Source organism: Ranitomeya variabilis, chromosome 5 (assembly GCF_051348905.1).
Source record: "Ranitomeya variabilis isolate aRanVar5 chromosome 5, aRanVar5.hap1, whole genome shotgun sequence".
Classification (NCBI taxonomy): Eukaryota; Metazoa; Chordata; class Amphibia; order Anura; family Dendrobatidae; genus Ranitomeya; species Ranitomeya variabilis.
Window position 1 is genome coordinate 304,599,031 of NC_135236.1, and position 72,089 is coordinate 304,671,119.

The window sequence follows — 72,089 nt, forward strand, 5'->3', positions numbered from 1 at the left end:
TATGTGATTTCTTTTGCTGGTTTGCTCTGGGGTACAGAGTTGCTTCCCCCGCACCGTTAGTTGGTGCGGGGGCTCGAGCGATCTCTGCGTGGATATTTTGAATAGGGTTTTTAATTGACCGCACAGTTCCCTTTCTATTTTCTGCTTTCTAGTGTTAGCGGGCCTCATTTGCTAAATCTAATTTCATCTCTGCGTTTGTGCTTTCCCCTTAACTCACCGTTAATATTTGTGGGGGGCTATTCTTTATCTTTGGGGTCATTTCACTGAGGCAAGTGAGGACTTTTGTTCCCTTTAGGAATAGTCAGTTTCTCAGGCCGTGAAGAGACGTCTAGGATTTTCAGGTAACGTTCCACGGCTGCCTATAGTTGTTTGCGGATAGGATCAGGTTGCGGTCAATTCAGTTACCACTTCCCCAGAGTTTGTAGTCGGTTTAGTAACTTAGCTAGTCCTACTTGTGATCCTTGCCACTAGGATCATAACACTAGAGTCCGTCTCATGCTACGATGAGTGTGAAAGCACAACCAACATTCAAAAGTGACCAAAACATCGGCCAGAAAGCACTGGTACTGAGATGTGGTCTGTAGTCCCCACCTGCCGAACCACTCCTTTATTGAGTGTGTCTTGATAATTGCCAATAATTTCCATCTGTTGTTTATTCCATTTGCACAACAGCATGTGAAATTGATTGTCAAACAGTGTTGCTTCTTAAGTCGACAGTTTGATTTCACAGAAGTTTGATTTACTCGGAGTTATAGTCTGCTGTTTAAGTGTTCACTTTATTTTTTTAAGCAGTGTGTATGTATATATATATATATATACAGTATATGTATATATATATATATATATATATATATATATATATATATATATATATATATGAAAAAGTTTGGGCACCTTGGAGATTTGTGTGCTCAGATAACTTTGACCAAGGTTTCAGAACTTAATTAGCCTATAAGGGTTATGGTTTATTCACTGTCATCGTTAGGAAAGGCCAGGTGATGCAAATTTCCCAACTTTATAAAAACCCATCCTTCTCTAAGCTTGTGCCAATAAACAGCACCCATGGATTCTTCTAAGCAGTTGCCTAGCACTCTGAAAATGAAAATAGTTGAGGCTCAAAAAGCAGAAGGCGGCTATAAGAAGAAAGCAAAGCGTTTTCAAGTTGCCCTTTCCTCAGTTTGAAATGCAATTAAGAAATGGCAGTTAACAGGAAAAGTGGAGGTGCAGATAACGTCTGGAAGACCAAGCAAAATTTCAGTGAGAGTTGCTCTTAGGAATGACAGAGACAGCCCAGCAAACATCACGTTGCAATCTGAAACACATGATTACACTAAACTATGACAATAATGACTCTTTGAGATACAAGATATGGGAACCAGACAAGAGTGCCTAGATGGTGATGTTATCAGAGGGGGAGGGAGTTGGCTTTGGCAATACAGAGCAGAGGAGACATGTGGCTATAAGATCCTCTGGGGCAAAATCTGGTTGTTCTGTATTCAGCTCTGTACTAGGTGAAGCAGCAGCATATGCTGTTGTAGGTTGAAGTTTAAAGCGAAAATGTCAGTAGGATTTTGCTAAGTAAACTACAGACACTGCCAGGTTGGCACTATTATACTGATTAAAATTATACCTTGGTTGATTAAATCCATCTTGTAGTTGTTGTTTAATCTGTATGTGCAGTTTTCAGTTAATGAGATTCTCGTACTTAGTGGTGGGCCTGTGGGTGGATCTTTCTGTGGTGCTCTCATTACATATGCATCCTTATGGGATTATGACAGGTCACTTGCTTGAAAAAGATCATGTAGATTGAAACATTGCCATAGAAGGCAGAATAAAAGAGAAATAACATTCACCAATGTGTGCAGCGATAACCTGACAATGTCTGTAGTTTACTTAGCAAAACCCCGATGACAGATTCACTTTAACTGTCCCTGATAGCCTTGGTTGTGATGGTGGTGATTCGTATGTGCAAGCATCTCAAGTGTGGGAGTTCTTTTGCATGTTACCACCAGACAATTCTTTAGCATAATGTAGGTTCAACTAAACAAAATATTACATGGAGTCATATAGACTAATATCAATGTTTCTCCATCAGTATAGGAAACAACATCATCTGTTCATTTAGGAAAACCATGCTGGCCAACCCTCAAGGTGTCCACTTCTCCTTTTCCTCACTTTCTCTCCGAAAGACTGCAATGTCAATTAGCAACTGGTTGATTTCATCATCATCATCATCATTACCATCCACCACTATTACTTGTTATTCACTTAGTACTCCTCCAATCTGGGTTACCGCCTGTGACTTGAGCCTTCGGGGGTCCAGGGCAAGATTGCCCTAACTATAATGTTTTATGCCCCGCCATTGGTGGTACTAGGGGCGGGCTGGGCCAGGGAGCAGAGAGGCAAATGTCCCTCCAACAGCTCAGAGGGCTACCCGACAACTGAGTACATTAGCAGCTGCAGGGTAGCACTGGAGCTGCACGACAATATAGCAGATGCGATTATGCAGTACGCTCTGCGTGGCCACGTCTGCTTTCCTCACATCATGCAGATCCCCTGAGATTCCTGGCTGTCTACTCTGCACTTCTGGACCTACTGTATGTAGTGTTCAGTGCTGGCTCGACCTCCCTGCTTGTCTTGCTGTGCTGCTTTTCAGAACTTCCTTCCTGCTAGCAGCTCCTGGTGCCTGATGATGGTAAGATGCAAACAGCAAAAGATAGACCATGTTAGGTGAGAGAGATATGTAGGTATGTTACCATGTGGGTTGCCAGGGGATGCAGGGCATGTTTCCCTGATGGCCGCTTGGTAGGTTACCCTGGACGCATCAGGATGTGTTGCCCTGGGGCTTACCTAGTATGTTTCCCTGGAACTGCTGCAGCTTATGTTAACTTAGGGGCTTTAGGAAATGTTACCCTGGGGGCTGCAGGGAATGTTAACCTAGGGCTGCAGGGTATGTTACCATGGGTAGCTGTAGGGTGTGTTACCCTGGGGTATACAGGTGGTGTTACCCTGATGGCATCAGGGTATGTTACCCTAGGGGCTGCAAGGTATGTTACCATGGGGGGGCTGCAGGGTATATCATCCTGGGGCTGCTAGTAGCTGAATAGTATATTATCCTGGGAGTGACAGATTAATGTTACCCTGTGGGGTTGGGGTTTACTGGGAGCTATGTTCGTGTTCATACTTTATATATGGAGCTATGTGTAGGCTCATACTTTATAAATGGTGCTATGTGTGGGCTCAAACTGTACATAGGAGGCTATGTGGGGGCTTCTGTTGTATATTTGGGCAATGTGAGGACTGATACTGTATGTTAGAGCTGTGTGCGGACTCATAATGAATGTACAGGGCTGTGTGGGGTCTCAAACTGTATATTGCGGGCTGTGTGGGGGGCCCACATTGTATCTAGGGGCCTATGTGGGGTGCATATTGCCTGGACCTGTGAGCTTTTATCCTCATTGCAGTATGGCTTACGGTCTCACCTTCTTGTTGTGATAGAAGGAATTCCATGATGAACCTCTGAATGACCAAAAGAGGGGGGAAAAGGATTAAGCTAAGTACACATTTGTTCAGGCCATATAGGGTGTATATATATATATATATATATATATATATATATATATATATATATATATATATATGTATGTATATATGTATATATAGTGGGAGATTGGCTTACTCAGCTGCAGACAGAGATAGACCCAGGAGCACTGTCTCTTTAAATGTTCTGCCAGTTGATTATATACATGCGACATAAAAAAATGGCCTTTTGGGGAAAGCAAAACAAAATGGTATATATCATGCATATCTTCAGGGATCTGCCCCCATAGGATGACCAAAAACACATAGCTCAATTTACTATAACCACGAGCACAGCTCAGTAGCTAGCCTCTCCAAGCATGCTCAACACCGAATGAGTCTGAGTGCTGTCTATTTACCCTCTAAACTCCTCCCTGGGGTGGAAATAGGGTGAAAAGCCTCACACTCACTTTTCACTATCCACAAAAGCCCAATTAATCCATCTCAGCAGGTAACATACTGGAGCAAACTTCCAGGTTTCAAATCACTGAAGCCAATAGCCTCAGTGAAACATACATCCCCTACAATATTTTGCCAGTAACTTTGTCACGTACCCCCCTCTGACCAAAGCCGGGAGTTTTGGCACTTTCAGTTACCAAACAGGGAAGATTACAGTGTAGCTTCCCAGGTGTTTGCTCCACATGAAAGTTAAAGTTCTGGAGCCCTAGAAACCACCTAGTCACCCATTCATTTTTCCCTTTCATCTCAGGGGCTCATGATCTGACTCTAGCCTTTACTTCCAGCCTAACATGTAACACATCAGGGTGTCAATTGTCCATTTGATGGTCAAGCATTCTTTTTTCACAATGGCTTAGTTTTTCTCACAGGAGGAGAGTTTTCTACTTAGATACAGGATAGGATGTTCCTTTCTGTTTACTTCTTGAGACAACACGGTTCCCAACCCAACTTCTGAGGTGTCCGTCTAAACCACAAATTCCTTACTGAAGTCAGGCTGGCTGCTTACACAAGGCGAGCTGCAACTTTTGGAACTCCATCTTCAGAACACCATTTTGCCATCTTCATGCCCTTAAGAAAGTCTGTCAGGTGTGCGGCTATCATGGCGGAATTTGGGATAAACCGCTGACAGTATCCCACAATTCCCAGAAATGACGGAAACTGTTTCTTGGAGACCGGTTGCGGCCAATTCTGGATTTCCTCCACCTTATTCACTTGCAGCTTTATTACGCCCCTTCCATTGATGTAGCCCAAGTATTTTGCCTCTTCTTTCCCCATGGTGCACTACTACCCAGTATCTCTACCATTATGACATCCTCGACCTTGGATTCAGGACTGGCCCCCCAGGCATGTAGTTTTTGCCATTTCCATGTCTTGATACAGTTTAAGCAGGTTGATGTGGTACACCTGATACTTTTTTTTTCTACCTGGCTGATGAACCTTGTAGTTGACATCACTCACTTTTCAACCACCTTGTATGGCCCTTGCCACTTGGCTAGGAATTTACTTTCGACTGGGGGATCAACACTTACACCTGGTCTCCAGGGCTAAACTATCTGAGTCTCACCGACTGATTGTAGACCCTTGCTTGGGCCTGTTGTGCTTGAAGGAGGCACTCTCTCGCAATTGGCAACACTTTTGCAATCTTGTCCGGCATCTGGGTCAGATGCTCAATGATGCTTTGGTGGGGTGGTGTCTTCTTCACAATGTCCACAAGTCCACATGGGTGCTGTCTGTATAGAGGCCTGAGGAACTTCCTTAATGGAGAACAGCAGGTATGGGAGTAGGCAATCCCATTCTCAGCCATATTCTCTATGACCTTCTTTAGAATGGACTTTAGGGTCTTGTTGAACTTCTACACCTGGCCGTCCATCTGCGGATGGTACACCAACGTCCTGAATTGTGTAATCTGGAGAGCTTTACATAACTCCCTTGTCGCTGTGGACATGAACGGCATTCCTTGGTCCATCAGGATCTCCTTTGGCAGACCTGTCCTGGAGAAAATATAGCCTAGCACTCTCCCTATACTCCTAGAGAAGTTTCTCAGTGATACCACATTCGAGTACCGTGTTGCATAGTCAATGACCACCAGGATGTATTGGTGACTGACTTGTCATTGATTACTGGGCATGCATGAATTGGTTAAATTATATGCTAAGCGTCTCAGTTTTGTCTTAGTATCCAGAAGCAGTATTGCTTTTCATATCTCATATATTTCATATTGACATGATTTAGCACTACAAAGTGCAATTTTTTTTGTTTATTGTATATGGAGATGGCTGCTCCTAGTATGCACCTGTTTACACTAGCTTGGAAATTCCAGTCAGTTTTTTGTCATTTGTATATTAGCTCTCTGACCGAGCACTTCGTCCTTCAGCATGTGGTGGATTTTAATTGCAACAGGGTCCTACCTACCTATAAATTCAGGCTTTGAAGAGAGCTAATCATGTCTACCTATAAATTCAGACTTCAGTCTTATGGAGGTATTCACACTAGACACGCAGGACCCAGCAGATCTGAGACCGCCTTGTCATTGGCTGCTGGGCATGCATGAATTTGCTAAAGTATGTGATAAGCATCTTAGTTTTTACTTAGTATCCATAAGCAGTATTGCTATTCGTATTTTGTATATTTCATATTGACACATTTTAGCATTACAGAGTGCAACTTTTTTTGTTTATTGTATATGGAGATTGCTGCTCCTAGTATGCACCTGTTCACACTAGCTTGGGAATGCCAGTCAGTCTTTTGTCAATTGTATATTAGCTCTCTGACTGAGCACTCCACCCTCCAGCATGTGGTGGATTTTAATTGCAACAGGGTACTGCATACTCATAAATTCAGGCTCTGAAGAGAGGTATTAACATCTACCCAGAAATTCAGACTTCAGTCTTAGAGAGGTATTAACATTAGACACGCAGGACCCAGCAGATCTGAGACTTCCTTGTTGTTGGCTGCTGGGCATGCATGTGTGGTACCCCAGGAGTACGGGTACCACAGTGGAAGCGGCAAGGATCCCTTTAACAGGAAACATATACATGCAACATGTTCTGACTCCAGGCCAGAAGGGGGAGCTCTAGACCCGGTTTCAGGGGAGCTTCCCTATATATGTTCTGCCTTGGAGGAGGAGTTAGTTCAGTTTGTAGGAAAGTGTGAAGGGAGAAGGAGCACAGGAGACATGAAGAACTGGAGGGGAGCTGCAACTGAGCTCCCTCCACGCTGAAGCGCAGGAACCAGACACCGTGAGTCCAAGGCTTTGTGGGACTGTATGCCCCACAGCAGAAACTGGAGGACAGGAGATTTCAAGTTGCCTGTCCACAACTACACCTGAAGGCACAGCAGCATATAGAGACCAGAGTCGCTGCAAGTAGTGACACCTGTAAAAAGGCTTGCGTTGCCTGCCATGCGGGTATTGTCCTAGGGCAGAGAGAGAGGACCTTGCGAGAAGCCTCAGGCAGCAAGGAATGCACATTACAGGCTAGTAAGGATGGCTTCCAACCCCACTTGGCTAAGGAGATTCCAAATCGCTTCCAGGCAGCCCAGATTTCTAAGACCGCCTGTAACCTTTGTACTGAACTTCTTCAGTAAAAGGTAAAGAGACTGCAACCTTGTGTCCTTTAATTCTTACTGGCACTACACATCATCATCTTTGCCACTACACTGGAAGCCCTGGGGACTAAGCTTCACCTGTGGGAAGCCATACCATCCCTGCTGCAATAACATCATCCCCAGTGGACCCCTTTAAGCAGCATCAGTCATCCCTGAACGAATACCACAGGTGGCATCACACACATTCTTTATTTTCTTTCAAAACAACCCCTTTAAAGACCTTCCCTTTAACTTGGACATCCAGGGTCACGGACCGAGTCACTGCCACTGTGACTACCCCTGTTACGACCACCGGACCTGGCCCGAGTACCCCTGGGCCCTAGCGGATGCTCAACATGAATTGGCCAAATAATGTGCTAAGCATCTCAGTTTTTTCCTAGTGTCCAGAAGCAGTACATACATATTTCATATATTTCATATTGACATGATTTAGCACTACAAAGTGCAACTTTTTTAGTTCATTGTTTATGGAGATGGCTGCTCCTAGTATGCACCTGTTTACACTAGCTTGGAAATTCCAGTCAGTTTTTTGTCATTTGTATATTAGCTCTCTGACCGAGCACTTCGCCCTCCAGCATGTAGTGGATTTTAATTGCAACAGGGTCCTACCTACCTATAAATTCAGGCTTTGAAAAGAGGTATTCAGGTCTACCTATAAATTATGACTTCAGTCTTACGAAGGCATTCACACTAGACACGCAGGACCCAGATCTGAGACCGCCCCCTGTCATTGGCTACTGGGCATGCATGAATTGGCTAAATTATGTGATAAGCATCTCAGATTTTTCCTGGTATCCATAAGCAATATTGCTATTCATATTTCGTATATTTCATATTGACACGCTTTAGCACTACAGAGTGCAACTTTTTTTGTTTATTGTATATGGAGATGGATGCTCCTAGTATGCACTAGCTTGGAAGTGACAGTCAGTCTTTTGTCATTTGTATATTAGCTCTCTGACTGAGCACTCCGCCCTCCAGCATGTGGTGGATTTTAAATACAACAGGGTACTACCTAGTCATAAATTCAGGCTCTGAAGAGAGGTATTAACATCTACCCAGAAATTCAGAATTCAGTCTTAGAGAGTTATTCATACTAGACATGCAGGGCCTAGCAGATCTGAGACCGCCCCCTGTCGGCTACTGGGCATGCATGAATTGGCTAAATTATGTGATAAGCATCATATAGAAAATCCTCACTGAATGCAAAATAAGAAAACAGAGGCTACATGGAAGGGCTGAGGATGGGAATGAGGTGGAAAAGAGGAATGAGGAAGGGGAGGAGGAGATGGAGAGTTGTCATCATAGTGGAGACAGGAAAGTGTTGGCTGTACGGAACGTGGCACATATGACAGACTTTATGTACTGCTGCCTTTCCCGTGACCCTCGCGCTACATTCATTTTAGTGAAAAAAGGGAACTGGTGTTCACCCTGCAAGACCCACATTACAAGGATACAAGGAGAACTTTGCATCTCTTCGTCCTGGGGTGGAGAGGTCTTCTGAAATGGTGCTATACCAGAAGTCCATTGTGGAAAATATGTTGAAAAAAAATTCCCATCAGGCAACACTAGCAATGGGGGCAAGCTTCTTTACTAGTGATGAGCGAGCATACTCGGTAATGCTCATTACTCACCCGAGCATTCTGTACATGTGGTACTCGGTGAGCACCGAGCATTTCCGGGTTTGCTCAGGGGGAGCTCGGGTCTCTGCCCTGCATGATTGGCGCTCTTTACAGAGCCAATTAACATGCAGGGATTGTCTGTCATGCACTGTAATGCCACAGTCATCTTTGTAGTGGTATTACAGTGATTGGCTGGCTTGTTCTTTTATTTGTTAGTGAGGGTATACCATCGTTGAATCCACATATCCAGCTAAACCAACAGTCCTTCTAAGGACTAATTACGGGGTATATAGATTGCAGTGCTAGGTAGGCAGGGGAGTGTATGTGTGTATATACACATCAATGCAAGGCATACAGGCACTGTATGAGTCTATATAGTTATTGCATACATCAAGAGGGTCCATTACTGTCTGCTGCTGCTGCCTATCACATATATACCTAGCTCCAGGTATCAGTGGCTAGCAATAATTTTTTTTGCACCTTAATCCTGATTATTTTATCCCAAAGCAATCCAGACCCCCTTTTTTTTCGCCATTTGCTTGTAGACAATGCAGACTACAGCCAGATTATTTTAATACTATAGCGTGAAAATCCACCAATTTTTAAACGGCTTTGCCTGTCCCAGGCATCACATCTGAGTGCGCAGAAAATTGGTGGTACTGTAGTATTTTTTGGAGTGTCTTATAAAAAATGTTTACACCATTTTGCTGACCAAAAAAATATTTAGCTGCTCAAAAAATATTTAGCTGCCCAAAAAAGATTTAGCTGCCAAAAACAAATGTAGCTGCCCCAAAAATATTTAGCTTGCAAAAAATATTTAGCTGCCCCCAAAAAAATTTAGCTGCCCAAAAAATAATTAGGTTGCAAAAAAAATTTAGCTGCCCCCCAAAATATTTAGCTGCCCCAAAAATATTTAGCTACAGTTCATATATTAAACACTGTGTTTCGTCCGTCACATGCATCGGATATCATTGCACTAAATATTTTGTAATTTTAGTCCTCCAAATAATTATTTTTGTAGTGTCATAGCCTAGTTATTGACACAATTTTGATGGGCAAAAAAAAATAAATCCAGGCCACATATTGAACAGTCTGGTATCTGCGTCAAACACCAGATCTATCTGTGTGCTACAAATTGTGGCATTTCATGCCTACTTTCTCTTTTTTTGCCTGTCTTACCGTAATTTTATACAGTATTTTTCACTAAAATAAGAAACATACAGGCCACATATTGAACAGTCTGTTATCTCGGTCAAATGCCAGATCTATCTGCGGGCTACAAATTGTGTAATTTCAGGGCTACATTCCACTGTATTTGCTATTTGTTACTCTATTTCTAAATACTATTTTGAGATTAAAAAAAAATCCAGGCCACATATTTAACAGTGTGCTGTCTCCGTCAGAAGCCCGATCTATCTGTGGCCTACAAATTGTGGCATTTTAGGCCTACATTCTCCTTTTTTATACCTGTGTCTTACCGTAATTCTATACAGTGTTTTTCATTAAAAAAAGAAACCTACAGGCCACATATTGAACAGTCTGGTATCTCCGTCAGACGCCTGATCTGTCTGTGGGCTACAAATTGTGGCATTTCAGGGCTACATTGCCCTTTTTTGCTTTTTTTGAAAAAATACAGGCTACATATTGAACAGTCTGGTATCTCCGTCAAATGCCAGGTCTATCTGTGGGCTAAAATTTGTGGCATTTGAGGGCTCCTTTGAACTGATTTTGCTGTGTCTTACCCTAGTTATTAACAACAGTTTTTTTTAAAAATACCTATATTCCAGGTAATATAAACTGTTGTTTTTACTCACACTGATCACATATAAGTTTGCTCCAAATTCAGCTATTTGTAGTGAACGTGGAAAATATTTTAGTAGTCCATTTAAAATGGGCTAGGCGCGTGGCAGGGGACGGGGAAGTGGACGTGATGCTGATGGTGCATGAAGAGAATGAGGCCGTGTGCAAGCTGAAAGTGGGCCACAACAGACACCCACATCTTCTCGCTCGACCTTCCTGTTCCAATTACTAGGAGACCTACATCACACAAATATTGAACCCAGAGCAGTGTCAAAAGGTTATTGGTTGGATAGCGAATAATGCTTCCAGTCACTTTGCCACCACCACAACCACCACATCTTCCACACGATCAAGTCTGAGTATCCATGATTCTGGACCGCATATTATTCTCCCTGATCCTCCATCCTCCCACCATGCCGAGTGCATGGAGACAACTGATCCCACACTTGGACACTCCAAAGAGCTGTTCACTTTTCCATTTATAGATTCGGAACTCTCGGCCGGTCCACATGAAGCGGGCAAGATGAGATCACATGTAGCGATGCCCAAATATATGAGCAGCCACGGTCACACAAAGGCGACGTGGGAAAGTGTCACAAGAGGTGGACCATAATGAGACCGGGTTTCCAGAAAGTCAGGAGGAGGAGCAGGGTGCGGATGTGGAAGATGAGGTGGTGGATGATATAGTAACTGACCCAAACTAGCAGGAGGGCATGCAGAGCGAGGACAGCAGCACACATAGGGAAGGTGGCATAGCACCCAAACTGGCAGGAAGAAGCAGTGTGGTGGCCACAGACACAAGGCATGCATTCATTCCCCGTAACACTAACATGACAGAAGTTGCCATTCCAACTGTTAGGTTTTCACGAGTCTGGTTGTTTTTTAAAGACTCTGCCGATAACCCCAAACAGGCCATTTGACCACCTGCCATGCCCGCACCAGCAGGGGTAGCAAAACAACCAGCCTGACCACCACCAGCATGATCAGGCACATGGCAGCAAAGCACCTGACTTTGTGGGTCGAACCCCAGGATCCAGGAACAGTGTCTGCGGGTGACACCACTGCTTCTTCCACTGTTGTGCATGCAAGCAAATCCCCTGTCCACAGGGCATGCAAAGATGCCTCGTGCCCTGCACCTGTCGTTGTCCACAGTCAACTAGCATCATCAACAAGTACATCCACTTAATTGTCTCAATGCAGCCTTCAGTTGTCCCCAGTCATTGGAACACAAGCGGAAATACGCAGCCAATGCCCCACAGGTCACAGTACTAAATTCACACATTTCTCATCTGCCTGCGCTCGAAATGTTGCCTTTTAGGCTCATTGAGACAGAAGCTTTCCGCAACCTGATGGCGGCGGCCATCCCAAGGTACACGGTCCCCAGCCGTCACTATTTCTCCTGGTGTGCCATACCGGCATTACACCAGCATGTTTCCCACAACATTGCCTGTGCCCTCAACAATGCTGTTACTGGGAAAGTCCACCTATCCATGGACATGTGGACAAGTGCTTGTGGGCAGGGATGGTACATCTCACTGACGGCACTCTGGGTTAACATAGTGGCAGCTGGGACCCATTCGGACCTTGGGATGGAACACGCCCTCCTGATGCTGAGGATTGTGGGCCCTACGTCAGTCAGGGTTGCCCCCACAGTCTACAGCTCCTGCACCTCATCCTCCTCGTCTTCAGACTCCATCTCTGAAATGAGCATATCAGTCACAAGCTGGAAGCACTGCCTCAGCCAAGGCTGTGCTGAAGCTAATCTGCATAGGTGACAAACCGCACAATGCTGAAGAGTTGTGGACAGCTCTGAAAGAGCAGTCAGATTTGTGGCTGACACCGCTGAGCCTACAGCCAGGCATGGTGGTGTGTGACAATGGTCGGAACCTGGTGGTGGCTATGAGGCGAGGTTAGCTCACACACATACAATGTCTGGCCCATATGCTTAACCTCCTTGTTCAATGGTTTCTCAAAAGCTACCTGGAGCTGCCGGATGTGCTTGTGAAAGTACGCCGCCCGTCTGCCCATTTTAGAAAGTCAGCTACAGCTTCAGCCACCCTTGCTGTGCTTCAGCAGCATTTGCAGCTTCAGGCTCACCGACTGGTGTGTGATGTCCCCACGCTTTGGAACTCTACACTGCATATGTTGGAAAGGATTTGTGAGCAGACAAGGGCAGATGTTGACTTCCACCATCAACAAGTCCATTGTTATTCAGTTCAGACTCCACACATAAGACCTCAGGAGTGTACATGGATGTCAGACATATGTACCATCCTACAAAACTTTGAGGTCTCCACCAAGATGTTGAGCGGTGATGACACCATAATTAGCATCACCATCCCGCTTCTCTGCATTTTGAAAAGCTCTCTGCTTACAATGAAAGAGGATGCATTGCAGGCGGAGCATGAGGACATGGAGCATGGAACCATACAGGGTGATTACACACAGCCCAGCCTCTTGTCATTCCAACATGGATTGGTAGAAAATGAGGAGGGGGAGGAAGAACAGGAGCTACTTTCACGTGCTATAGACAGTACTGCAAGCACAACTGTCATACTGTCTGCTCAGCGTGCATGGCCTGAGGACTGGGAGGAGGAGGAGGTGGACAGCATGGTCAGTCATCCTGTTGGTCAGGTGGCGAGGACATGAAAATCTTGCCTGTTTTCAGTCTGGCACACATGGCTGACATTATGTTACGCTGCCTTTCTCATGACCCTCGCATTATTAAAATTTTCGGTGAAACTCATTACTGGTTGGTGACACTTCTACACCCATGATACAAGGAGAACTTTCAATCTCTTCTTCCAGAGGCAGACAGGTCTACTAAAATGATGCAGTACCAGAGGGCCATTGTTGTGGAATTACTAAAAATGTCCCGTCTGAAAATGCTGGCAATAAATGTCATAATTTGTTGGACAACCAAGATGTACAAGGCGAGAGAGACACAACACCAATCCAACAGAGGCAGGGGAACACTGGCAAAGTTCTGGGAGAGTTTTCTCAGACCCTCCCATTGTCCTGGCACAGAAGCAAGGGGTACTGTCACAAGGAGTGCAATGTTTTGGAAGATGCTGAAGGAGTACCTGGCTGACCATGCCAACATCCTCTGTGATTCCTCTGTGCCTTTTAATTATTGAGTATTCAAGTTGGACATGTGGCATTAACTGGCTCTCTATTCCTAGTGTTTTGTCACAGCAGGTTTTTAGTGTCGCTAGTGGAATTATAACTGATAAGCGCATCTGCCTGTCAACTGAAAATGCTGACAGTCTGACTCTTATAAAAAAGAACAAGGGCTGGATTGGGCCAGACTTCTCTACACTACCGAATGATAACTGCAAAACAACCTCCAATACAGTGTCTGTTTTGTATCCCCATACACTTCTTCACACTCACACATAGGTATACACTTCCTGATGTTGGCTATTTGGTGTTATCCTCCTCTGTTGTGAAATTGGATTCTGGGCTCCCCCGGTGGCCACTTGTGGAATTTAACTTGTGTGCATCATCCCCTCTGTTCACCTGCTCCTATCAGGATGTGGGAGTCGCTATATAACCTTGCTCCTCTGTCAGTTTCATGCCGGTCAACAATGTAATCAGTAGCCTTTCTGTGCATGTTCCTGCTACTAGACAACTCCCAGCTAAGTTGGACTTTTGTCCTTGTGTGTTTTTGCATTTTGTTCCTGTTCACAGCTGCTGTTTCGTTACTGTGTCTGGAAAGCTCTTGTGAGCGGAAATTGCCACTCTGGTGTTATGAGTTAATGCTAGAGTCTTAAAGTAATTTCTGGATGGTGTTTTGATAGGGTTTTCTGCTGACCATGAAAGTGCCCTTTCTGTCTTCATGCTATCTAGTAAGCGGACCTCGATTTTGCTAAACCTATTTTCATACTACGTTTGTCATTTCATCTTAAATCACCGCCAATATATGTGGGGGCCTCTGTCTGCCTTTTGGGAAAATTTCTCTAGAGGTGAGCCAGGACTGTCTTTTCCTCTGCTAGGATTAGGTAGTTCTCCGGCTGGCGCTGGGCATCTAGGGATAAAAAAACGTAGGCATGCTACCCGGCCACTTCTAGTTGTGCGGCAGGTTTAGTTCATGGTCAGTATAGTTTCCATCTTCCAAGAGCTAGTTCTCATATATGCTGGGCTATGTTCTCTCGCCATTGAGAATCATGACAGTTTGACCGGCCTAAAAAAGGGTTAAATTACTGGCTGAGAAAGGAGAGAAAAAAGAAGTCTGCTACAATTTTTTTTTTTTTTTTTTCTCCCTCTAGTTCTGAGTGTGCTCTTAATTGAATCACTTGCTAGTCTGCCTATACTGCAGCCTTCCTCTGTTCCTCTCCTTCTAATCCTTGAATGGCTCTGTGTTCACCTGTTTCAAATGGATCTTCAGAGTGTAGCTACAGGTTTGAATAATCTCGCCACAAAGGTACAAAATTTGCAAGATTTTGTTGTTCATGCACCTATGTCTGAGCCTAGAATTCCTTTGCCTGAATTCTTCTCGGGGAATAGATCTCACTTTCAAAATTTTAAAAATAATTGCAAATTGTTTTTGTCCCTGAAGTCTCGCTCTGCCGGAGACCCTGCACAGCAGGTCAGGATTGTAATTTCCTTGCTCCGGGGCGACCCTCAAGACTGGGCTTTTGCATTGGCACCAGGGGATCCTGCGTTGCTCAATGTGGATGCGTTTTTTCTGGCCTTGGGGTTGCTTTATGAGGAACCTCATTTAGAGCTTCAGGCGGAAAAGGCCTTGATGTCCTTGTCTCAGGGGCAAGATGAAGCTGAAATATACTGCCAAAAATTCCGCAAATGGTCTGTGCTTACTCAGTGGAATGAGTGCGCCCTGGCGGCGATTTTCAGAGAAGGTCTCTCTGATGCCATTAAGGATGTTATGGTGGGGTTCCCTGTGCCTGCGAGTCTGAATGAGTCCATGACGATGGCTATTCAGATCGATAGGCGTCTGCGGGAGCGCAAACCTGTGCACCATTTGGCGGTGTCTACTGAGAAAACGCCAGAAAATATGCAATGTGATAGAATTCTGTCCAGAAGCGAGCGGCAGAATTTTAGACGAAAAAATGGGTTGTGCTTCTATTGTGGTGATTCAACTCATGTTATATCAGCATGCTTTAAGCGTACTAAGAAGCCTGACAAGTCTGTTTCAATTAGCACTTTACAGTCTAAGTTTATTCTATCTGTGACCCTGATTTGTTCTTTGTCATCTATTACCGCGGACGCCTATGTCGACTCTGGCGCTGCTTTGAGTCTTATGGATTGGTCCTTTGCCAAACGCTGTGGGTATGATTTGGAGCCATTGGAGGCTCCGATACCTCTGAAAGGGATTGACTCCACCCCATTGGCTAGTAATAAACCACAATACTGGACACAAGTGACTATGCGTGTTAATCCGGATCACCAGGAGGTTATTCGCTTTCTGGTGCTGTATAATCTACATGATGTTTTGGTGCTGGGATTGCCATGGCTGCAATCTCATAACCCAGTCCTCGACTGGAGAGCTATGTCTGTGTTAAGCTGGGGATGTAAAGGAACTCATGGGGACGTACCTTTGGTTTCCATTTCATCATCTATTCCCTCTGAGATTCCTGAATTCTTGTCTGACTTTCGTGACGTTTTTGAAGAACCCAAGGTTGGTTCACTACCTCCGCACCGGGAGTGCGATTGTGCCATAGACTTGATCCCGGGTAGTAAATACCCTAAGGGTCGTTTATTTAATCTGTCTGTGCCTGAACACGCTGCTATGCGAGAATATATAAAGGAGTCCTTGGAAAAGGGACATATTCGTCCTTCGTCATCTCCCTTAGGAGCCGGTTTTTTCTTTGTGTCTAAGAAAGACGGCTCTTTGAGGCCGTGTATTGATTATCGACTTTTGAATAAAATCACGGTTAAATATCAATATCCGTTACCACTGCTTACTGATTTGTTTGCTCGTATAAAGGGGGCCAAGTGGTTCTCTAAGATTGATCTACGTGGGGCGTATAATTTGGTGCGAATCAAGCAGGGGGATGAGTGGAAAACCGCATTTAATACGCCCGAGGGCCATTTTGAGTATTTGGTGATGCCTTTTGGTCTTTCAAATGCCCCTTCAGTCTTCCAGTCCTTTATGCATGACATTTTCCGCGATTATTTGGATAAATTTATGATTGTGTATCTGGATGATATTCTGATTTTTTCGGATGACTGGGACTCTCATGTCCAGCAGGTCAGGAGGGTTTTTCAGGTTTTGCGGTCTAATTCCTTGTGTGTGAAGGGTTCTAAGTGTGTTTTTGGGGTTCAGAAGATTTCCTTCTTGGGATACATTTTTTCCCCCTCTTCCATCGAGATGGATCCTGTCAAGGTTCAGGCTATTGGTGATTGGACGCAACCCTCTTCTCTTAAGAGTCTTCAGAAATTTTTGGGCTTTGCTAACTTTTATCGTCGATTTATTGCTGGTTTTTCTGATGTTGTAAAACCATTGACTGATTTGACTAAGAAGGGTGCTGATGTTGCTGATTGGTCCCCTGATGCTGTGGAGGCCTTTCGGGAGCTCAAGCGCCGCTTTTCTTCCGCCCCAGTGTTGCGTCAGCCTGATGTTGCTCTTCCTTTTCAGGTTGAGGTCGACGCTTCTGAAATCGGAGCTGGGGCGGTGTTGTCGCAGAGAAGTTCCGACTGCTCCGTGATGAGACCTTGTGCTTTTTTTTCCCGTAAATTTTCGCCCGCCGAGCGGAATTATGATATTGGGAATCGGGAGCTTTTGGCCATGAAGTGGGCTTTTGAGGAGTGGCGTCACTGGCTTGAGGGGGCCAGACATCAGGTGGTGGTATTGACTGACCACAAAAATTTAATTTACCTTGAGTCTGCCAGGCGCCTGAATCCTAGACAAGCGCGCTGGTCGTTGTTTTTCTCTCGGTTTAATTTTGTGGTGTCTTACCTACCGGGTTCTAAGAATGTTAAGGCGGATGCCCTTTCTAGGAGTTTTGAGCCTGACTCCCCTGGTAATTCTGAGCCCACAGGTATCCTTAAAGATGGAGTGATATTGTCTGCCGTTTCTCCAGACCTGCGGCGGGCCTTGCAGGAGTTTCAGGCGGATAGACCTGATCGTTGCCCACCTGGTAGACTGTTTGTTCCTGATGATTGGACCAGTAGAGTCATCTCTGAGGTTCATTCTTCTGCGTTGGCAGGTCATCCTGGAATCTTTGGTACCAGGGATTTGGTGGTCCTTCTGGTGGCCTTCCCTGTCACGAGATGTGCGAGGCTTTGTGCAGTCTTGTGACGTTTGTGCTCGGGCCAAGCCTTGTTGTTCTCGGGCTAGTGGATTGTTGTTACCCTTGCCTATCCCGAAGAGGCCTTGGACGCACATCTCGATGGATTTTATTTCGGATCTGCCTGTTTCTCAGAAGATGTCTGTCATCTGGGTGGTGTGTGACCGTTTCTCTAAGATGGTCCATCTGGTTCCCTTGCCTAAGTTGCCTTCTTCTTCCGAGTTGGTTCCTCTGTTTTTTCAAAATGTTGTTCGTTTGCATGGCATTCCGGAGAATATCGTTTCTGACAGAGGGACCCAATTCGTGTCTAGATTTTGGCGGGCATTCTGTGCTAGGATGGGCATAGATTTGTCTTTTTCGTCTGCTTTCCATCCTCAGACTAATGGCCAGACCGAGCGGACTAATCAGACCTTGGAGACATATTTGAGGTGTTTTGTGTCTGCGGATCAGGATGATTGGGTTGCTTTTTTGCCTTTGGCGGAGTTCGCCCTCAATAATCGGGCCAGCTCTGCCACCTTGGTGTCCCCGTTTTTCTGTAATTCGGGGTTTCATCCTCGATTTTCCTCCGGTCAAGTGGAATCTTCGGATTGTCCTGGAGTGGATGCTGTGGTGGAGAGGATGCATCAGATTTGGGGGCAGGTGGTGGACAATTTGAAGTTGTCCCAGGAGAAGACTCAGCTTTTTGCCAACCGCCGTCGTCGTGTTGGTCCTCGGCTTTGTGTTGGGGACTTGGTGTGGTTGTCTTCTCGTTTTGTCCCTATGAGGGTTTCTTCTCCTAAGTTTAAGCCTCGGTTCATCGGCCCGTACAAGATATTGGAGATTCTTAACCCTGTGTCCTTCCGTTTGGACCTCCCTGCATCCTTTTCGATTCATAATGTTTTTCATCGGTCATTGTTGCGCAGGTATGAGGTACCAGCTGTGCCTTCCGTTGAGCCTCCTGCTCCGGTGTTGGTTGAGGGTGAGTTGGAGTACGTTGTGGAAAAGATCTTGGACTCTCGTGTTTCCAGACGGAAACTCCAGTATCTGGTCAAATGGAAGGGATACGGTCAGGAGGATAATTCTTGGGTCACTGCCTCTGATGTTCATGCCTCCGATCTTGTCCGTGCCTTTCATAGGGCTCATCCTGATCGCCCTGGTGGTTCTGGTGAGGGTTCGGTGCCCCCTCCTTGAGGGGGGGGTACTGTTGTGAAATTGGATTCTGGGCTCCCCCGGTGGCCACTTGTGGAATTTAACTTGTGTGCATCATCCCCTCTGTTCACCTGCTCCTATCAGGATGTGGGAGTCGCTATATAACCTTGCTCCTCTGTCAGTTTCATGCCGGTCAACAATGTAATCAGTAGCCTTTCTGTGCATGTTCCTGCTACTAGACAACTCCCAGCTAAGTTGGACTTTTGTCCTTGTGTGTTTTTGCATTTTGTTCCTGTTCACAGCTGCTGTTTCGTTACTGTGTCTGGAAAGCTCTTGTGAGCGGAAATTGCCACTCTGGTGTTATGAGTTAATGCTAGAGTCTTAAAGTAATTTCTGGATAGTGTTTTGATAGGGTTTTCTGCTGACCATGAAAGTGCCCTTTCTGTCTTCATGCTATCTAGTAAGCGGACCTCGATTTTGCTAAACCTATTTTCATACTATGTTTGTCATTTCATCTTAAATCACCGCCAATATATGTGGGGGCCTCTGTCTGCCTTTTGGGAAAATTTCTCTAGAGGTGAGCCAGGACTGTCTTTTCCTCTGCTAGGATTAGGTAGTTCTCCGGCTGGCGCTGGGCATCTAGGGATAAAAAAACGTAGGCATGCTACCCGGCCACTTCTAGTTGTGCGGCAGGTTTAGTTCATGGTCAGTATAGTTTCCATCTTCCAAGAGCTAGTTCTCATATATGCTGGGCTATGTTCTCTCGCCATTGAGAATCATGACACTCCTCCTTCTTGTCATCCTCATCAACCGCCACCACTAGAACACCAGGGTCAACGTGTTCCGTGATGCTACAGTCACTCTATTTTTTTGCAAGGGTGTTTATGATGCTCTTAAATAATCAAAAAAAAATGGGTACCCCCAGGCTGAAATGTTTGTCAGCCCATACACTTAGTGTATGAGCATTCCAAATATAGGAGACCCGCTCCTTTACATTGGGAATAGATTCTTAGGAGGACATCCTCCACGTCTATTCTGACACCACGACTTGAACAAGGGAGAATGTACTCTGTGATGCAACAGTCACTCTATTTTTTGGCAAGGGTGTTTATGATGCCCGTAACTAATTTTAAAAAATGTGTACCCCCCAGGGGGAAATGTTTGTCAGCCCATACACTTAGTGTATGGTTATTACAAATATAGGAGACCCAATACTTTAAATTGGGAATAGATTCTTAGGAGGACATCCTTCATGTCTCTTCAGACACCACCACTAGAACACCAGGGTGAACGTAATCCGTGATGCAACAGCCACTCAATTTTTTGGCAAGGGTGTTTATGATGCTCGTAACTAATTAAAAAAAAAATTGTACCACCAGGGGGAAATGTTTGTCAGCCCATACACATTACAAATATAGGAAACTAGCTCCTTTATAATAGGAACATTTTTATTAGGCCCTCCTCCACATCTCTTTCACTGGGCATTGGAGTGCCTCCTAGTTTTTTGCAGGCCTTGCATTCACTGCATAGGCAAACACTTCCTAATAATGGGAATATTTTTTTTCAGGAGGCCCACTTCTAAGCCTCTTCCAAGGCTTATTGAGGTGCATGTTACTTTGGTGCAAGGCAGGCCTTGCATATAATGAATAGGCTAACAGTATGGCAGTACCAAATGAAAAAAATGGGAACTTTGGTTTCATGTGGCAATCCAGTACGTGGGCTCAAAGGCTTATTGCAGTGCATGTTACTTTGGTGCAGGGCAGGCCTTGCATTCAATGCATTAGCAAACAGTCTGGCAGTACCAAATTCCTAATAATGGGAACTTTGGTTTCATGTGGTCATCCAGGACATCTGTTTCAAGGGTTATTGGGGTGCATGTAACTTTGGTGCAGGGCAGGCCTTGCATGGAATGCATAGGCTAACAGTATGGCAGTACCGAATAAAAAAATGGGAACTTTGGTTTAACGTGGCCAGCCAGTCCGTGGGCTCAAAGGCTTATTGGGGTGCATGTAACTTTGGCGCAGGGCAGTCCTTGCATTCAATGCATATGCTAACAGTATGGCAGTACCAAATTCCTAATAATGCGATCTTTGGTTTCATGTGGCCATCCAGGATGTCTGTTGCAAAGGTGATTGGGGTGCATGTAACTTTGGTACAGGGCAGGCATAGCTAAACAGTATGGGAGATCTAGTTCCTAATAATGGGAACTGTAGGGATTAGTCAGCTGCTTTAACAATGCAATTCTCCACTTTTGGTTCTTCATCCTCAACAGTGCAATTCTCCACTTCAATTTCTTCAGCCTCAACACTGCAATTCTCCACTGCCAGGTATTCTTTATCCTAAACACTGTAATTTTCCACTCCAGGTTCTTCAGGCTCTCCACAGCAATTCACCAATGCAGGTTCTTCAGCCTCAACACTGCAATTTATCACTCCAGGTTCTTCAGCCTCAACACTGCAATTCTCCACTGCCAGTTATTCTTTAGCCTCAACACTGCATTTCTCTACTCTGGTTCTTCAGGCTCACCACTGCATATCACCAATGCAGGTCCTTCAGCCTCAACACTGCAATTCTCCACTTCAATTTCTTCAGCCTCGACACTGCAATTCTCCACTGCCAGGTATTCTTTAGCCTCAACACTGCAATTCTCCAATCGAGGTTCTTGAAGCTCACCACTGCAATTAAAAAATGCAGGTTCTTCAGGCTTAACACTGCAACTCACTGCATAGTCAAACAGTGTCAGGACTCTGAACATTTTTTACCTTTTGTGCATTACTGCCCTTTTCCAAGATGGCATCTTTGGTCTCGTGCACTGTGTCTCCTGCTATAAAACTCCACCCCAGCCTTCAATCTGTGCTAGAGTACTCTGCCTTGCATCCAGCTCCTGACCTCTGATTACTCCCTGGCTATACACCTGCTCCTGTGAACCTGTGTGGTGATCCTGCTACTCTGCTCTGAGTTCCTGCTGCATACACAAGTTTCCAGTAATCCTCCTTCATCTGCTGTTCGTGTTTACTTCCATCTGCATTTGCTGGTCATCTAAGCTGTTGCTGCTTTGCAATAACCTGAGACTATTAACCAGGCCTCCCTGGTTGAGCTAAGATATGATTTGAACTGCCTAATAAGCATATCTATCTGTGCCTGGACTAAGACAAGGATTTATTCGTGTCAAGTATCCTCAAGAATAACTGTGCTTCATAGACTTTCTGCTTGATTGCATTTTCCTCTGAAATTTCCTATAGACTGTTAAGCTGCATTTATTATTTGCATCAAGTGTTGTGGACTTGAGTTTCTCTCTGCACCTGTTTGAATCACCGTGTGATAATATAGACTTTACCACTTATAAAACTGTGTCCTGTAGTTGTCTTGTTCCATGCAAAGAGTCTCCTGAGTTATCCCCTACAATTATTACAAACAGTATGGAAGTACCAACTTCCTAATAATGGAACTTTGGTTTCATGTGGCCATCCAGGACGTCTGTTCAATGAGTTGTTGAGGTGCTTATAACTTTGGTGCAGGGCAGGCCTTGCATGCAAGGCATAGACTAACAGTATGGCAGTAACAAATGAAAAAAATGGGAACATTGGTTTAATGTGGCCATTCAGTATGTGAGTTCAAAGGCTTAATGCGGTGCGAATAACTTTGGTACAGGGAAGGCCTTGCATTCAATGCATAAGCAAACAGTATGGGAGTACCAAATGACTAATTTGAACTTGGTTTTCCTGTGGCCCTCCAGTACGTGGGCTCAAAGGGTTATTGGGGTGTCTAACTTTGGGGCATGGCAGGCCTTGCATTCAATGCATAAGCAAACAGTATGGCAGTACCAAATTCCTAATAATGCTATATTTGGTTTCAAAGATCTTTAGTTTTTGGACACTACGCCCCCCGAAGAAGCAAAGTGCGAAATGCGCGTTAGGGCTTCTCCATCCCGCATCCTTAGCAGGTTGGTTTATCCACATTACTGTCTGATGTATATTGTTTATCATTTATGGTTATGCCCTATCTTTATGCAGTAAAGTTTTTTCATGTGTGATTTATGATTGAACTCTTCACTTGGATGCCTATATATACATCCATATTTATATATATTACTAATATTTGCACTATGGCACTAGGCACCTTATATTAAGAATGTAGTGGTAATATGTGAGTATTCCACCTATGTAGGTTTCTTTTATTGGTTGTATCTGAATACTGAATAGTATTGTGTCACTGTGACTATATATTTTGCTTTAAAACTTTCCTCGGAATACTACTCTCAACATTGCCTACTTTGAAATACCAGCATTTATATTCAACATATATTTCTTTGATTAAGTTGTCTAGCATTATGGATGGACTATTCCTGTATGTCGGATATGCTTTTCCTACATGGATGTGGCACCATGGTGTCGTCTCCTGTTTTTAATTGTTTCTGTAATGATTGTATTTATTTACTTTCTTTTATATTTTGTGAATAAAAATTATTTGTTGATTTAGCTCAGTTGTCCATTATCCTTTGGTTATCATCAATGCATACGCAAATAGTATGGCAGTACCAAATGAATAATGGGAACTTGCTTTTCTTGTGGCCATTCAGTACGTGGGCTCAAAGACTTATTGGGGTGTGTGTAACTTTGGGGCAGGGCAAGCCTTGCATTCAATGCATGGGCAAATACTATGGGAGACCCACTTTCTTATAATGTGAACATTTTTTCAGGAGGCCCTCCTGTACATCTCGTGAAAGAGGTATTGGGGTGCGTCCTAATTTTTGGCAGCCCAGCCACTCACTGCATAGGCAATAACAGTATAGAAGACCCACTGTATAATATTGGCCCTTTAAGAATATTAATACGCCTGATGCTACTATAAAAATAGGCTTTGCGACTTTAAGAGTCCCTCCTTCATAAATGAAACAAGATGTGTCTGATGATGTGTCACACACCACATGGCCCACAAATGGATAGAAAGGACTACTCCAAAAGAGTGCACACCACTGTATAATTATATATAAAAAGGCAAAACTTTTATTGATACAAAAATGTAAAAACACTTAAAAAATACATGTAGACAACAACATCCCCAGTGATCCTGCCAAAGTAAAGAAGGTCATAATATAAATCCAAAAGATATTAGGATAATATAAATAATAATGATGTAAGAGTGACCTTAAATATAAAAAATACCATGCTCACACACCCCGGAAGGGTATAAAACCGATGGGCAATAATAGCAAAGATGGAAACAACACTGTAGACAACGCTCCCTAAAACATATGAACCAAAAATGCCTGTATGCTGACGCAATAGTACACTGTCAGTGGTCACAAGACAGCAGCATAGAGGAAGGCACAGAAAGATCAGTATTGCACCAAAGGCAAAAAGGCACAAGAGACAGGGGAGTTCAAGATGAAGAACTGTGCCCAAATACACTACTGCAGCCTGAAATCAGCAAGAATCAGCAGAACCCATGAATAACGCAGCCCAGATGGAAAGCCCTGCAACCGGGGGAAAGGCAAGGTCAGGCAGAGATCAGCGTGGGGAGAAGCCCAACACATGTCGCCGTTGCAAGGACGGCTTAGTCAGGGGAAGATGTAAGTAAGACGATCAATAGCAGTTTAAATACCTTTGGTATAATCAGGTGCAGGAGCGAGGCACACCAAGGACCAGAAGCGGAAGTGACACAGCGTGAGGGCAAGGGGCCGTGCAAGCAGACGTCTCTGCCAGTAGTACACAATGCACATGCGCTGAAGGAGTTCAGCGGAGTGCATCATGTACCAATGGATAGGGGGAAATATGACGCCGGAAAAGAAAAAAGAAAGAGAAGAAAATGCAAAGAATAACGTTTAAGCAGTGTAAAGTAACACTGCAGGGGTAAACAACGTAAAAAAAGGGGGAAAGGGAAAAATGGGATGAGTGACGAACAAGGATGATAATACTAAGAAGTAATAATGAAAATGACAAGAGACGCATGTCTCTTAGGGTTGGTTAATGGGGAAGTGAAAAAACACAAAAGGAAGAGATGAATGAATATTGAACTGGATACTGGGAGTGTTCCACATAAAATGTGTGGACCTAAGCGATCTGTAGAAAGAAATGGATTAGGTAAACATAATATAATTCCAATAATAATGGTAACATTTTATTATATAGATTTATTGTATATTGCAAGTATACATAATGCCATATGAAGATCATGCACGGACAGTGCACAGAGGTGTAACCCCACTTGCTGAAAAAGGCTGATAGATGTGGCATAGAAAAACGCAGGTTCTATATGTCAGGCTCAAAGAAACAATGGAGATAGCTATGTAATAACTTGACACCGAAGATGTTATAGAGTGAAGGTGCCTTTCCATGGTGAACCCAAAGACGGAATTCACACCCAAAACACGTATAAAAAAATGGAGAATCTAGAGCACCAAAGGAGGTGTCAGTACATGACACCCACAGTTGGCAGTGCCAACAAAAAGCCTGAAGCCATGTATATTGCGATTTGAATGGCATACAAATATAATGCACAAAACTAGGGCATGTATCCGCATGTAAAAGTGCAGATCCCAGACATACATATAAGAGTGGGCCAAATTCCTGATTCCCCAAATAAAGTCCAAAAGTCCATGTGAGTACTGATAACGTAATACTGTAGCTCCTCCAATGTCGAATCCGAGGTCGAGTTGATGTAGATAATAAGGACATATGTGGTTCTGGTTAAAGAATCCACCATGATAAACACCAATCTGAAGCTTCATGGAAAATATTGTCATCAGTAGAATTGTACTCCATATCCAACGGCACTGCCAGCAAGTATTGTAGAAGCCATAGATCCTGTGGTTCTCACCATGCATCATAAACCTGAAGGCGAATATGACTTTAAAGACGACCATGGAAACAGCCTGCAAAGAACATATGGTCAAGTTAGCAAGAAACGGGAGAGCAGGGTTAAGACCATTAGCCAAGGAACCCTGTAAAGAGAAGATCCTCATTAATGCCCTATGGTGCTGTAGATTGAAGCTCAAAAATCCATCTGGCTTCCAACTGTAAAAGTTTATTCTCAAGGGATCCACCTCTCCCTGAACCCCTAATGTGCTCAAGACCCACTATTCGAGTGCCCGTGCACTTGCCGGCATGCTGTAGTAGATAGTGGGAGGCCACCATAGTGAGGACCTTGCCCTTATGAGAGTCCGAGGATGCGGTGTTGATGGTGGACAGATGTTTTTGAATACGCCGACCTAACTCCTGGGACGTCTGACCCACATATACGAGCGGGCAAGGACAAATAATTGCATAAACCACGTTGGTGGTCTTACAATTTATGTAGGCCCTCAAAATATGCATAGTCTGGTCAATAGGGTTACAAAACCTGTCCCTGACAGAATGCATGTAGGGACAGACGTTGCAATTACCACAGGGAAAGGATACACGCAACAAAATGCCCCTATTCAGTTTTGTGGTAGGCCTGGTGTAGTGGCTTTTTGTGAGGATGTCTCACAAATTAGGTGCTCTTCTGGCTGTAATGAGCAGCCGCTCACTAACAATCTGGGAAGTAAGTAAGTCTGTTATAAGCACCCCCCAGTGCCTTTGCAAAATCTGTCTTACCTGGGCCCAGTGGGTGTGATATCCAGTGATAAAATGGACGTGTTTAACAGGAGGCTTCCTTCTAGGTTCCAATAAGGAAACTTGCGATTGAAGATTCGCCCTCTGGTAGGCCTGAGAGATACATCTTTTGGGATATGCCGTCTTCCTGAATCTAGAGGTAAGATCCCTTGCTTCATTCCGGAAATCTTCATCCAGCGTACAGTTCCTCCTCGTTCTCAAAAACTGTCCCACGGGAACGCCCCTTCTAGTATGCAATGGATGAAAGCTACGATATTCAAGCAAGCTGTTCGCAGCTGTAGGCTTCCGATACAAACAAGTGGATAGGGCGCCATCACGAGAGACCACATTGAGGTCCAGAAAATTCACTGAAGAAGAAGAGCAAGCAAAGGTCAAAAAGATGTTGTATACATTGTTGTTAAGCGAGTCTATAAAGGCTCCAACTTCCTCTTGGGATCCAGACCAGATAAAAAACACATCATCGATGTATCTGAACCAACATTGTACCTTAGATTTGTACCACATGGTATTGTAGACCAGGGTGGACTCCCACCACCTTAAAAAGAGATTCGCCAGAGCCGGGGCACAGCGGGCCCCCATTGCCACGCCAGAGACTTGGAGGAAGAACGTCCTGTCAAACACAAAAAAATTATGCTTGAGAATAAAGTCCAACAGGTCCACAATAAAGGAATCATGCATCCTATCAGAATTGTGCTGTAGATCCAGAAAAAACAATGCCGCCTGTAAGCCATGGTCATGGTCAATATTTGGATATAGAGACTCAACATCACAAGTCACCATAAGTTCCCCAGGGGACAAATTGACCCCCTGCAAAGAGGTAATGAAATGCGACGAGTCCCTAATATATGAAGGGAGCTCCAATACCAAAGGCTGTAAAAAGAAATTGATGTATGTACAGGCCTTTTCACATAAACTCCCTATGATAGACACAATCGGACGTCCAGGTGGTTTGTGGACGTCCTTGTGGACTTTAGGCAACATGTAAAATGTTGATATCACAGGATTTTTGACCCAAATGAAGTCCCGCTCACCTGAATTGATGATGCCAAACTCCAAGGCCCTGTCAATGAGTGTTCTTAGTTTGATAGAATATACACCAGTGGGATCCGATGGAAGCCTGTGATAAAATTTAGAATTATCTAACTGTCTATGGGCTTCCTCCAGGTACAGATCGTGGGGCCAAAGGACGATGTTGCCACCTTTGTCTGCTTCCCGTATGATGAACTCTTTATTAGTTTTTAAACTGGTCAGTGCCCGTCTTTCAGCCAATGTTAAATTCGGGGTAGTGGGAGGTCTGATGGAAAGTGCCTCAATATCCCTCTTAGCCATCTCAAAAAAAATTCGTACTGCTGGAACAATAGAGAACGGAGGCGACACACGGGACTTGTTCCTGTGCGGGAACTTAGACCTACCTGGGCCTTCATCACCCTCACATAATAGATCCATTAAGTCCTGAAAGACCCTTTGTTCAATCTGGTCCAACATGGAGGTGGCCTGAGGCTTGTTATGTAAGACTTGCAAAATGACTTTTCTGCAAAATAGAAAGAGATCTTTAGTTAAAACAAATTTATCAATCTGTTGGACCGGTGAGAAAGTGAGCCCCTTGGATAGGACGGAGGTTTCATGTGGTGACAAGACATATTTAGACAGATTAATGATCTGGAGCTCATTACCCTGTTCATACTCACAGACATTAGTGGATAAGGAGGGAATCACTTGTGGAATTGTTTCCGAGGGTTGTGACGTGGTGGTCTGTAACTGTGGCTCCTGGTAATCTGCACAAAGGGTCCCCCGCTTCCTGCGGCCTCGCCTGGTCCTGGGTCGACTTCGCTTTCTGCCGAGGACAAAAAATGGTATGACCATCAGTAGATGGCGTTTGTCTCTCTGAGCCCATTGTCCTTTGTTTGGCCAGCTAAGGTGGTTAAATGTTACAATGACATTTCCCAGTGAATGCATTTGTATTGGTTGAAAGTAATGCTAAAGTTGAGAAAAAAAACGCATCAAAAACGCTACATGTGAACATAGCCCAAGTAGTAGAGGAACATTTTTGTTTTGGGTTAATTATTTTGCCTTATATATAATTCATTACCCTGAAAAGGATACTCATTAGTGTTGAGCATTCCGATACCGCAAGTATCGGGTATCGGCCGATATTTGCTGTATCGGAATTCCGATACCGAGATCCGATACTTTTGTGGTATCGGGTATCGGTATCGAAACAACATTAATGTGTAAAATAAAGAATTAAAATAAAAAATATTGCTATACTCACCTCTCCGACGCAGCCTGGACTTCAGCGAGGGAACCGGCAGCGTTGTTTGCTTAAAATTCGCGCTTTAACTTCCTTACGTGAAGTCCCGGCTTGTGATTGGTCGCGCGCCGCCCATGTGGCCGCGACGCGACCAATCACAGCAAGCCGTGACGTAATTTTAGGTCCTTCAGGATTTTAAAATTACGTTCCGGCGTTGTGATTGGTTGCGTCGCGGTCACATGGGCGACGCGACCAATCACAAGCTGTGACGTCACGGGAGGCAGGAGACGCGCGCATTTTAAAATGCGCGCGTCTCCTGCCTCCCGTGACGTCACGGCTTGTGATTGGTCGCGTCGCCCATGTGACCGCGACGCAACCAATCACAACGCCGGAACGTAATTTTAAAATCCTGAAGGACCTAAAATTACGTCACGGCTTGCTGTGATTGGTCGCGTCGCGGTCACATGGGCGGCGCGCGACCAATCACAAGCCGGGACTTCAAGTAAGGAAGTTAAAGAGCGAATTTTAAGCAAACAACGCTGCCGGTTCCCTCGCTGAAGTCCAGGCTGCGTCGGAGAGGTGAGTATAGCAATATTTTTTATTTTAATTCTTTATTTTACACATTAATATGGTTCCCAGGGCCTGAAGGAGAGTTTCCTCTCCTTCAGACCCTGGGAACCATCAGGAATACCGTCCGATACATGAGTCCCATTGACTTGTATTGGTATCGGGTATCGGTATCGGATTAGATCCGATACTTTGCCGGTATCGGCCGATACTTTCCGATACCGATACTTTCAAGTATCAGACGGTATCGCTCAACACTAATACTCATTAACATATTTCCCAGTAAAATTCATTTTGGTTTAGTTTTTGTATATTTTTGGGTGCGCCTGTAAAAATGGCATAAGACACTGACAACATTGCTGAAAGCTGTGACCTGGGAGTCAGAAATGCTTCAAGGGGCACTCCCTTTGATGTTGCCATGTCATTTGAGCACTGTTTCCATCGTTGTCAGATATTTTTAGACCTTAAAAGGACCCCCGGGGGGGATTGTGGTAAAAATGCTCGGGTTTCCCATAGACTTACATTGGGCTCGTTGTTCTGGCCGAGTACCCGAGTATTACAAATTGCTTGACCCGAGCAACAAGCACCCATGCATTTTAGTGCTCGCTCACCACTATTCCTTACCCAATCAAGGAGGAGAGACCATGGAGAGACATGGAGAGCGATGTCAAAAAATGCTCAGGCTATGCAAGGCTTACAGCCCGTGCGACCTGAAGAGCCACCATGACTTCTGGTCTGAGGCACAATTGGGGTTGAGGATGCAGTTGTTGACGTGCTTCCAGTACTCCGTCTCTGTCCAGGAAGACGCACCGTTACCTCATCGTCAGACTCATCACTAGCATCCTCCTCCACCTCCTCTGCTGACCTCATGGACTTAATGTCTTCAAAAGGAGATTTGTAGTTAAATTTCCGCGCTGCCGCTAAGATGAATTTCAGGAGAGTATAGTTGATTCACAGTGGTTTTATTCAACACATTTCAGGGGTCCCATGCCCCCTTCATCAGGAAATACCACACCTCATGGACTGGCAGACTGGGGGTTGACAGTAAGTGGGGTCTACAACCCCGTCATCAACATCCTGTGTGTTCTCACACCTGTCATCCTCAGAGCCAACCTCTTCCTGCCCCGACCGAAAAGTCACGTTTTCGTTCCAATCAGGTATCTCAGTCTCATCATCATCTTCCTCATTGTCTCCACCAACAGGTGTTTACAGTTTGGGAACGAGGGTCTACATTATGCTCAGAACCTTCTTCATCTGCAGATGCAGTGAAAATAGAGATACACAGGCGGTATGGTTTGTTTCACAGGCGGGCTACTCTGCTGACGTGCAGACAATGCTACTAGGCCCAAAACTATCAACTGGATTAGATGCAGTGAAAATAGAGATACACAGGCGGTATAGTTTGCTACTAAGCCCAAAACCCCAAAACGATTTACTGGGTTAGATGCCGTAAAAATTGAGATACACAGGCGGTGTAGCTAGCTTCACAGGCAGGCTACTCTGCTGACGTGCAGACAATGCTACTAGGCCCAAAACTATCAACTGGATTAGATGCAGTGAAAATAGAGATACACAGGCGGTATAGTTTGCTACTAAGCCCAAAACCCCAAAACGATTTACTGGGTTAGATGCCGTAAAAATTGAGATACACAGGCGGTGTAGCTAGCTTCACAGGCAGGCTACTCTGCTGACGTGCAGACAATGCTACTAGGCCCAAAACTATCAACTGGATTAGATGCAGTGAAAATAGAGATACACAGGCGGTATAGTTTGCTACTAAGCCCAAAACCCCAAAACGATTTACTGGGTTAGATGCCGTAAAAATTGTGATACACAGGCGGTGTAGCTAGCTTCACAGGCGGGCTACTCTGCTGACGTGCAGACAATGCTACTAGGCCCAAAACTATCAACTGGATTAGATGCAGTGAAAATAGAGATACACAGGTGGTATAGTTTGTTTCACAGGCGGGCTACTCTGCTGATGTGCAGACAATGCTACTAGGCCCAAAACTATCAACTGGATTAGATGCAGTGAAAATAGAGATACAGAGGTGGTATAGTTTGTTTCACAGGCGGGCTACTCTGCTGATGTGCAGACAATGCTACTAGGCCCAAAACTATCAACTGGATTAGATGCAGTGAAAATAGAGATACACAGGCGGCATAGTTTGTTTCACAGGCGGGCTACTCTGCTGACGTGCAGACAATGCTACTAGGCCCAAAGCTATCAACTGGATTAGATGCAGTGAAAATAGAGATACACAGGTGGTATAGTTTGTTTCACAGGCGGGCTACTCTGCTGATGTGCAGACAATGCTACTAGGCCCAAAACTATCAACTGGATTAGATGCAGTGAAAATAGAGATACACAGGTGGTATAGTTTGTTTCACAGGCGGGCTACTCTGCTGATGTGCAGACAATGCTACTAGGCCCAAAACTATCAACTGGATTAGATGCAGTGAAAATAGAGATACACAGGCGGCATAGTTTGTTTCACAGGCGGGCTACTCTGCTGACGTGCAGACAATGCTACTAGGCCCAAAACTATCAACTGGATTAGATGCAGTGAAAATAGAGATACACAGGTGGCATAGTTTGTTTCACAGGCGGGCTACTCTGCTGACGTGCAGACACTGCTACTAAGCCCAAAACCCCAAAACGATTTACTGGGTTAGATGCAGTAAAAATTGAGATACACAGGCAGTGTAGCTAGCTTCACAGGTGGGCTACTCTGCTGACGTGCAGACACTGCTACTAAGCCCAAAAACCCAAAATGATTTACTGTGTTAGATGCAGTAAAAATTGAGAAACACAGGCGGTGTGGCTAGCTTCACAGGCGGGCTACTCAGATGACTATCAGACAATGCTACTAGCCCAAAAGGATTGGCTGAGCTAGATTACACCAAATGCTGTGACTAACACTTGCACAGCACTGGCTCTGACCTGCCTGGCAAACAGTGCTATGAACTGCTGTAACCTACCCTGAAAAGGGCTGATATTACATTTAGTTCCAACTCCCGACTCCCTAAACCTATCTCTCAGAAAATTTGCTGGCAAAAAAAGACTCTTTGACTGTATAGCACCCACAGCAGCAGCGGTGCCGTCTAACACTAAGCTGCAGCAGTGAGGAAATGGTGACGACGGAGCAAATGGCTGGTTCTCATTGGGCAAGGAGTGACATGTGACATACACAGCCAATGACACATGCCCTTTCTTGTCTGCATCACATGCACATTGCTGTGTGTGTGCGCACTGCTGATAGGCTGAGAGACTGCACCGCCCCTCTGTAAATGCGGGAAAGAAAAAAAAATGGAGATCGGCGTTATTTCAGCACAGATCTATCCCCCGCCCCCCCACCCACTATACACTGAAACAGTCCATTAACAATGATAGACAGTTTTAATGTGCAAATCAAGCTAGGCTTTTGGTGAACGAAGTTATCGAACAGAAACTCGAACAGCCGAATTTTAAGCAAATTGTTCGGGTTCGTCAAACGACTCGAACACCGCCCAAAACAGCTCGAATTTGAAATTGGCAAACAGTTCGACTCGAACACCGCTCATCTCTACTCTTCATGCCCCCTCTTTTTCAAGCCTGCATAGAATCTTTTCAGAAGGAGAGGGGCCTGGATATCCTCTTTAGGCTCCCATGACCTCTCCTCAGGACCAAAGCCTCTCCAATCCACCAAATAAAAAATCTCACCCCTTACTCTGTTAGTGGCCAAGATGTTCTTTACCTCAAAAACATCCTCCTCACTGACGGGCTCAGGAGTGGAACCTGGGTCTTTAAAGAAGGAGCTCAAAACTACTGGTTTGAGGAGAAAAACATGAAAAGAAGCAGGCAATTTCAATTTGTATGAAACTGCATTGATCTGTTTCAAGACTTCAAATGGACCGATGAAGTGGCGACCCAGTTTGTATGAGGGCACCTTCAGACGGATATACCTGGAGGAGAGCCACACCTTATCTCCGGGCCGAAAGATGGGTGCATCCAGACGTTTTTTGCCTCTTCATACATTGTGAGGCTTTCTCCAAGGCAACCTTGGTGTCACTCCATACCTTCGAGTGTTCCCCAGTAAAGATGTCAGCTGCAGGGATGCCTGAAGGCCCAGAGATGGGAAGAGGGATCCCGGGTTGGAGTCCAAACACAATCTGAAAAGGATATTTTCCAGAGGACTCACTTACTTGATTATTGTTCGAGAATTCTGCCCAAGGCAGCAATTTGATCCACTCATCATGATGCACATTGACAAAGTGATGCAGGAATCCAGTCAGGATTTGATTGGTCCTCTCTACTTGCCCATTGGATTGAGGGTGGTATGCAGAAGAGAAGTCCAGTTCCACTTGCACAGATTTACAAACCGCTCTCCAAAACTTGGAGGTGAACTGGACACCTCTGTCGGACACAATGTGGAGAGAAAACCCATGAAGACAGAATATGTGCCGTATGAAATGGTCAGCGAGCTCAGGAGCATACGGAAGACCGGGTAAGGGAACGAAATGAGCCATCTTTGAGAAACGATCCACCACTACGCAGATAACGAAACAGCCGGAAGAGACGGGAAGATCAGTAATGAAGTCCATCGCAATGTGCTGCCAGAGAACTGAAGGAACAGAGAGAGGTAACAACTGACCGGAGGGCAGATGCTTAGCAGTCTTGTTGCGGACACACGAAGGACAGGCAGTGCCATATTCCTGGACATCTTTGCCCATGGTGGGCCACCAGTAGTAATGGGAGATGAGTTGCAGAGGCTTTTTCTGACTGGCATGGCCAGCCAACTTGGAAGAATGACCCCACCGGAGGACACGGCTCTGATCCAAAGTAGATACAAGAGTCTTCCCCGGGGGAAGTCGAGCAAGATTAACTGCAGCTACGGGCACAAACCTGAATGGTTCAATGATGTGTTGCAGTTCTTCCTTAAAATTGGGAGGCAGGAACCCTCTAGAGAGTGCATTGGCTTTAATGTTCCTACAGTATCAGGTGGATGGAAATGAAGAACAAAATTAAGTCAGGCAAAAAACAAGGCCCAATGGGCCTGATGAGGATTCAGTCTTTGTGCGGATTGGAGATAAGCGAGGTTCTTATGAACAGTGAAGATGACAACCTGATGGACCGCTCCCTCGAGGAGATGTCGCCACTCTTGCAGGGCTAACTTGATTGCCAACAATTCTGGATCTCCCACAGAACAGTTCCTTTCTGAGGTAGAAAAGACCTTCGAGAACAAACCACAGGTGACCATCCGACTGGTGAACGACTTCTGGGTGAGAGCCGCACCAGCATCTATGGAAGAAGCGTCTACCTCTAGCAAGAATTGTTTATCTGAATCCGGTCAATGAAGAACGGGTGTGTGAAGGACACCCAGTTCCTCCCACGTCACCAATCTGTGACATCACTACACAGGCACAGCTCTCCGGCGCCCCCTTTGTCTCTCAGGTCAATAAGGGAACTGCACCTAGAGCAAATGGCCGCCAGGGAGACTGCCCCGTTACCCACGCTGGGTATTCTAAGATTTGCAATCAGAGTAAAAGGATCAGCCCAAAATTAATTTATGATTTAATTGCCTTAAGGGTGCACTAGGTAATTACAAGAAATATACAGTAAAAATATACAGTGCCTACAAGTAGTATTCAACCCCCTGCAGATTTAGCAGGTTTACACATTTGGAATTAACTTGGCATTGTGACATTTGGACTGTAGATCAGCCTGGAAGTGTGAAATGCACTGCAGCAAAAAAGAATGTTATTTCTTTGTTTATTTTTTTTTTAAATTGTGAAAAGTCTTTTCAGAGGGTCATTTATTATTCAACCCCTCAACCCACCAGAATTCTGTTTGGTTCCCCTAAAGTATTAAGAAGTAGTTCAGGCACAAAGAACAATGAGCTTCACATGTTTGGATTAATTATCTCTTTTTCCAGCCTTTTCTGACTATTTAAGACCCTCCCCAAACTTGTGAACAGCACTCAAACATGGTCAACATGGGAAAGACAAAGGAGCATTCCAAGGCCATCAGAGACAAGATCGTGGAGGGTCACAAGGCTGGCAAGGGGTACAAAACCCTTTCCAAGGAGTTGGGCCTACCTGTCTCCACTGTTGGGAGCATCATCCGGAAGTGGAAGGCTTATGAAACTACTGTTAGCCTTCCACGGCCTGGACAGCCTTTGAAAGTTTCCTCCCGTGCCGAGGCCAGGCTTGTCCGAAGAGTCAAGGCTAACCCAAGGACAACAAGGAAGGAGCTCCGGGAAGATCTCATGGCAGTGGGGACATTGGTTTCAGTCAATACCATAAGTAACGTACTCCACCGCAATGGTCTCCGTTCCAGATGAGCCCGTAAGGTACCTTTACTTTCAAAGCGTCATGTCAAGGCTCGTCTACAGTTTGCTCATGATCACTTGGAGGACTCTGAGACTGACTGTTTCAAGGTTCACTGGTCTGATGAGACCAAGATCGAGATCTTTGGTGCCAACCACACACGTGACGTTTGGAGACTGGATGGCACTGCATACGACCCCAAGAATACCATCCCTACAGTCAAGCATGGTGGTGGCAGCATCATGCTGTGGGGCTGTTTCTCAGCCAAGGGGCCTGGCCATCTGGTCCGCATCCATGGGAAGATGGATAGCACGGCCTACCTGGAGATTTTGGCCAAGAACCTCCGCTCCTCCATCAAGGATCTTAAGATGGGTCGTCATTTCATCTTCCAACAAGACAATGACCCAAAGCACACAGCCAAGAAAACCAAGGCCTGGTTCAAGAGGCAAAAAATCAAGGTGTTGCAGTGGCCTAGTCAGTCTCCTGACCTTAACCCAATTGAAAACTTGTGGAAGGAGCTCAAGATTAAAGTCCACATGAGACACCCAAAGAACCTAGATAACTTGGAGAAGATCTGCATGGAGGAGTGGGCCAAGATAACTCCAGAGACCTGTGCCGGCCTGATCAGGTCTTATAAAAGATGATTATTAGCTGTAATTGCAAACAAAGGTTATTCCACAAAATATTAAACCTAGGGGTTGAATAATAATTGACCCACACTTTTATGTTTCAAATTTATAAAAATTTAACTGAGCAACAAAACTTTTTGGTTTGTAAGATTTATGCATCTGTTAATAAATCCTGCTCTTGTTTGAAGTTTGAAGGCTCTAACTTATTTGCATCTTGTTAAACCTGCTAAATCTGCAGGGGGTTGAATACTACTTGTAGGCACTGTATCAAGAGTTACAGTCAGAGTAAAATATAACAATAATAATTCAAGGCTTAAAGGTATAAAGCTGGAGGTCAATTTACCAGGTTGAAGGTCGCTTGTGGAAGCCGGGGGCTCTGCGCTCCATAGGTAGACAGCTTAGTTGCCGGGCAGCCCCCAGAAAGCGTGTGCTTGCCCCCTCTGACTGGCCTGCCCTTTTTCGTAGTTCCTCAGTTAGTCATCTTCTGTTCTCTGTGTGTGTTTGTCACTCTCCAAGTGTCCTCAGCTCTTAAACTTTCTGTGTCCCTCCCCCCTGTAACTGGGTGGGCTAGCAATCTCCACCCCTGAGCTTCCCTGCAAGATCTGCATCCAATATCTAATAAATGGGATAACTGCTCTCAGGGTGATCGGATCAGTACACGGGCGGTACCAGTGCATGAGGTTTGTTCTGCCAGTCATATAGGGATCAAACCTGGACGCATTCGGTAGCTGTGGGAGGCTGATCTCTATATCTCAGGTTCCAGAACTCCCACGGACCCGGGAGTTGCACTGCCAGATGCACAATTTTTTTAGGGCGAGGGGGATATTTTTTATGAGCCTGTACCTCGGACAATGCGTCCATGCGTTCATGATTCCATGTTGGAGATGGTTTGACTGGAAGGCCACAATAGACGTAGAAACAAGAGAAAGGATATGCACACTAGTGGGATCACCAACCATAATAATCTTTATTGAAAATAATTGTACAATACAGGGCAATGAAAAAGACAATTATATAAAAGACTTGGTCTTATCCCCAGAGGGTTGCGGGTGCAGATTTTCCCGGCTTGGGAGGCTGACCCAATATTTAAGAAATCCTGGGAGGGAGGCCTCCTTAAATGTTCCACCATATTGATTGATTTATTGTTGGAACATGATCGGGCCCTTATAAATCAACTTAAGGAGGATATCAGATTTAAAGAGGCGAAGTTTCAGTCCTTTGACCAACAAGGACAAATTATCCCCTTCAAGGAACGCCTGAAAACTACTATAGATGCATTTGAAAAGGAGGTGATTAGAGGCAAGAGGCATAAGTTTCAGCGAGATAAACAGGATTTTGATAGTCAGAGGGCGTACAGATGGTCACATCATGGCAATCACAGGAGAAATGTACCTATTGCAATGGGGGAAAGGAAACCTGCTGACCAAGTGGAACCAGTCTCTAGTGATTTTTTATCATCCGACACGAGCGACCAAGAAGGCGCAGTAGGAGGGGTCGGCGCAAGTGTAACAAGTTCAAGACTAAGAGAGAGATCCCCTCAGATTCCGAGAATGAACCACAGGCGAACTACGAGGAGGAACAACAGGAAATATTAACAAATGATGATCTGCAGGACGAGGGATCTGGTGAGTTACAAATTATCAATCTGTCTTCCTATCCCCTGTCACCCGGGGAAGTTTCACTTTTGTCAAAGGGGCTGTCTTTCTCACCCACCAATTTCCTTGATAAGTTTGAGCTGACAAAAGACCTATATTTATTTTGTAGGCAGCTCACATTTAAATTACTTTACCACAAACCGTCGGTGATTGATACACTACCTGACGAGGATAGACAGGTGTTTCGGGATCTTTTGGAACTCTTGAATGAGAATGAGGGCGAAATGGGTAAGTCATGTAGATTTACAGGACGAATTCCCTCTCAGGCTACTCCATCATTCTCGCTCTTTCCAGTGATTCAAATATTTTTTGACACCGTGTCCAGGGATATACGTAATCTTAAATTGGATAAGAAAGGCCTGAGTAATCTGACTGGGGAGGAGAAAAGATGCTTGAATCACCTTAAAAAACAGGATACATTTGTCATCAAGGAGGCTGACAAAGGAGGTAACATTGTTATTTGGCCTAAAGATCTATATGTAGTGGAAGCAAAACGGCAGTTACTTAACAACTCTCATTATCAGGTCTTGCCTTCAGATCCCACAGATGTATTCAAGAGACATTTGGACCGATTGGTTGTTACCGCTTTCAACTTGGGAATTATTAATAAAAAGGAGAAGGAATTCCTGATGATTGATGTGCCGAAAGTTCCAACCTTCTACATGCTTCCTAAGGTGCACAAGTGTTTGGACAACCCTCCAGGTAGGCCAATAATATCAGGGATTGGTGGCTTATTTGAGAGGCCCTGTATTTATTTAGACTATTTCCTTCAGCCCCTTGTTTATTCCCTGGAGTCTTACATCAGGGATTCCATGCATCTTATGGAACAGATGGATAGATTTAAGGTACCCAAGAGTGTGTTCATCGTTACACTTGATGTGGAAGCCTTATATACTAATATTGAGCATAAACTTGGATTGGAGGCAATAACATACTTCCTGGACAAAAGAACGAGTAGGGACAGAGAGCATGATTCCTTCATTTTGGATTTGCTCAGGGTGGTTCTTGAGAAAAACTACTTCATTTTTGATCGTACGTTCTATAGACAGGCATCTGGCACTGCCATGGGTGCCAGATGTGCGCCGTCATATGCTAATTTGTTTATGGGATGGTGGGAGGAGACTCAGGTATACAAACTCCCTGCCTTTGACAAACACGTACTGAAGTGGTTCAGGTTTATCGACGATATCCTGTTTTTCTGGGTTGGCACTTTGGAGGAATGTAATGCTTTTATTGATTCTCTAAACAGGAACCCTTGGAATATCAAATTGACTGCCAAAATATCTTCTGAGATGGTGGAATTCTTGGATCTGAGGATCAGATTAAGGGATGATCATATCACCACAAACCTCTACAGGAAGGAAACAGCTACAAATAGCTTACTTCACTATGACAGCGCACATCCAGTCCATCTGCGAAATAGCATACCGAAGGGACAATTTTTAAGAGTAAGGAGAAACTGCTCAGCTCAGGAGGATTTCCGGATTGAATCTAGAAAATTGACGAATAGGTTCCGGGCTAGGGGGTACCCACGAAAAATTGTATCACAAGCATTTAAGCATTCACAGCAGTGTGTACGGGAGGACATTTTGAAACCAAGACAGAAGAATTCTACAAGATCACTTGATTTGATCACTACCTACCATAATCAATGGGGGGATGTCCATAGGATTTTGAAGAAAAATTGGGACATCCTACTGACAGAACCGAAGCATTTGCCTTGGTTATCAACAACTCCTAGAATGATAGCTAGATGATCTCGCAATCTGAAAGATGAATTGGTATCTAGCCACTTTAAAAGAGCTGCTGTAGGGATTGGAACTGGTAGCCGAATCTATGGATCTTATCCTTGTGGGGGATGCAACATCTGTGGATTTATGATTTCGGAACAGGGGATTTCCCTCCCTTACTTGACTGAGAGGATCCAACCATCGGCTTATTTTAATTTTCGCACTAAAAATCTGGTATATGCCTTAGTGTGTGGGTGTCCGAAATTGTATATAGGCTATACCACACAGGAGTTGCGACGTCGGGTGCAGCAACACATATCCAATATTAATACGGCTCATAAGGACCTTGAGAAAGGTAAGAAGATCTCTTCGGTGGCGGCACATTTTTTGCAGGTACATGGGGGCTTGGTTAGGGGGCTTAGGGTGATGGGCCTGGAGGGGGTTAAACCTAACATTAGGGGTGGCAATATCACTTTGGATTTGTTAAGGAGAGAATCCAAGTGGATTTATAACCTTAACAGTCGGGCCCCGGTGGGGATCAATGAAGATCTCCTCTATACGGGTTTTTATAAGCAAATTTAATAACATGCTTATGTTTTCTCTTCCTAGGTGTGATAGGCATGTCCATATCAAACTCTTCTCGATAGAGACACCAGCTAATATTATGAATATACTTCCCCCCTCCACGTTCTTGGACTTCCTGGAGCATCATGAGGAACATCCTGTATATTTCTTGCTTGCCGCCAGCTGTACCTAGCCATGTGTTTAAATCATAATACATAAAAATATTCTGTTCCATGCTATTTTCTTAGGCTGATCTGAGACTAATCCTGGCAGGATAGGGTTTCCCCCTTAGGTATTGATTACATCTAATCCGACTCTCTGGACCTATTATGGCCTTATCATCCACCCCCTTTCCCCTTCCCCCCCCCTCCCTTTCCCCCGCCCCCCTCCCTTTCCCCCCCCCACCCCCCTTTTTTGATTCTACCCATTTTCAGATTCCTTGTATACAGGATTCCACAGGAAACGTAATGATAAAACAGGTTTAATTATAAGATCTGGGTTGGATCTATTACGGTGTGTGCGTATATAAATTATTGGAGTTATTATCACCACTCATTCTGAGAAGGTGATTATTACCTGTGTATCTATATCATTTGGAAAATATATGGGGGTTAATAATCTCTGGTGATATATGTGAGGCTACTTTATTTTCTGTGGCGTATTATATTGTTTTGTATCAGTGCAATGGGGTTTGACTTCCCCTTTTTTGGATGCATATATATGCTGTACTAGCGTAGTTATAAGACACTCTAATACCATGATAAAGACAAATGTCCCTTTTTTATAACTATTTATATATATATATCTTTTGTTTGATTTGTGTGCTTTACTATACAGCATATGCGCCGGTAACAACTTTTAGCATCCTAATTCTGTGTATTGTGCTGCTCATGTGTTTTTCCTGTATATATTATCTTTTTGAGTATGGATTATGGGGAATATTGGGGGCACGCCTGTACGCATCCATGCGAGTACCTTATTAGTACTGCATCTCCAGCACAGTTTCTTGTGCCATTTGATAATGAGGTAACTTTCTGAGGGGTTAAACGCCTCGACAATGGGGCTTGATTACCCTCCTCATACATATGTATGGATGCGCATCCATATCCGTCTTATTAGTGCCGCAATGATATATTATAACATCATCTTAAATGATATGCGCCTTTTTCTCTTTTTTTTTTTTTTTTTCTTTCCCAAAGCCACTTTAATGGGAAGTGACTTATTCTAGTGGCTAGTGTATATATTTGTAGCCACTTTCTCGCATGTGCGTCTGTATGATGGTGGACTTGGATTACCTTTATGCTCTTACCCTCTGTACATCTTAGATAGCATGCCTTGGCGCATCAGGGGATGCGTCCATTCGTAAGCATGCTGGCACACTGTCAGTACTGCAGTGCCAATACACTGCCTTGTATTTGATAACCAAGTTAACATGGAGTGGTCTAGTAATGGTACAGCGCATGCGCGGGCAACGCTTCACTATGGTTGCCTAGGCGCCGGTATAGCCAGATCTAACCAATACTGGATACTCCTGTGCGCAGGCGCATACTATCTCCTAACCTAGGAACCGGATGTTTATCCGGCCTTACACGCCATGCGGCGTTCCGAGAAGCTGCGGTTCCCTCACAGGTGATTATTATCTTCTATTACTCCGTGTATATAATGGGGCATTGGAGGGACTCACTATATCTCCCCTGATGAAGACGCTCTAGCAGCGTCGATACGCGTGGGGTTCTTTCCCCTCCCAGGACTTGCGGCCATACTCTGCCATGCACTATTAGCACCTTAGGACACAGGACCTGGGGCCATCTGGATGGTGACTATTTGGGGAATAATTTGTTGGATTTTTTATCTGACTGAATCCATTACAACATCCCCTGACTACAATATCTTGATGGGCTATAACAGGCTATGTGTCTATTTGATTGCAATGGTATTTAAGTAGTATGGTACTAGCCTATTTCTTATTGCACATTACTATTGCATTATATAGTACATTTTTTTAGGTTGATACTTTGTATTTAAGGACAGCTGGCGGCACAGGTTATTGTTATCTATGTGGTTATTATTATGTGTGTCAGCTCAACTTGTATCTTGCTAATGCCTAGTTGTATGTGTTGAGGTACATATGTATATACATGCTTTATGAGATTACTTGTCCTGGGAGGCCTTTTTTGGCCTTTTTAGATGGTTTTAAATTGTCTTTTTCATTGCCCTGTATTGTACAATTATTTTCAATAAAGATTATTATGGTTGGTGATCCCACTAGTGTGCATATCCTTTCTCTTGTTTCTTGTTGTATATGACTTTTATATGCACGTGGTTGATCCCCCTTTGGTATTCATTTTTGTGGTGCCCGCCTTCTCTATATTTGTATGGCCACAATAGACGTGTATCCTGTGGCCACTTGACATGCGTGCTTTAATTGAGCCCCCAGGTGCCTCCTTGTCCCCTGCTAGTGTGGCTTCCTCATTGAGCTTTGAAGTACCTTCTGCCTGCTACACTGAGCTCAGCCCATTACCATACTAAAAGGAACTTTATTCATGAGAAAAGGTGGGGGTCAGGAGCTCTCGTCCCTGCAGATGTGTGACTAGGTGGATTGATAGGGGACAAAATGGAGTCATGCCAATCTCTGTTAGTATGCCCGTATCCAAGATGGTGTTTGCTCCCTCATCACAGGGTGCAAAGGAGAAGGCCTGTTTTTTTTTTTTTTTTTTTTTTTTTAAAACATAATTTTTATTGATTTTTTTTGGAACACAACATCAGATAGGATAACATAGCATAGGATATAGCATCAGCAATGACACTGTAAATTACCAAAAGTACATATACAACTCTTACTTGTCAGACAACAGGTCATCATAACTTTTTAAAATAGTATATAGATACATAGTTGGATCTCCGTCAATGCCTTGTAACACAAATTTTGGGGAAACAGTAAAAGAAAGAAAGGACAGACTAACTACATAGAAGGGTAATAGAGGAAGGAAGAGAATCTCTTTTTCTGTATTTTGCATTGTCAAGAGTGTCATTCTACGGTAATATACAGTATGTTGTATCTTTAGTAGGCCTCATACATCTGGAATACTTCCCAAGACCTCTAACATCCCACTCAGATCCTCCAGACAGTACCATTCCGTGTGGCGGAAGGGACTAATCATTCTTGATATTTCATGAGGGCTATAGTGGAAACCAATGAATGTTTTCCTCAGCGGAAATACTTTCCCTGCAGATTTTTCTTTACTCCTTTCCACCTCTATTAATTCAATTGCCAGTAAGTGTTTCATCTGGGCTATTATCATCACCATCGATGGGGTGTTTGGTTTAAGCCATTTGCCAAGTAAACTACATAAGGCTACAACTAAGAATGTGTGGATGTTTTTAGGGATCTTTGCTTTAGCTCCTGTGGGTTATGTCTCTGGGGGTCTTAACTGGTGAAATAGCATGGTTTGTGGCATTTGTGGGAGATGGATTCCCCAGCACGATCGAACCTGCTCCCCTACCTGTTTCCAGTACTCTCTAACTGCCCTGCATTCCCACACCTTGTGTAAGAGATTCGTTGAAGGCATTCCGCACTTAGGGCACGCTGTAATCCTGTCGGGGAATCTAGGAGAGGATGGGATATTGAAACCGTATAATGCTGTATGCATGAGCTTAAAATAGGTTTCTCTGCATCTTTCACATAAAATGGATTTTTTTTACCTGTTCCCACCCCTGTAGAATTGTCTCTGTGATATCCTTAACCCTGGTCCATTTCTTCCAAGTCTTAAACAGCTTGTTCTGCTTTAGCTTCAGGAATTTGTGTCTTACAGTGTTGTATATTGAATATATGCTTGCATTCTGAGCGTTCATACCCACTCTATTATTTAGAATATGTAGTTCCATTTCATTAAACAGCCTACAAAGTCTAGATAAGCAAAAAGAATGGACCTGCATGACCTGTAGGAAGTGTCTGCTTTCTATATGGAATTTGTCCATGATTTCTTGTGGGCTCAGCCATCGCTTAACCTCTGTATGCATAATATCCCCTGCTTTCTTCATGTTATCGCCTGCTTGTCCTATCGCTCTTTTGATTTCTGTTCCCTAGGGAAATTCCGGGTGACCAAATAGTGGCATATATTTAGAGATCTGGAAGCGAAGGCCGAATGCCTTCCTTACTATCTTCCAGCATACGATCGTATCTCAAGGCAATAGGGAGGATTTTACATTTTTTGGGAGTTTGGCCTGTTTTGTATGTAAGAGGGCATTTAATTCTCACTGTGCCGCCAACTGTCTTTCCAATTGGGTATTAGAGTAGCAGTTAGTCTCCTGTAGCCAATCTATTACATGCTATGTTGTAGGCTCTGACATTCGGAAAATTAATCCCACCTTCACTCCTAGTTAGCATCAGTTTTCCCAATGCGATTCAGGGCCTTTTACCCGCCCATATAAAATGGGTAAAAGCTCTATTTAATTTGTTTATATCTAGGTGTTTGAGTATCAGGGGTAATATCTGTAGTGGGTATAGTAGTCTGGCGAAGCTGATCATTTTAATGAAGCGGCATCTTCCCAGAAGAGATAGCGGCAGATTCTGCCATCTCCGAAGGTCTCCTAGCATTTTTTCGATGAGAGGTGTTTAATTTAGTGAATATAGTTGTGCCGGGAGCCTGTCTATTCCAATTTCCAGGTTGGTGATATGTGTCTTTGCAATATGTAGTTCTAAACATAGATTCTTCCATTGATCTGCTGGCATTTTGTCCCCCAATTCCAAGAGTTCACTCTTGGCGATATTGACCTTATAGCCCGAGTATTCACCGAATTTCTGGATAAGCAGAAATATATTTCCTAATTGTTCCAATGGCTGGGACAAAAACAAGATGACATCATCTGCAAATAATGCTACATTAGTGCTGCTAGCACCCACCCCGATTCCCTCAAATAAATCAGACTCTTCCATAAACCGAGCAAAGGGTTCCAATGCCAAGTTGAACAGTTGTGGTTACATAGGGCAACCGTGCCTGGTCCCTTTATATAAATTAAATGGCTCAGTGAGCAAGCCTGGCGTGTGTATTCTAGCTGTCGGGTCCCCATACACCCCCTCCAGGTATATTCTTAAGTTGAAGGAGTCCAGAGTTGCCCCCCGCCCGTCCCAGCTAACATTATCAAAAGCTTTTTCTGCATCCAGAGCCAGCAAAGCCGGTTTCTCTCCCGACTGGCTGTGGCAGCCCACTCCGTCCAACACAGTTAGCACCTTTCGTATGTTTTTCACTGCTGCCCTACACTTAATGAATCCCACTTGTGCAAGGTTCACCAGTTGGGGTAATACTACTGCCAATCTGTCCACCATTATTTTTGACATAATCTTCTGGTCAACATCAATAAGGGAAATGGGTCTGTAAGAGCAGGCCTCGAGGGGGTCCTTGATATGTTTCCTGAGGTCCCTATAAAACTCCCAGCCAAATCCATCTGGGCCTGGTGCTTTCCCATTTTGAAGATGACTTATGGTTTGCCTCACTTCTCCTTCTGTTATTTCTGCATTAGTTGCATCTTGTTGTTCTTGTGTTAGTTTTGGAAGAGTGACTTGTTGGAGGAATTTTTTACCCTCTGCCAAATTAGTATGTGCCAAATTAGTAAGTGAGGGTTCATATAATTCTTTGTAAAAGTTTTGCAGTGTTTCATTGATTTTCCTGGGGTCAGAGGTTAAATTTCTCTGGCCATCTCATAATCTAACTATTGGTTTCTCCTGCAGTCTCCATTTTCACAGTCTTGCCAGCAATTTCCCCACTCTGTTCCCATATCTGAGCAAATCAGCCTCCTGCCTAGAGCAGAACATCTGCTCCCTCCTATCAATCCAGGTTTCAAACTCTTGTTTGGCCAGCTTCCATTGTTCCCTGTTTTGAGTTGTGGGGCTCTGCAAGAACTCATTATATAGATTTCTAAGCTTTGCACTAGAATCTGAGTATTTTTCCACTACTCTTTTCTTGAGTGAGGCCACAAACATCATAATTTTGCTTCTTAGTATCACTTTCGCCGTATTCCAGTACAAAGCGTGCTGGTTTGCGTGTTCCTTGTTATCCCATTCAATTCCTCCCACCAGCCCCATAGTTTGTCATTAAATCCCTCACCTTTTGTAAGATAAGCTGCAAATTTCCATATGTAATGTGTTCCTTTTATCTGGTTATCCGCAAATTCCATACCCACCGCAGCATGGTCAGATATGACCAGGTGGTGGATCTCCACTGACTTTGTTCTAATTAATAGTCTCTCTGAGATCAACAGATAGTCTATCCTTGACCAGGATTGGTGGGCATGAGAGAAGTGGGTAAACTCTCTATCCTCTGGATGGAGCCAACGCCAAATATCTCTTAATCCAGTTTGTTCAAGGAAGGAGGAGTATTCATAGTGTACATTCATTCATGTCCCGGGTGTTAAAAGCGCTTTTCCACTCGTCTCCTTTATGAATACGTATTAGGTTGTAGGCCCCTTTGAGGTCCAATTTGGTGAAGATTTTAGAACCCCTAAGACAATCAAACAACTTTCAGATAAGCGGCAACGGATACCTGTTTTTTACCGTAATCTGGTTCAGCCCCCCTGTAATCGATACAGGGCCGAAGAGATCCATTTTTTTCTTCACGAAGAAGAATCATGCTCCAGCTAGCGAGGATGACTTCCGGATAAATCCTCTGGCCAGGTTCTCCTGAATGTAGTCAGACATGGACTGGGTCTCTGTTTGAGAAAGAGGATAGATTCGCCCTCAGGAGGAGATGTTCAGGGAGCAGATCAATAGGGAAATCATATGACATGTGCAGAGGTAATTTCTCTGCCTTCTTTTTCCTAAAGACGTCATCGAAGGCCCAGTAAGCGGAGGGTAGACCCGGCAGAGCAGTAGGCTGGGCTGGAGGAAGAGTAGGTCGAACAGGGATGATACACCTATCCAAGCAGGAGTCTCCCCAGTGCAGAACCTCTCCTGTCTTCCAATTTAAGACTGGTTCATGCACCCAGAGCCAGGGTAGACCTAAAAGCAAGGGGTGAGATGAACCAGGCAACACATAAAAGCAAATTCTTTCTGAATGCGTTAAACCTACCCAGAGTTCCACAGGCACAGTCTGGAATAGAATGGACTCAGATAGGGGTTTGCCATCCACGGATGTCACCTGCAATGGTTCTGGAAGGCGCTGGACTGGTATCTGATAACGATCCATGACCACCTCCTGAATGAGATTCCAGGCGGCTCCAGAATCCAGGTGACAGAGTTCCGAAAATTTTACCTTGCCAAAGACCAAAAGACCATGGAGACTGTTATTTGCAGTGGTGGAGAGAGATGATCCTTACCTAGGGCTGCCTCTCCTACAGACCCTAGGCAGTGGAGTTTCCCGACTTCCTTGGACAGGAGTGAATAAAATGCTCGGAACTGCCACAGTAGAAACAGCTCCCCTCCTCATGACATGCCTCCTGGCGGCGGTTACCCAAGCTTACTTAATCTACTTCCATAGCCATAGGTGAGGGGAACGAAGTCAGGGAGGTCGCTGGTTTAGGAGTACTAGCAACTGAGTGGTAGGACCCCTTTTCACGTTTGATCTAATTGGATCGTTCTTGAAACCGTAGGTCTATCCGGACTGCCAGGGAAAACCAAGTCATCCAGAGACATCATCTAGACACCGTAAAGGACAGATGAAGTTATGTACACATGATCACAAGAATCGTATTCACATGTGCCATAGACGTCTAGGGCACAGACTTCCTGAGAGTATAATGGCGCTACAAAAGAAGAATTTTACAAAAGACCTAGTGATATCTGATTGCTCAATTATTGTAAAATGTGAATGTTGTATAAAATCTAAAGCTACAAGAGTATCTATACCTAAAGACAGTGAGACAAAAAGCACAAGACCACTTGACTTGGTACACACCGATGTATGTGGACCCATGAATGTGACCACATCAAGATTTAATAGATATATGGTGACCTTCATAGATTACTACTCAAGATACACAGTCAAGTACTTGATAAAAAGCAAAAGAGAAGTTTTTAAAAAATTAGAAGACTGTGACAAAGTTAAATAACAAGTTTCAGAGGAAGCCAATCATCATCAGAAGTGATAATGGAGGTGAATTTACAGGGCACCAAATAGTAAACTACTTAAGACAGAATGGAATAGAGCATCAAAAGAGTGTTCCATACACACCTGAACAGAATGGGGTAGCAGAAAGAAAAACCAGAACTCTGACTAAAATGATAAGATGTATGCTAACAGACTCCAAACTACCGGAGAAACATTGGGGTGAAGCAGCAATGACAGCTACTTATCTGCAAAAACAGACTTTTTTCAAGAAAACTGTAAAAAAAAACAACCATATGAACTATGGCAAGGTAAGAAACCAAGTGTGAATCATTTAAAAGTTTTTGGTTGCAAAGTTTTTGTGTTTATTCCAGAAAACAAAACGCTCCAAACTTCATTGAAGGAATATTTGTTGGATATAGTGACAATTGCAAAGGATACCGAATCCTAGATCCCAAGACAGACAGAATCACAGTAAGTAACAGTGTAACATTCATTGAAAATCTAAATGATGACATAATGACATCACTGGAAATGAAGATAGAGAGAAATGACAGTGATATAACTGCAGGTACATCTGATGAGGAAGAAGTGGAAATCGATGAAAATAAAAAAACTGAAAGTCAAGTGATACAGCTCCATACAGTCACAGAAACAAGACACTCAATAAGAGAAAACAAGGGTAGACCACCTCAACATCTTTCATACAAGGCAAGTACAATTAAAATTTATGAACCTACATCTTGGGAGGACATATCTCACTGAGCACACTGCAAAATGCAAATAAATTTATATAATTTATACAAAGTGATTTCCTGTTTTTTTTTTTTTTATATTCTATCTCTCAATGTTAAAATTAAACTACCTTTAAAATTGTAGACTGTTCATGTCTTTGTCAGTGGGGAAACTTACCAAATCAGCAAGGGATCAAATGCTTATTTTCCCCACTGTAAGAAGGTGGTCATTCTGGGCTAAGATTGGAGCTATGATGAAAGTTTTTTGTTGCTTTAATACATATGTACTTCCAAAGCTCATATTTTGTAATTAATTGGATGTAGCAGCTCTCAAAAAGGCATCTGAACTTGCTATACACTAGCGTAAAATGGCTTGATGATCAGTGAAGAAAAATATTATGATCTTAATGAATGTAATGACAAAGATGGTAGCTATTAAACGTATGGCAAGAAATAAACTTGTTTTGATGGTCTGAGAGAAATGGTGTTTCTGAATAAACATTGGCTTTATAACATTCATCTTACACTTTAACATTTCATGAACTGTTTTAGATTTTGTCTTTATACAAACCAAATACAATTTGAGTCTGAGCTTGCAGTTTGAAATATCAGATAATATAATGCAATGTTAGCATTTCATGTAACTTGCTACTTATTCAAAAGAATAAACAGTGCTTTACTTAGAATAAGTGCCATCATGAAAAATGTTTTCAGAATGTTGAGTTTCAGATTATGTACTTCCCTCTTCAGCACAAATAGCTCAGTTCTGTATAGATGTACACTTTAGTAATGTCATACTGCAGAACTGCATACAGGTACTGTAACGTAGGAAAGTTGTGACAAATGTCACTGTGGTGACAGGGGATAGGGGTAGCATGACTTGACTCCAGTATGTGTATTTTGTGTTTACAAGGACAAGGTCATTTCACTTTGGAATTAATAAATAAATACTACACTTGTTGAAAGGCTTGAAGTCTCAGAAAAAATATTTGCTAGTTTGCTGACAACAAACAAATGCATATGGTCAGCATGTCCTTTTATTGTCCTACTCTATCTCTCTCAATAAGTTAGTATAGTTAAAGGGATTGCCTACTACTAGGACTCACCAATCTCAATTTGAATGTTTGCACCTGTTAAAATAAAAAAATATTTATACACATCCTGTGCCTTGCTCCATTCCAGCTTTATCTGCACTCACGTTCCCGGTACTCGCGTGAGGTGGTTGCGTCATGTGGGCCCTGCGCCCCATCAGCGCTGGTATTACTGGCCCTGCCTTCAAACATAAAAGTGATCAACAGGAATTCAGAGCTGTGGCTGGCAGCGCACCTCCTGTTGATTACTTATATGGCCGAAGACAGTGACAGTGATACCAGCGCTGATGGGGTGCAGGGCCCACATGACGTAACCACCTCACGTGAGCCCCAGAATGTGAATACCATCACTTCTGGAATTGCATCTGTATGGGAGGTAAGAATATGTGTTTTTATTTTAACAGGGGCAAATATTCAGATTGAGAAGCGGTTGTCCTAGTAGTAGACAATCCCGTTAACTGTTATTTCTTTGCTCTTGCTCTGTTTGTATTTATTTACTGGGCAATGGTTATAGTTGTTTATCCAGGTTATGGTTATTTATCAGAATGACAAAATAGTAAAACCTCAATAGGCATAAATATGTGAGGGTATCTGTAATAAATAAAAATGTCTGGCAATTGCGATCTTTGGAACAGACCCATGTAAGTGTCATATACATCGGTTTTGCATAATGCATCACATGCCATGAAAGAGCTTTCTGCTGATGTTTATTACAATTCATTGCACCTTTTATCTGCAAATCTTGAAAGTGGTAAAATGGGTTGTTCATCCAGGTGTAATACTGCAAATTTCTGAAGAAGGACCATTATAAGGTTTTCTGCTGTAATGGAAAATGGCAAGAAAATGGGATTTTGTGACAGAATCATATTGCAGTAACTGATATAATGCTTCTTTGGCATATGCAATGAAAATCATGTTCTGATTTGCTAGTATTGTAATGTTGAGAATAGTATAATTCTATGAGTCATTCAGCTGCAAATCTCAAATAAGGAAAAATAAAAGTGCTTCTCACTAAATTAGAATATCATCGAAAAGTTAATTTATTTCAGTTCTTCAATACAAAAAGTGAATATCATATATGATATATAGTCATTACAAACATAGTGATCTATTTCAAGTGTTTATTTCTCTTAATGTTGATGATTATGGCTTACAGTCAATGAAAACCCAAAAGTCATTATCTCATTAAATTAGAATACTTTATAACACAAGCTAGAAAATTATTTTAAAATCCGAAATCTTGGCCTACTGAAATGTATGTTCAGTAAATGCACTCAGTACTTGGTCAGGGCTCCATTTGCATTAATTACTGCATCAATGCAGTGTGGCATGGAGGTGATCAGCCTGTGGCACTGCTGAGGTGTTATGGAAACCCAGGTTGCTTTGATAACAGCCTTCAGCTCATTTGCATTGTTGGGTATGGTGTCTCTTCCTCCTGACAATACCCCACAATTTTGAATGACCTTTTCTTAACAATCCTTTCAAAGCTTTAGTTATTCCGGTTGCTTGGGCACCTTTTTCTACCACACTTTTTCCTTCCACTCAACTTTCCATTAATATGCTTGGATGCAGCACTCTGAACAGCAGCTTCTTTAGCAATGACCTATTGTGGCTTTCCCTCCTTGTGGAGTGTGTCAATGACTGCCTTCTGTACATCTGCCAAGTCAGCAGTCTTCCCCATGATTGTGGAGCCTACTGAAACAGACTAGGGGACACTTTTAAATGCTTAGGAAGCCTTTGCAGGTGATTTTTGCTAATTATTATAATTTACTGAGATAATGACTTTTCATTGGTTGTAGGCCATCACTCTGTTTGCAATGACTCTGTATAATATATAAGATTCACTTTTTGTATTGAACTGAAATAAATTGACTTTTGTGATGATATTCTAATTTAGTGAGAAGCACTTGTAGTTCGTTCATTTATAATTCATTTTTATTGCTTCAATGGAACTTAAACATATTTTTGTAAAAATGTATATTTTTTAATGCAATAAATAAATAAATAATATGCACATACAAGTAAAGTTAATTAAAACACCCTAGTAATACATAAAGACTCAGTCAATAGTACAATCCATGATAGTTTGCTTTTCCCAAACCATTTTTCTAAAAACTTGAATCTGCTGAGGCCACAATGTAAGGTACAATCCAATAAATCAGCAAACCAAAATAACTGTAATAATGAATGGTACCATATAATGTATACATAAAAATAACATGACCTATATAGGTAAAAACTGAGTATAATAAACATGATTACTGTAAAAACAAGAGAGAAAATATCTTTGTCCCCATACCGCGATTAAGATATCACATAACAATAAATAAAGTAATGAGAAGCACAGAACTCTATATAGAACATTATGTGGCTGAAAATGGGAAATGCTTTAAAATATATCTAGGTGAATAAAGCTAATTAATTAAGATTAAAGCTGGAGTCACACTAAACGACTTACCAACGATCACGACCAGCGATACAACCTGGCCGTTATCGTTGGTAAGTCGTTGTGTGGTCGCTGGGGAGCTGTCACACAGACAGCTCTCTCCAGCGACCAATGATCAGGGGAACGACTTCGGCATTGTTGAAACTGTCTTCAGCGATGCCGAAGTCCCCCTGCAGCACCCAGGTAACCAGGGTAAACATCGGGTTACTAAGTGCAGGGCCGCGCTTAGTAACCCGATATTTACCCTGGTTACCATTGTAAAAGTAAAAAAAAAAAAACGCTACATACTCACATTCTGATGTCTGTCACGTCCCCTGCCGGCGTCCACAGGGTTAAAACTGCTTTCGGCAAGAGCGCTGCTAATGCACGCGCTGCTGCCGAGAGCTTCCCTGCACTGAATGTGTCAGCGCCGGCAGTAGCAGCAGTGACGTCACCGCTGTGCTCCGCTTTACGGCCGGCGCTGACACAGTCAGTGCAGGGAAGCTTTCGGCAGCAGCACGTGCATTAGCAGCGCTCCTGCCGAAAGCAGTTTCAACCCTGTGGACGCCGGGGGACGTGACAGACATCAGAATGTGAGTATGTACTTGTCACGATATGGTATGAAATACATAAGTTTAGTTTCTCTGCCACCACACATAGGGTGGGCGCTGACCCCCCCTTCACTGTGTTTTAGCTTTCCTTCTCAGAGAGTGTGGGGGTTTTATGAGAGCCAAGGTATTTACGACTGGCATTTCCTGCCGTGTAAGCTCTTGTCCAGCTATAACTGGACTAGAAACTTCTAGAATCCATGAAAGTTCTTTGTTTGGTTTTTGTAAGATATTAGGCAAACCATTTAAGTTAAGAATACGAGAATATATATTCTTAATCCCCCTCGATGGATCTACCCGCCACACTAAACATGAGCGTCTAACTCCATCTAGTAAAGAAGTAGGGATTTCTCTGTAAATATATATCCCAGATAGGACATATTTGATCTCATTAGAATGCCCACGTTAATCCGAGATGAATGCTGGGTTTGTTATGACTATGACAGGTTTTGTAGCGGAGTTATAGAAATTAGACATAGGTTAGGGAAAAGTTAGTTAACTGAAGAGGTAGGAGGAACGAGGTGATCCAACCCCTTTCTGGGATGTTACAGGCTCCAGCTATAACTGTCTGCCCAGATCCCCAGCTCAGGCTTCTTGTCTTTTCCTGGAGAGCCCTGAGCACGTCCAATGAGCTGGGACGTATGGTTGCCTGCAATGCAATGAACTGAGAACATGTGAGTTGTACCTTTTCTCATTTAATCCTTTTATTTTCATAATTACCTTGTACATATTTGCAATTGTCTCATTTGTAATATCTTTGTAAAATATTTTGATAAAGCACTGCCTACATTTTGTGGGGTATATTATTTCATGCCAGTTCTTTCTCCATGCTCTTAAAACGTACCCTAAGTCTCCTGAAGGGAATTACGCTACTGTTTTGGGTTAGCTTCGGACCCGTTTAATCGAAGCTGGTGGCAGCGATACCGTGCAGGCTTTTGGGTGATGTTGTAGCAACTGCGGCGTTAATAATTATTGTTCCTGCCTGAGTGGGAGTAGTTATTGTGTCGCTGCAGCGTGCCCAATAGCCCGTACATAGCAGGCAGCCTTTCTGGCGACTATTTACCCTAGGTGCAGTACCTAATCTGACCTGCGGGTAAAGGGGGCGCCAGAGAGCTGCAAGTGTTAAGTGGAACTGTAAGCGGGATACATAAATCCCTGCAGTTCATGGTATATTGAAGAGCAGTGAGATACCTAGAATAAGCCCCTGCTGTAAACTAAGAGGTCAATAGCCTTGTGTGTGTTTTTTATCTCATTGTGGCAGTGGAGGGATAACTAAGATATGCCCCCCTGCACATGTGATAGCCGTCTGTTGGTCTAAAGTCACCCCAATCCGTGACGCAGGGGTGACGGTCACGGTGTGGATCCCTGACACATTGGTGGAAGCGGCTAAGGGATCGTGACAATTGGTGGCAGCGGTGGGATGCAGGCTTACCCCCTCTCCAGCTGGTGGTGACTGGCTTCCGCACTTCCGATCTACGGTTGGCCTCATAGGCATCGGCAATCTGCGCTGCTTTGCGGGGACTCTGCGCAAATAAGTTTGGAGAACGAACTCAGTGTTTATTAGTTGTGAGACAATTGTGTACTGGTAAATATCCCCTCCCTTTCTCTTCGTTTTTCTATCCTATCTTTTATTTGGCAACCATGGCTGCGAAAGGAGAAGCCTGGTACACCCAGCAGAAGAAGGACACCCTTGCTGGGATATGCACGTACCATGGCCTGAACCCCCAGGGTAAGAACAAGGCTCAAATGGTCACTGAACTGATGCAATTTGAAGCAGACCAAGCCAGGCCACAGAGCCCAGAGGCTGCAGAAGCCAGCACCAGCGAACATGGTGCTGCAGCAGAGGTCCAACTACTGAATACGGGCCCTACTGGCAACCAGGGGAGCGCAGACCTCCGCCTGCAGCTGGCTCTGCAACAATGCTCCACAGATGACCTAGAGAGACGTCTGCAGCTGATCTAGCAATACCAGGAGCGAGCCGAGCGAGAGAGGGATCCACACCGTGACCGTCACCCCTATGTCACGGATCAGGGTGACTTTAGGCCAACAGACGGCTATCACATGTGCAGGGGGGCTTATCTTAGTTATCCCTCCACTGCCACAATGTGATAAAAAAAACACACAAGGCTATTGACCTCTTAGTTTACAGCAGGGGCTTATTCTAGGTATCCCACTGCTCTTCAATATACCATGAACTGCAGGGATTTATGTATCCCGCTTACAGTTCCACTTAACACTTGCAGCTCTCTGGTGCCCCCTTTACCCGCAGGTCAGATTAGGTACTGCACCTAGGGTAAATAGTCGCCAGAAAGGCTGCCTGCTATGTACGGGCTATTGGGCACGCTGCAGCGATGCGATAACTACTCCCACTCAGGCAGGAACAATAATTATTAATGCTGCAGTCGCTACAACATCACCCAAAAGCCTGCACGGTATCGCTGCCACCAGCTTCGATTAAACAGGTCCGAAGCTAACCCAAAACAGTAGCGTAATTACCTTCAGGAGACTTAGGGTACGTTTTTAGAGCATGGAGAAAGAACTGGCATGAAATAATATACCCCACAAAATGTAGGCAGTGCATTATCAAAATATTTTACAAAGATGTTACAAATGAGACAATTGCAAATATGTACAAGGTAATTATGAAAATAAAAGGATTAAATGAGAAAAGGTACAACTCACATGTTTTCAGTTCATTGCATTGCAGGCAACCATACGTCCCAGCTCATTGGACGTGCTCAGGGCTCTCCAGGAAAAGACAAGAAGCCTGAGCTGGGGATCTGGGCAGACAGTTATAGCTGGAGCCTGTAACATCCCAGAAAGGGGTTGGATCACCTCGTTCCTCCTACCTCTACAGTTAACTAACGTTTCCCTAACCTATATCTAATTTCTATAACTCCGCTACAAAACCTGTCATAGTCATAACAAACCCAGCATTCATCTCGGATTAACGTGGGCATTCTAATGAGATCAAATATGTCCTATCTGGGATACATATTTACAGAGAAATCCCTACTTCTTTACTAGATGGAGTTAGATGCTCATGTTTAGTGTGGCGGGTAGATCCATCGAGGGGGATTAAGAATATATATTCTCGTATTCTTAACTTAAATGGTTTGCCTAATATCTTACAAAAACCAAAGATCTTTCATGGATTCTAGAAGTTTCTAGTCCAGTTATAGCTGGACAAGAGCTTACACGGCAGGAAATGCCAGTCGTAAATACCTTGGCTCTCATAAAACCCCCACACTCTCTGAGAAGGAAAGCTAAAACACAGTGAAGGGGGGGTCAGCGCCCACCCTATGTGTGCTGGCAGAGAAACTAAACTTATGTATTTCATACCATATCGTGACAGTACTGTTTTTTTTTAACTTTTACAATGGTAACCAGGGTAAATATCGGGTTACTAAGCGCGGCCCTGCGCTTAGTAACCCGATATTTACCCTTGTTACAAGTGAACACATCGCTGGATCGGTGTCACACACGCCGATCCAGCGATGACAGCAGGTGATCAGCGACCAAAAAATGGTCCTGATCATTCCCCAATGACCAACGATCTCCCAGCAGGGGCCTGATTGTTGGTCGCTGTCACACATAACGAGATCGTTAGCGGGATCGTTGCTACGTCACCAAAAGTGTGACGTTGCAACGATATCGTTAACGATATCGTTATGTGTGACTCAGCCTTAAGCCTTATGGCCATCTCATGTTAATTAACCCCTTTACCCCCAAGGTGGTTTGTACATTAATAGCCAGGCCAATTTTTACAATTCTGACCAGTGTCAATATATGAGGTTGTAACTTTGGAACACTTCAATGGATCCCACTGATTCTGAGAAAGGTTTTTCATGACATATTGCACTTCATAGCAATGGTAAAATTTCTTCTATATAACTTGCATTTATGGGTGAACAAAATGGTAATTTGCTAACATTTTGGAAAGTTTTGCAATTTTCAAACTTTGAATTCTTATGTCCTTAAATCCGAAAGATGTGTCACACAAAATAAATAACATTTTGCACATGTCTATTTTACATAAGCACAATATTTTAAACATTTTTTTTTTTTGGTTAGGAAATTATAAGGGTTAAAAGTTGACCAACAATTTCTCCTTTTTCCAATAACATTTACAGAACCATTATTTTTAGGGACCACCTCAGATTTGAAGTGATTTTGAGGGGTCTATATGATAGAAAATACCCAAAAGTGATACCATTACAAAAACTGCACCCTAAGGTGCTCAAAACCACATTCAAAAAGTTTAATACCACTTCAGATGCTTCACAGGAATTATTGAAATGTGGAAAAAAAATGAACATTTAACTTTTTTCTTATAAAAAAAATAATTTAGACCCAATTTTTTTATTTTCACAAGGGTAATAGGAAAAAAATAGACCCGAAAATTTGTTGTGCAATTTCTCCGAAGCATGCTGATACCACATATGTGGAAGAAAACCACTGTTTGGGCGCATGGCAGAACTCAGAAGGGAAGGAGCGTCATTTGAGTTTTTGAATGCAAAATTTGCTAGAACAATTAGCAGACATCATGTCGCATTTAGAGAGCCTCTTATGTGTCTAAACAGTGAAAATTCCCCACAAGTGACACCATTTTGGAATTAGACCCCTCAGGGAACTGATCTACATGTGTGGTGAGCATATTGATCAATCAGGTGCTTCACAGAAGTTTATAACGTTGAGCCATGAGAGTAAAAAAAATCAAATTTTCCCCACAAAAATGTTTTTAGCCTCAAATTTTGCATTTTCCTAAGGGCAACAGGAGAAATTGCACAAAACAATTTGTAGTGCAATTGCTCCTGAGTACAACAATGCTGAGTTCACTTGCTGATTGTGTGGCCACTGTCTGCCTTTTATCCTGTTAGCAGGTTAGGTTCCCCTGTGAGGTTAACGGATCGTGTCTAGCGCCATACCCGCTCTGTTTCTCTGTGTGAGTGACACAGCTCTATAGCAGAGCATCTATTCCGTTACTGTGTGTGAGTGACACAGCTCTATTGCAGAGCATCGGTTTTGTTTCTGCTTACGTGTTCAGTTCATGTTCTGTTTACTGAGTGGCGTTTAACTCAGTGTGTGCAAGCAATCGCTTGACGTGTGTTCCGCCATTATTCTCATTAGCTGCAGTTTTACATCTCTGCACGGTGGACCCCGGGTTGTGATTGCACTTCTCTATTAAATTTATTTAGTGCAATCCACCAACCCTAACAGTATACTAGCGCCAGGTTCTAGCTAATAATGGCAGATGAGCAGTCTCTACAGTGGTATATCCAGCAGCTGGAGGGCAGGTTGTCCACACTTGAGTGGGCGAATTCAGCTGTGGATCTATCTGCAGTAGCGGTACAAGCGGCCAACAAAGCCGTCTCTAGGGCTTCCGTGGCAACCTCTGTTCCATCTCTCTTACGTCTCCCCCTACCTGAGAAGTTCTTAGGGGATAGCAAGGCGTTCAGGGGATTGCGTGCAGGGGATTCTTGAACCAGTGCTTGATTCAGTTGGAGTTACTGGCCTCACGTTTCTCATCTGAGCAAGCAAAGGTGGGATTTGTGGTATCCTTGTTGACAGACAGAGCATTTGAGTCTGGTACGCTGCTTTGGCAGCGTAAAGACCAGGTGGTTCGGAGCACCTCTTGTTTTCTAGGCGCTCTGAAATAGGTCTTTCTTGGGCCCCAGTTTACACATGATTCCGCACTCCAACTCTTGGTGTTAAGCCAGGGTTCTACCATGGTTAGCCAGTTTGCCATCCGATTCCAGACTTTAGCATCCGAGTTGGAGTGGACAGATAAGGTTCTTATTCCCATGTTCTGGAGGGGCCTTGCTGACCATGTGAAGGATGCTTTGCCACTAGGGAGATTCCAGCTACTCTGGAGGACTTAATATCAGTGTCTACTCACATTGACCTGTGGCACATTGAGCGTGGGTTGAAGCAAGCCCAGAGTAGATCAAGGATTTGGTTAGCTCCAAACTTTGCCAATCCTTTGGAATCTCCAGCTCAAGCAAGCAATCTGGTGGAGTCCATGGAGGTCTCTTGGCCAGAACCTAAATCCCATCCAGTATGCCTCCAATCGACCTGCTGTGTTTGCAGGCAGGCTGGAAACTACACCTATAGATGTCCCAGGTGTTATGAGAGACAACTGCCACTTGTGGCTATCGGGGGAGGTTCTTTAGACAAGGCATATATGTCCTCGAAGATAACCATTAAGGTGTCCATATCCTATGGGCCGACTACTCTCACTGCAGAGGCCTGTGTGCATTCCGGAGCTCAGGGCAATTTTGTATCTTCTGCCTTCGTTTTGCAGCACTCCATTCCCTTTGTCAGACTCTGTCCTGTCACAATTCGGGTGGTAAATGGGTTCACACTCCCCAATCAAATTACCCATCAGACGATACCCTTTACCCTTACGGTGCCCCCTGAGCACCAAGAGAAAATATTGTTTCTGTTGCTCTCTGATGGCATAGATTAGGTACTTTTGGGCCTACCCTGGTTGCGTCATCATTCTCCCCAAATTGATTGGGCAACGGAGCATACTGGTTTGAGGTAAGTCGTGTGAGGGACACTGTCATGAGGATCCAGCTTCCATCGGGTCATCTGAGTTCACCGCTGACCTAACCTCTCTACCCAGGCAGTATGCCGATGTGTTCTCCAAGAAGGCCGCTGAGATCCTTCCTCCCCATTGCCTATATGACTGCCTTTTAGACCACATTCTGGGAGCTGAGCCTCCTTGCGGGCGTATGTATCTACTATCTCTCCCAGACACTGAGGCTATGTTTGAATACATCAGGGAGAATTTGGCGAGGAGATTTATCAGGAAGTCTGTGTCACCTGCTGGGGCTGGTTTCTTCTTCGTCCAAAGGAAGAGTGGAGAATTACGGCCCTGCATTGATCATAGGGGCTTAAATGCCATCACTATTAAAAACAAATACCCTTTGCCACTCATCTCTGAGCTCTTTGACAGATGTTGGGGTGCTAGGGTATTTACTAAATTGGATCTGCAGGGCACCTATAACTTAATACGTATTCGAGAAGGAGATGAAGGGAAGACTACTTTTAATACACGGGACGGTCATTTTTTTATGGTGTTTACTAAAGGGGTTGACTAGTGGGACAGTTTCATAGGTTTGGGCTTTCCATACACGGTGATACAAAATATGTGTACATTTATTGTTTTATTATTTTTTTCAGAACATTTTTTTTTTATGGATACAAGATATTTTGATTTTTTTAAAATATTTTTACAGTTTTTTTAACTTTCTTTAACTTTTTTACTTTTGGAATTTTCATTTTTTGCATTGATCGCGTGTATAGCATAGAGATGTAGCAGCATTCCTATGCAATGCAAACTGTCAGCACTGCACTGACAGATAAAGTTGCTCTGAGCATGATTTAGCAACTTTGCTGGCTCTGGTGACCCAGATGTTGTCATGATGCCATCTGGTCATCATAGCAATTATCGGGATCTCTGATTCAAGGGAAGAGGGGCCGTGTTCCCTCTGCCTGCTCCCAAAATGCTGTGATCGAGATCAATTTCAGAATTAAAGTGCTGGGAACGATGCAGGACTGCTCCTGGCACTGAGTGCCGGGTGCCAGCTGTCAGATTCAGGTGGCACCCAATGTTATTGGTGGGTCCTTTTCACCCCAGTCAGACACTGCACGTCAATAAAGCCCAGGTTGCAGATGGGAAAGGTGTTAATATTCTAGTTTCACACATATGCAGTATTCTCCTTCATGTGATGTATGTAATCTTTTTTAATATGAGCAGTCACAATATACTTAAGGGAACCTGAATTTCAATACTAATAATATGGTGCACATAGTTTGTGGTGCTTATAACCAATAAAAGCTGTATTGCACAAGAAAGAGCCTAGCATCCATTAACAACAATGAGTACCGTACATACTCGAGTATAAGCCGACCCGAGTATAAGCGTACCCCCCTAATTTTGCCACAAAAAACTGGGAAAACTTAATGACTCAAGTATAAGCCTAGAGTGGAAAATGCAGCAGCTACCGGTAAATGTCAAAAGTAAAAATAGATACCAATAAAAGTAAAATTAATTGAGACATCAGTAGGTTAAGTGTTTTTGAATATCCATATTGAATCAGGAGCCCTATATAATGCTCCATAAAGTTTATGATGGCCCCATAAGATGCTCCATATTAAAATATGCCCCATATAATCCTGCATAAAGGTTAATAATGGCCCCATAAGATGCTCCATACACACATTTGCCCAATATAATGCTGCACAAATGTTGACTATGGCCCCATAAGATGCTCCATAAAGATATTTGCGCCATATAGTGCTGCACAAACTTTGATTATGGCCCCATAAGATGCTCCATAAAGATATTTGCGCAATATAGTGCTGCACAAACGTTGATTATGGCCCCATAAGATGCTCCATACAGACACTTGCCCCGTATAATGCTCCACAAACGTTAATTATGGCCCCATAAGATGCTCCATAAAGATATTTGCGCCATATAGTGTGCACAAACCTTGATTATGCCCCATAAATGCTCCATACAGACACTTGCCCCATTTGCTGTTGCTGCAATAAAAAAAAATTACATACTCACCTCTCCGTCGCTCAGGCCCCCGGCAATTTCAATGTTCACCTCTCCTCGTTCCGGGCGCCGCTTCATCTTCAGCGTCCTCTGCACTGACATTCAGTCTGAGGGCACGCACTAACCACGTCATCACGCCTTTTGACCTGAGCGTCACTGCAGAAGACGCTGAAGATGGAGTGGCGCCGGAACGAGGAGCAGGTGAATATCACGCAGCGCACCACTCCCCTCCCTGTTATACTCACCTGCTCCTGGCGCGGTCCCTGCAGGTCCCTGCTTCCCCAGCACCGCATCTTCTTCCTGTATTGAGCGGTCACTGTTACTGCTCATTACAGTAATGAATATGCAGCTCCACCCATATGGGAGGTGTAGCTGCATATTCATTACTGTAATGAGCGGTACTATGTGACCGCTCACTACAGGAAGAAGCTGCAGTGCTGGGGAAGCAGGGACCTGCAGGGACCGGGACAGGAGTAGGTGAGCATAATTAGACAGCCCCCGCTCCCCCTCCCCTGCCGACCCCTGGGTATGACTCGAGTATAAGCCGAGAGGGGGACTTTTAGCCTAAAAAATGGGCTGAAAATCTCAGCTTGTACTCGAGTATATACGGTAAGTTCCCACGATGGGCTTTTGATGACTTTTGATGCTGCATATTTTAGGAAAAATGCAACTGACCTATTTTATTTAATGGGTGCAGAAAATGTGCAGAGAGACACTTTATTTACCTGTTACCTTTTACTAAACTACCATGATATTATACAGAGGTAGAACATTTGAAGCATATTAAAAATCATGCCAATGGAAGAAATTGTCCTACACATAAAATTAAAACTACCATATCCACATGGACAAATTCCTAAAATGTCAGGCTCTGATTTAGACAGTAGAAATGTCAAGAAAAGAGAACAGTTCAATGGAGAATACATGGTTAATCACAGTATCTCCCCGTAGGAGGACAAGCTGTCATGATTTAAACTCTGAAGTGTATGTAAGTCACCCTGTATACCCATAGCAATACAGACAATAAATCACAGGGCTGTTTGCTTGCAAAGTTTAAGCAATAAATCACTGTACTTTCTATTCTTAAGATATATGTAATTTCATATAATAATTCACAGGATTTTATACTCATAAGATTCACTTTTTTGCCATTCTACTTGCCACATGTATTATGTATTACAATAACGCCAATTATGGCGCTCAAGTGCCATTATAATTCAAGAATTTTTTTTTATTTCATCAAAAGAAACTGATATCACTTCCATGGTAAATATGTACCCCTCTAATAGAACATATGGGAAGAGATAGAAACATTTTGGAGCGAGTGGTCAGTGATGAATATTGGTGTTTGCATTAATCCGATATTTAGGGGAGATATATTTTCAGTGTCTTAGCGAAGGGACGAACATAATGCATTACCTCATAGCACCTTAAGGCGATTCCAACCCCGCCTACTTAATAATGGTCCAATGGATGGTGTATCAAGGCCATGTTTCATACGTATAGACAGATAAAATCGCTGTAAGAAACTTGACCATAATATCTATCCCTTTGGACCTGCAGGGGCGAAGATATCCTGTAAGTTGAGGATCTTATTGAATTCAGAAAGCCCTAACACATCTGACAAGCAGCCCCCATGTGAGCTTATAAAGGGGAGTAGCATTGGGCTAATACAAATGAAAGTTTGGGTCTCTGTCTTTGTTCATTCTGGAAGACATAAGTTAGCTGTGAGAGTATTCGATTTTCCCAATCGCGTGCTTCCCCCTGCTAAGCTCTGAGCATTTTTGTGATATCTGGTTTAGCAATTTTCTTTTTTGATTCCTTTTTGTTTCATGTAATTGTACTGTATAAATCATATTGTTTTGTTCCCATTTTGTATCACCTTTTTATAGTTTTATAAACACTGCCTACCTTTCTGGAACAAATATATTAAATTTAATAGTTCTGTTCCTATTGCTCTGTAATCCGCACCCCTGAAGCCATATGCTCTCTGTAACAGGTGTCCAATTAGCCTGTGTAAATGATTGGTGGTGGTTACTATTTTATATGTTTGAATCTGAGATGTATATTTACCTTACACTCACTGTGAGTTCCCCAATAACTGGCCTAATGGTGGAAGCAGCCATTAGAAAGTACCAATACCTGGTTTAAAAACAGCAGTATCACTTTTAAGGTCAGCAAACTCGCTTGACCTTAATCTCATAGAGAATCTATGGGGTATTGTCAAGAGGAAGATGAGAGACACCAGACACAACAATGCAGATGAGCTGAAGGCTACTATCAAAGCAACCTGGGCTTCCATAACACCTCAGCAGTGCCACAGGCTGATCGCCTCCATGCCACGCCGCATTGATGCAGTAATTGATGCAAAAGGAGCCCCAACCAAGTATTGAGTGCATTTACTGAATATACATTACAGTAGGCCAAGATTTCGGATTTTAAAATCATTTTTCAAGCTGGTGAGATAATGACTTTTGCGTTTTCATTGGCTGTAAGCCATAATCATCAACTAAAACAGAAATAAACACTTGAAGTAGATCACTCTGTTTGTAATGACACTAAATAATATATGAGTTTTACTTTTTGTATTGAAGAACTGAAATAAATTAACTTTTTCATGATATTCTAATTTTGTGAGAAGCGCCTATATATGACAATAGTCAATTTTTGCACAATCACATTTGTACAAATGTAGCAGGCCAATTTTTGTTTAGTTTCACATCTGCAAGATTTCACACAAACCAAGTTCTACAGTATATATGACAATAGTAAATTTTTGAACAACCAAATTTGTACACCTGTAGCAAGCCAATTTTGTTCTTTATTTTAACCCCTTAAGCCCCGAGGGTGGTTTGCACGTTAATGACCGGGCCAATTTTTACAATTCTGACCACTGTCCCTTTATGAGGTTATAACTCTGGAACGCTTCAACGGATCTTGGCGATTCTGACATTGTTTTCTCGTGACATATTGTACTTCATGTTAGTGGTAAAATTTCTTCGATATAACTTGCGTTTATTTGTGAAAAAAATGAATATTTGGCGAAAATTTTGAAAATTTCGCAATTTTCCAACTTTTAATTTTTATGCCTTTAAATCACAGACATATGTCACACAAAATACTTAATAAATAACATTTCCCACATGTCTACTTTACATCAGCACAATTTTGGAACCAAAATTTTTTTTTGTGACGGAGTTATAAGGGTTAAAAGTTGACCAGCAATTTCTCATTTTTACAACACCATTTTTTTTTAGGGACCACATCTCATTTGAAGTCATTTTGACGGGTCTATATGATAGAAAATACCCAAGTGTGACACCATTCTAAAAACTGCACCCCTCAAGGTACTCAAAACCACTTTCAAGAAGTTTATTAACCCTTCAGGTGTTTCACAGGAATTTTTGGAATGTTTAAATAAAAATGAACATTTAACTTTTTTTCACACAAAATTTATTTCAGCTCCAATTTGTTTTATTTTACCAAGGGTAACAGGAGAAAATAGACCCCAAAAGTTGTTGTACAATTTGTCCTGAGTATGCTGATACCCCATATGTGGGGGTAAACCACAGTTTGGGCGCATGGCAGAGCTTGGAAGCAAAGGAGCGCCATTTGACTTTTCAATGCAAAATTGACTGGAATTGAGATGGGACGCCATGTTGCATTTGGAGAGCCCCTGATGTGCCTAAACATTGAAACCCCCCACAAGTGACACCATTTTGGAAAGTAGACCCCCTAAGGAACTTATCTAGATGTGTGGTGAGCACTTTGACCCAACAAGTGCTTTACAGAAGTTTATAATGCAGAGCCATAAAAATAAAAAATCATATTTTTTCACAAAAATTATATTTTCACCCCCAATTTTTTATTTTCCCAAGGGTGAGAGAAGAAATTGGACCCCAAAAATTGTTGTGCAATTTGTCCTGAGTATGCTGATACCCCATATGTGGGTGTAAACCATTGTTTGGGCGCAGGGCAGAGCTCGGAAGGGAAGGAGCGCCATTTGACTTTTCAATGCAAAATTGACTGGAATTGAGATGGGACGCCATGTTGCATTTAGAGAGCCCTTGATGTGCCTAAACATTGAAACCCCTAACAAGTGACACCATTTTGGAAAGTAGACCCCCTAAGGAACTTATCTAGATGTGTGGTGAGCACTTTGACCCAACAAGTGCTTTACAGAAGTTTATAATGCAGAGCCGTAAAAATAAAAAATCATATTTTTTCACAAAAATGATCTTTTTACCCCCAATTTTTTATTTTCCCAAGGGTAAGAGAAGAAATTGGACCCCAAAAATTGTTGTGCAATTTGTCCTGAGTACACTGATACCCCATATGTGGGTGTAAACCATTGTTTGGGCGCAGGGCAGAGCTCAGAAGGGAAGGAGCGCCATTTGACTTTTCAATGCAAAATTGACTGGAATTGAGATGGGACGCCATGTTGCATTTAGAGAGCCCTTGATGTGCCTAAACATTGAAACCCCTAACAAGTGACACCATTTTGGAAAGTAGACCCCTTAAGGAACTTATCTAGATGTGTGTTGAGCACTTTGACCCAACAAGTGCTTCACAGAAGTTTATAATGCAGAGCCGTAAAAATAAAAAATCATATTTTTTCACAAAAATGATCTTTTCACCCCCATTTTTTTATTTCCCCAAGGGTAAGAGAAGAAATTAGACCACAAAAGTTGTTGTGCAATTTGTCCTGAGTATGATGATACCCCATATGTGGGTGTAAACCATTGTTTGGGCGCATAGCAGAGCTCAGAAGGGAAGAAGTGCTATTTTACTTTTCAATGCAAAATTGACTGGAATTAAGATGGGATGCCATGTTGCGTTTGGAGAGCCCTTGATGTGCCTAAACATTAAAAAACCCCACAAGTGACACCATTTTGGAAAGTAGACCCCCTAAGGAACTTATCTAGATGTGTTTTGAGAGCTTTGAACCCCCAAGTGTTTCACTACAGTTTATAACGCAGAGCCGTGAAAATAAAAATTATTTTTTTTTTTCACAAAAATGATTTTTTAGCCCCCAGTTTTGTATTTTCACAAGGGTATCAGGATAAATTGGACCCCAAAAGTTGTTGTCCAATTTGTCTGGAGTACGCTGATACCCCATTTGTGGGGAGGGACCACTGTTTGGGCGCATGACAGAGCTCGGAAGGGAAGGAGCGCCATTTGGAATGCAGACTTAAATGGATTGGTCTGCAGGCGTCACGTTGCATTTGCAGAGCCCCTGATGTACCCAAACAGTACAAACCCCCCACAAGTGACCCCATATTGGAAACTAGACCCCCCAAGGAACTTATCTAGATGTGTTGTGAGAACTTTGAACCCCCAAGTGTTTCACTACAGTTTATAACGCAGAGCCGTGAAAATATATATATTTTTTTTTCACAAAAATGAAATTTAGCCCCCAGTTTTGTATTTTCACAAGGGTATCAGGATAAATTGGACCATAAAAGTTGTTGTCCAATTTGTCCTGAGTACGCTGATACCCCCTATGTGGGGGGGAACCACTGTTTGGGCGCATGACAGAGCTCGGAAGGGAAGGAGCGCCATTCGGAATTCAGACTTAAATGGATTGGTCTGCAGGCGTCACGTTGCATTTGCAGAGCCCCTGATGTACCCAAACAGTACAAACCCCCCACAAGTGACCCCATATTGGAAACTAGACCCCCCAAGGAACTTATCTAGATGTGTTGTGAGAACTTTGAACCCCCAAGTGTTTCACTACAGTTTATAACGCAGAGCCGTGAAAATAAAAATTATTTTTCTTTTTCACAAAAATGATTTTTTAGCCCCCAGTGTTGTATTTTCACAAGGGTATCAGGATAAATTGGACCCTAAAAGTTGTTGTCCAATTTGTCCTGAGTACGCTGATACCCCCTATGTGGGGGGGAACCACTGTTTGGGCGCATGACAGAGCTCGGAAGGGAAGGAGCGCCATTTGGAATGCAGACTTAAATGGATTGGTCTGCAGGCGTCACGTTGCATTTGCAGAGCCCCTGATGTACCCAAATAGTACAAACCCCCCACAAGTGACCCCATATTGGAAACTAGACCTCCCAAGGAACTTATCTAGATGTGTTGTGAGAACTTTGAACCCCCAAGTGTTTCACTACAGTTTACAACGCAGAGCCGTGAAAATAAAACATATTTTTTTTCCCACAAAAATGATTTTTAGCCCCCCAAATTTTTATTTTCCCAAGGATAACAAGAGAACTTGGACCCCAGAAGTTGTTGTTCAATTTGTCCCTAGTACGCTGATACCCCATATGTTGGGGTAAACCCCTTTTTGGACGCACGGGAGAGCTCGGAAGGGAAGGAGCACTGTTTTACTTTTTCAACGCAGAATTGGCTGGAATTGAGATTGGACACCATGTCGCGTTTGGAGAGCCCCTGATGTGCCTGAACAGTGGAAACTCCCCAATTCTACCTGAAACCCTACCCCTAACCGTTTACTGAACATTTTCTGACAGTCATAAGTGCCACGTATATAAGTGCCACGTATATAAGTGCCACGTATATAAGTGCCACGTATTTAAGTGCCACGTATTTAAGTGCCACGTATTTAAGTGCCACGATATTTCAGTGCCACAATATTTCAGTGCCACGTATTTCAGTGCCACGTATTTCAGTGCCACGTATTTCAGTGCCACGTATTTCAGGCACTGAAAAATACGTGGCACGTAAATACTTCAGTGCCACGATATTTCAGTGCCACGATATTTCAGTGCCACGTATTTCAGTGCCACGTATTTCAGGCACTGAAAAATACGTGGCACGTAAATACGTGGCACGTAAATACGTGGCACTTAAATACGTGGCACTTAAATACGTGGCACTTAAATACGTGGCACTTAAATACGTGGCACTTAAATACGTGGCACTTATATACGTGGCCACTGAAATATCGTGGCACTTATATACGTATATACGTATATAAACGTATATTTCAGTGCCACGTATTTCAGTGCCACGTATTTCAGGTTAGGGGTAGGGTTAGGGGTAGGGTTAGGGTTTTTTGTTTTTTTCTTGTTTTCTTGTGTTTTTCTATAAAAACGCATGCGTTTTACCGCGTTTACATGCATTTTTTCACACATGCGGTTTTTTAAAAAAACGCATGCAGATAAAAACGCAAGTGTGAAACCAGACTAAAAGACGCTTTTTATAGCAAAAAAGTTTTTGCGTCTCCACATTTTGAGACCTATAATTTTTCCACATTTTGGTCCACAGAGTCATGTGAGGTCTTGTTTTTTGCGGGACGAGTTGACATTTTTATTGGTAACATTTTCGGACACGTGACCATTTTTTATCACTTTTTATTCCGATTTTTGTGAGGCAGAATAACCAAAAACCAGCTATTCATGAATTTCTTTTGGGAGAGGCGTTTATACCGTTCTGCGCTTGGTAAAATTGATAAAGCAGTTTTATTCGTCGGGTCAGTACGATTACAGCGATACCTCATTTATATCATTTTTTTATGTTTTGACGCTTTTATACGATAAAAACTATTTTATAGAAAAAATAATTATTTTGGCATCGCTTTATTCTGAGGACTATAACTTTTTTATTTTTTTGCTGATGATGCTGTATGGCGGCTCGTTTTTTGCGGGACAAGATGATGTTTTCAGCGGTAACATGGTTATTTATATCCGTCTTTTTGATCGCGTGTTATTCCACTTTTTGTTCGGCGGTATGGTAATAAAGCGTTGTTTTTTGCCTCGTTTTTTTTTTTGTTTTTTTCTTACGGTGTTTACTGAAGGGGTTAACTAGTGGGCCAGTTTTATAGGTTGGGTCGTTACGGACGCGGCGATACTAAATATGTGTACTTTTATTGTTTTTGTTTGTTTTTTTTAGATAAAGAAATGTATTTATGGGAATAATATTTTTTTTTTTATTATTATTTATTTAGGAATTATTATTTTTTTTTTTTACACATGTGGAAATTTTTTTTTTTACTTTTTTACTTTGTCCCAGGGGGGGACATCACAGATCGCAGATCTGATAGTGTGCACAGCACTCTATCAGATCTGCGATCATACTTTCATCGGAGCAGGCTGCAGCTTTCATCTGCAGCCTGCTCCGACCCGGAAGTGCTCCCTGCAGGACCCGGATACAGCCCCTCGGCCATTTTGGATCCGGGGCCTGCAGGGAGAAGATGTTCGGTATGAGGTGAGTACATCACCTTGTACCGATCGTCTCAGGGAAGCCCGCAGGGAGCCCCCTCCCTGCGCGATGCTTCCCTGTACCGCCGGTACACCGCGATCATGTTTGATCGCGGTGTGCCGGGGGTTAATGTGCCGGGGGCGGTCCGTGACCGCTCCTGGCACATAGTGCCGGATGTCAGCTGCGATATGCAGCCGACACCCGGCCGCGATCGGCCGCGCTCCCCCCGTGAGCGCGGCCGATCGCGTATGACGTACTATCCCGTCACCGGGAATTAAGGCCCACCCCACCTCGACGGTATAGTACGTCATATGGGATTAAGGGGTTAAACCAACAAAATTTCACAAAAAGCAGTTTCTACAGTATATATATGACAATAGTCAAATTTGAACAACCACATTTGTACACCTGTAGCAAGACAGTTTTGATTTTTTATTTCAAACCCATGCATTTTCACACAAAGGAGATTCTACAGTATATACAGCTCTGGCAAAAATTAAGAGACCACTGCAAAATGTTCAGTTTGTCTGATTTTTCTCTTTATAGGTATATTTTTGAGTAAAATGTAAATTGTTCTTTTAGTCTATAAACTTCTGTTGTCTCCGAATTTCCAAGCAATACATTTTGGGTTTTTTTCTGAAAAGGAGAAATGGTCAAAATAATAATAAAAAAAACAGTGCTGTCAGACCTCAAATAATGCAAAGAAAACAAGTTCATATTCATTTAGAAACAACAATACTAATGTTTTTAATCAGGAAGAGTTCAGAATTCAATATTTTGTGGAATAACCATGATATTTATTCACAGCTTTCATGTGTCTTGGCATGCTTTCCAACAGTCTTTCCCACTGCTTCTGGTGCAAAAATGTAAGCAGTTCTTCTTTGTTTGATGGCTTGTGGCCATCCATCATCCTATTGATTACATTCCAGAGGTTCTCAATGGGGTTCAGGTCTGGAGATTGGGCTGCCCATGGCAGGGTTTTGATGTGGTGGTCTCTTAATTTTTGCCAGAGCTGTATGACAATATTCAATTGTTGAACAACAAAATTTCTACACCTGAAGCAGGGCAATTTTTGTTTTTATTTCAAGCCCATGAAAGTTCATGCTAATCAAGTCCTACAGTATATATGACATTAGTCAATTTTTGAACAACAAAATTTATACACCTGCAGTTGGTCAATTTTTGTTTTCGTTTCAAACCAACAAAATTTCACAAAATTAAAGTTCTATAAATATATACAGTGGGGGAAAGAAGTATTTGATCCCTTGCTGATTTTGTAAGTTTGTCCACTGACAAAGACATGAACAATCTGTAATTTTAAGGGCAGGATAATTTTAACATTGAGAGATAGAATATCAAAAATAAAATCCAGAATATCACATTGTATAATTTATATACATTTGTTTCCATTTTTCAAGAGTTCTGGCTCCTACAGACCAGTTAGACGCTCCTAACTTTGTACACCTGTAGCAGGCACCGCTTATGAAGCCATCACGAATGACGTAACGCAAGGGTTATACTGCTCTGTCTCTTTTACTCCTTTAAATCTCTCTGCTGAGACATGTCCTATGTTCATATGTGATTTCCTTGTCTGATTTACATCTTTAGGTATTTTTGCATTTGCTCATATATTTTTTGCATTTGTTTTTTCTTTAGGACAGGTCTTCGCTGTTTAGTGTATTTTTATACACTCTGTTATCCCTTGCAGAAGTATATAAAAATACTTATATTAATTATTTTGTCAACTCCTCATTGCCTTATTTGTATATTTGTGTTTGTATTTGTATTTGTGTACATGTGCGCTGCCGCGTTCTGGCGTCTGGCTCGGCAAGCGGTTACCTCGGTAACCGGTGGGATGACATTGCTCCTCCCTCCGTTTACATGCGGTGCCAGTTGCTTTGGCTAGCTGTCTGTGAGCAGGGCATCACAGTCCAGTGCGCCGATTGGAGACAGTCACACGTGACTGTATTCAGTATTTCTATTTGTTTAGGTCTTACAGGTCCATGTGGCTACGTTTACAATTAATCTGCCCATGTGATTTGACTATGTGACTCTATTGGAGCCTTCCTATTCGTAGATTCTTTGAAAGGTCCTTGAATGGTAGAGTCGCGGTGTTGATTAGCGTGACTGACGCTAGAATATACTAATCTACCGCTCATAATAACTCTACGCATGCGTAGGTACACACCGGCACCTTATCCGCTC